This window comes from Mytilus trossulus, chromosome 11, assembly GCF_036588685.1.
Source record: "Mytilus trossulus isolate FHL-02 chromosome 11, PNRI_Mtr1.1.1.hap1, whole genome shotgun sequence".
In the NCBI taxonomy this organism is placed as follows: Eukaryota; Metazoa; Mollusca; class Bivalvia; order Mytilida; family Mytilidae; genus Mytilus; species Mytilus trossulus.
Window position 1 is genome coordinate 43,521,629 of NC_086383.1, and position 72,089 is coordinate 43,593,717.

Below are 72,089 nucleotides of genomic sequence, written 5' to 3' on the forward strand. Positions count from 1 at the left end.
CATTATTCTGTCTTGAGATGATAAAAACAAGGATATTAGACACTTAAAACATTAAATCTGCAAAATACTCAGGTGTAAAGTTGCCCTTGTTGCCTGTATTAATCTATGAAAAAGCTAAAGTATGTCCCTTGGGAGTATTAAATTCCATCAAAAGTCCTTTTAAACAGTACAAAATGACAAATTATACATGCCTGAGATAATAAGAGATAGAAACTACAAAATGAAGCACTATTGAAATATTTGCTGCATGAATTGCCAACAATGTGAACAATTCTTTACACAGGAGAGTATATATTCTATCTAAATTTAGCCTCAAGTGGGCCTCTTTTTTTTTTAGATGAGCAATTCTAACAGTGAAAATGCTTCTAGTATGACCAAATACTGCCTTACTATATAAACAGTACAAACTTAACCAGACAATATCCAATTTTAATAGATTGTGTCAAGGGAAATACCCAATTGAAACATTTAGGGAATAACACAGCAAAAAAGGCAAATATTTTAGTTAAAAATATTTGTCGCGACTTGAATTCTGGGTTTTCGAATTGAATTAATCATTGCGAAAGGTGAAAACAAATACAAAAGAACAATAGTTTGGTGCAGTTTATACAATATAGTTAATATTGACTCACTAAAATAAAGTTTTATATCAGTACCCATCAATTTGACTTATTATGATGACTCAGCACTTTTCTCAACACAGTACTGTTCTCAGATAAAAATTTCTATTCTTTTTGATAAAAATCAAATGTTCTTATCAAATGCTTCAAAACAGTATAATATGACTGAAGTCTGATTGATTTTGATTTCCCTTGCTATCTTGAGTATAGGGAAAACGGTAGTATTTATTCTGCCATAGGCGACAATACTAACATTTTCTAAATTTACCAGTTTTTATAATAAAAACCTGGATAAAACAGTTATGTGTGGTGTTAGAACTTTATTACTGTATTCTAAAAATTGAAGCCAAATAGTATCATGACCAATTTCCAACGGAGCTGGTTTATGTTATCCATGCCCACCGTCATTTTGCACCAAATTTATGAAATTTTGGAAGACTTTTCGAATAATTCTCTAGAAAATATTTCAATAGGTTTTAAAATTTATGTTGTAAATTTGCACACTGCAGTATTTATAGATAAATAAAAAAATATATTGTACCCTTACATCCAATCACAGCGCTCCTAATTTGACTTCCTTCACCTGTCTTGGGTACACAAAAGGCCAACCTAATGCTGGGAAAATTAAATACTACCGCTTTCCCTGTACAAATATTAGACACCTTCTAAAAAATTACGTGCATTTTCAGACCACTGGAGTTGATAGTTATTTAAATCGTAACCTCTTGTTACACACCTAAGACGTGTCGTATACTAAATACAGTAAATAAGATTGAAAATACCTTATATTGGAAACGTTTTAAGACAAATGTTTTTTAATGAATTGTTGACATATAAGTAATATTTATCAATAGAATTGGGAGATGTTATTAAGTAGCTTTAAGTTCGCTATCGTTTTTTTGTTATGCTTGTTTCCGTGCAATCAAGATTTGTTATCAATGGAAAATCCCAGATACCGTCTGATGAAAGTTATATTTAGAAATACAACTGTATGACAAGAAGGAAGTAAGTCAAGTGGTAAGAAGACTATATATAAATACATACGCAATACCATTTGATAAACTTACAAAGTATATATTGTTTACATCTGATCAAGAATGTCTGGTAAGTCTATATTTTTAAGTTTGTTAAATTTATCATATTTGTAATTGAAAGTCCGGAACCCTTTTCCCTGGATGGCCCTCAAAAAGAGTGGTGGTCTGTGTTTTTGTATGTGTCCTGTTGTCGAATTTCTTATCCAGACACACCTATCCCTCAGTATATTTGAATATGAATATTTCTTTATAATGTTGATAAGGATGACGGGCTTTTTATAAAACCGTAGCATGTAATATACATCTGGGATGACCATCATTAAACTTAAAATTCATGTAAGTACTTTAGTTTATAAATATTTCTGATTTGTTAATTTCATTTTTTTTCTGCCAAATATAAAGCCTATTTCTAAATGTCGTCCACCCTATACCAGTCCATATGGACAACTCCGTACAAAGTGCATATTGGTTTTTTTTTAAATAAAAATGCACAATACAGCCAACCTTGACCTGACCAATATAAAAATATGCATTTAAAGGGACTATAAATACCGGCAACTTTAATATATGTAAAACTAATTCGGTTGTTTCAATGATCATACATGTAAGGTTCTGTTTTTAGAAGTTGGGTTTCGTCTTGACAAATGTTCTTCTAATGAGTCATTGTTTGATTTTGTCAACAAAAATTTTATCCGTTCTTTTAATTTTGTTATTCAATGCAAACAAATATAGGGGTCAGCATAGGGTAAAATTTTTACAAAAATTGTGGAACCCCCAAGATATGAAGCGACCTTAACGAGTTGACCACGTGTCAATCAATCACAAAGTTGACGATCTATTACCGATCTACCAAGTGTATTTCTTATATGACCTATCATGGAATAAATCAACTTGTAAGATACTAGAAGGGACATTTGTGTGAATAAATATGACTCAAAGCGAAACGTTTATATATATCATGGTTGTTCTGTATAAGTATACCCAAGCAATGTGTATTTTTCATAGACAAAAAAAAATGGTTGTTTTTGTCGTTTTTTTTTTATATCTCAGGCCCCTTATTTCGTTATTTTTCGATTTTTGTTATTTTATGTTCATTACATCTCATTTGTTTTGTAGGTTTTTTTTTTGGATTCATTTTCGATTCGAAGCTTTTATGTACTAGTATCCGATTTTTTTTTGAAAGAAATAGTTTTGTTGCATTGCAGGGGAGAAAAAGAAATATTATCATTATACGAGTGAGGAAAATGGTTACATCAAACAGTCAACAAAGACGGGAAATGGAAGAGGGGACGACGCACGTCATGGGTCTGGCGTTTACCTGACAAAAATGCCACCAACAGAACGCCAAAGTGATATAGCTAAAAACAACTACATGGGTGGATGGAAAAAACAAGAACGCTTGGGGAAAGTTGACAAAGCCATTGAGATAGAATGCGGAAGCAGCGCATCTGATCAAGAATCAGACCGAGACATTGGGGTATATCGTGGTGATCTTGACATTCGAACACGAGGTTTCAAGATCCATGACGTCAAGAAGAAATAGTAAAGATAGTATCATCAGATGGAAAAATTTCGATACCATACCATTTAACTTTTACTGATGCAAATATTCAATGAATCATTCAACATGTTTAAGATTTATATTCAGCCACATAACAATTTTAGCATTTTTGTATTTATTTTTTACTATGGCAGTATGTTACATTATGTTATATTCACGCAAGAGTTTTAATTAAATTATCATTATTAAACACTAAATTAAAGTATTGTTCTTCAAAACTCCCACCTTACTACTGTTGTGATCGTATTTATCGTGGTGGGGACAATTTTGTGTTTTGGTTATCACATATAGTTGTACAGATATGTGTCATTGAGCTCTCTGTAAAAGCAGTACACTTGTATTCATTGATGGACATAGTGTACAGATATTGAGCTCACTATAGTTATTCCATGATGGTAAACTTTTATATTTTTTTGGTAAATCATGTGGTTATTCCATTTATATGTGGATTATGTTGTATTTCAAAACCAAGACTCGAGTTATTGGTTTTGTCGTTTTGTAACATGTTGGGTTCTATGTTTTGCTACATTCTGATTCTTGGTGTTAGGTTTCTGCTCATCACATCTCGTTCTTTTTGTTATTTTCGATTCATTTTCATTTCTCGCATTTATGAAGTAACCCCATGGTGGCAACAGTATTTAACACATTTCCATGCTCTCTGCAGTTAGTTCATAGTGGTAAGTGTTGAAGTGCTGGGCTATTTGTAGGTATTGTGGGTTTTCCGCTTTTTGTTGTTCTTCCTTCATAGTAAGAGAGCTACCATTTGATTTTTACAGGGGGGGGGGGGAATTTGAAAAAAATAGGCAGGACAGGAGTTTTGAGTTAAAAAAAAAGGGAGGATGAGACACTTGCAAAAAAGTCAGGATGACACTTTATGTAAAAAAAAGTCAGGATAAACTAAAAAAAAAAAAACAGAACCGGATAGAGTGCAAAATAAAAAGGCAGGACAGAGATTACAACTAAAAAGAATGCAGGACAATTTTTTTATCCCAGCCAATTATACATCAAATGGTAGCTCCCTCACACTGTTGCATTTCAAACCATTCTGTATCTAAGTTCTATACAGTCATCCCATTGTGGTATTTAGTTATCAAAGTTACCAGGATTATGATTAAATAACCCAGACGCGCGTTTCTTCAACAAATAATACATCAGTAATGTCATATCAAAATAATTATAAGCCAAACAAGTACAAACTCGAAGAGCATTGAGGATCAAAAGTTCTAAAAAGTTGTATCAAAAATGGCTTAGGTAAACTATGCCTTGGAAAAAAATCCTTACTTTTTCGAAACATTTTGTAGACAGGAAATTTATAAAAAAAAATACTATATTATTGATATTCATGTCAACACCATAGTGATGACTACTCACGGGTAGTAAGGTCGTCATATCGAGAAGCGTTTAGTACAGTGATTTTGTCATAGTTTGGATAAGTTTGACATGGTTAATTTATGTTGCTTCCTCAAACTATTGCCTCAGTTCTGTTCACACGAGCGGATACAAAGCAAATAAGATGCTTGAATCTGTATTGGAGGTCAAACGATCTATATTTGAATTGTTGTTTCACGAAATTAATGCAGAATAAGCAAGATATCGGAATTGCTATGGTTCGGTTAAGCGATTGACATGGTTCGGTTAAGAGTCTAGAAAATCGTCATGGTTTTGGTCAAGATTGTCATGGTTTAGATCGAAATAAATATATATGTGTTTCACTTTAATACTGAAAATTTGATTGATAGCGCCTGTTATTGATCTAAGTTACACTATTTATAACTGCCTGAGAAGAAAAAAGCCTGTTTAACCAAATTTAGTGGGTGTAATCGTAAAAGCGTAAATTAAACATACCGTGTTACTTTTCGTAAGTTTTCTACAATATAAATTTAAAATTCACTGCTCTTTTAAACTAGCTTTCGATAAAATTTTACAAAAAAAGACAAAGCGTTGCATCTGTTTCACATATAATCTTTTCTCCATATGTCTATGCTCGACTCTGACGGGGATATCATGAGCGGCATCATTAATGAAATAGCTAAAGACTTCTACTCAAAAGTGGCAGCCAGTTTATGATGAATAAAAGGAGATGTAGGGTTATAAGTCCATGATACAGTAACCCAAATACAAAACTAACCAAAAGATATTAAGAGGACATCATAAGTCTTCAACCATTTACGAAACCGAATAGTTACGCGTGGCATGGACAACAGTTTTAAAACTTATTGGTTTTAAAATTATAATAATAGGAAAGAACGCATTATAAGATGGACGAAGATGAAACAGATGGTAAGTTTGTTGATATATATCACACGTACACTTCATTTGAACTTCTTAGAACATTCAATGATATTGTTAGCTATCTATTTTTGCCGTTTATTATTTTTGCTTATTTGATTTTCAATTTACTAGGTAATATTAAATGTAAGATGACGCAGGAAATACATAACTGAGACAGCAAACCCAACCACACAAAAATGAATTCTTCAACAATAATAAATTAAATAGGCCAAACTCTGTATCTGCCTGTTTCTATCAATAAATGGGTAAATAAATTGGACAGAAACAACTAGAGATCTGAATTCATCAAACTAGTCTCAGTATAGCTTAAATTAGTATAAGGTATGACATAGGATAACTTGTCGCGTCACTAGGATCTGGATATTTTTGGTGAGTCGCAACTTCGAAATTCAGTAAATATGTTTCTGAAATCAAATGTATAAAACCCTTCCTTTCACAATAGTTAGTGCTTATGAGTGCCTGTTTGGTGTCTGTGTTGAAAACTTATATTTTCATGATTTCTAAGTTTATAACTTCTTTTCAATTTGTGTAACTAAATACGTTTAGCATAAAAACAACGCAGTCAAATTCATATTTTTTTTTGTGTTTGTTATTTATTTACACGATAAGGCTCCAAATTTTACACAAATGCATTGAATTGGACTCGTAGAATTTTTAAGAAGCAACTGCATCTATTGCTCCTTTAGACGGGTCATTTGAACCTGTTGGTGATACTGATTCATTTCTAGCATTCATAAAGTTTAAATGATATATTGTCTCATTTTCCAGATAATGACATTTTTAGATATCTTAACATGCTCTTTTATGGTACTGGCAATGATTCCTTGAGCACCATGTGCAAATCCATCACATGGGTTTACGATTGCACTTTTACGTTTAGGAGTAGATCTTCGGGGTTGGTCAAACATTGAATGGCTACTGAAATAAGATAAATTTAGTATTGTTTAATAAGTGTTTTAGGATTCAAGTTTAAAATATGACTGCGGCAATAAAAGATTTAAAAATTAAGAAACAAATATGAAAAAATAGGATCCTCTCAATATTGTTTGATATAATGGCATGCAATGAAACTACAGTGTTAGATATATCTCGTTATTTATTGCTAGACAAAATCCAAAGATGCTGACAATATTGGCAGCATAATTCCACCCTGAAATTTAAAAGAAGCTATCTAAGAATCATGACTTTTTATCATTTGTTTTAGTAGTTTGAAACTAGATCCCACTAAATATCTGTACTTTATTTGTGTTTTTAGTGATTCTGTTACTTGATTTTCTTGTTTAAACCCGATCTGGTGAGTTTTACATGTGTGGAATGGTTAAGGCAAAGCAGAGGTTGGGGAGCCCGCAAACATGTTTTACTCCGCAATATTTTGTTTATACTGTCTCAAGTTAAGTGTCTGTAATGCCGTGAATATCGTATGTAGTTGATCATATTTTGCTATTTATTTTGGACAGAAATTAGGCTGATGGTTTTCTAATTGGAATTCTTATACATTGAATTTTGTCGCAGCCTTTTATATCTTGATAAGAAATATGGTTTTGCTCATTAATGAATGTTGAAGGCATCTTGATGACAAATAGCTGCTTACATCTACGTCATTTGATCTCAGGTGGATATTTATATCATTGGCAATCATATTGCATCTATTTGTAACATATTACTACTGTGTATGTGCGTTCTTATGTCCTTCTGTGTTACAAATGGAACGATTTTTGTTAATTTTGATGGTAACTCTTCATTATACACGATAAGAATTACATAACTGAACCATGTCGAACATGAACTTAACCATGACACGAATGAACCAAACCATGACACAGATATTTCAGTAATTTTGAATTGATGGCAAAAGTAGGTATTTTTTCAGAACAATTGACCGCAGTGATATATCACGAAGATATATGTGATGTAACAGACTGCAAGAAAATAACTTTTTTTATGCACGATAAACCAATAAGCAAGTTTTAAATTTTGACATACGCAAGCTTTGTTCTGTGTTAAATCTTTAACCATATGATACAACTTGTGATGTACTACATATTAACTTTATACAAAGGTACTTACCAGCTTGAATTAATGATCAGAAGTTTCATTTACAAAATATCCCAATGTTTACATTTTTGCATTGATTTTCATCAAAAAGACTTAACACCGTCATGTCAAACTTATCCAAACTATGACAAAATCACTGTACTAAACACTCCTCGATATGACGACCTTACTACCCGTGCTACTGGGCTAGTGATACCCTCGGGGACAAAACCTTTTATACCAGCACTGGCATCAACCCAGTGATTAAAATAGTTATCAAAGGTACCATAATTATAATTGTATACGCCAGACGCGCGTTTCGTCTATATAAGACTGATCGGTGACGCTCAGATCAAAATATTTAGAAAGTCCTGTTTCTGAGCTGTCAGTAGTTGTTTTATGATATGCCAGTGATGCAGCAGGTTTAGACTTGTTCATAGGTGACAACCTTCACCAAATACCTGCCATAAATTTAAAAGTGTAACATAATTAAATAGAAAGACACACTATAACATATCAATTGAAATGGCTTATCCCAATCAAAAGACATATTAGCCAAAAACAAGTGAACATATATTGAACGAATACATTTTATCAGTGACACAATGTTAGAACAAAGGTATTTAAAACAAACGGGTACAATGTAAACATAATATCGATCAGACAACCATAACCTTGGACAAAATAACGTACACAGGCAAATAAAATTAATTGCGTAGTAAGGTATACAAATGGAGTACCAAAATATACATCACACAATAAATAATTTTGTTGTTCATAGTACGAGAACAAAAATGAAAATGTATAACTGTTATCAGGTATTTCCTTTTGCTATACATGAAAGGTTTAAACTGTGGTCACACCTTACCGGATAGCACAAATGGACACCAAAAAAAAAAATATTTCCGTTGACAAACTTATTATATTTTTGGAGTCCCTTAATGTACTGGGCAAATGAAAAGGACGCTTAAATAATGCATGACGGACACTCACAGGACATGCAACATACGATAACCTTAAACGTATCGGAAAGAAAACAGATTTCGAACGTACATCCAACGGACGAGCACCGCATTAGGTAGCACTTCACAGTTAGAAAATAAAATTGAAAATGAGCCACAAAATGTTTTATCATCTCCTATTCCTGGATTTTTAATACATTAACCTAACTGTTTGTGTTGTACATGTGCATATGTATGTAATCAGTGTTTTCCATAGATTTTCAAAAGTTAAAAGGGTGAAAATTAATTCCTTTAATGTGTATTCATGGCAACATCCTGCATTTATTTCCCAAAAAATAGTGCAAAAAGGGGGGTGAACATGTCACATTTCCACCCCAAAATTTGGATCAAACTAGAATTTCAATGCCTTTGAATGATACCTTTCTAGAAACTGTTTTCCTAAATCTTCCCAATGATCAAATAAAAAATGGGTGTATTTCGCCTCATTCATTTCGTTCATTTTTTCGTAAAATCAGATCACAAAGTTCGTGCGATAAAAAGTTGGAAAAAGAACATTACAATAATTGTAGGGATATGCAAATACAGATTGTCATACAGAAAACAGCCTATAATACATACATTACATAACCTTGATGTTTATATAAACCCAATACAAAGGCTATTTTAATACTCAGCTATCAAAAAAATAATTTTATTGCACACTAGCTCTCATATTTGAAAAATTCACAGGGGCCAAAATGCAAAACTACACACCTAACTGTGGAGTGCTACCTTGCGGACGCGTTTGGGATAAAATGGATGAACAAGATATGCGGAAAATTAAAGACGACAATATTAATATTTGAAATTGAATAGATATTTAATAAGTTACCGTGTAACTGGTTTTGGTTTGTTCTCCAAAATGCCGTCAAATGGTAGGGTATGGTCTTAAAAAGCACTTTGATAGTTAAGACGTGTTCCTACTCTAGGATTAATAAAGAAAAATAGGCATTCATGACACACAATAAATCTGACATACCTATGATTGGCTATCTGACTCAAAACATTTATTTTGCATTTATTCGTTCATCATCCGTTTTACAACGTTATACGTATACGACCGATACAAGTCCATGTTTTTTTTTAATCTTTTATAAATTCAATAAATTCCTGTGGTGAATTTGTATTCAGAATCCCTTACGGATCAATAGAGGAAGGCAACAGTAGTATACCGATGTTGAAAACTCGTATATCTATGGACAAAAAAACAAAATTGGGGTAACAAACTAAAACTGAGGGAAACGCATTAAATATAAGAGAAGAACATCGACACAACATTAAAAAAAGAGGGACGAAAGATACCAAAGGGACAGTCAAACTCGTAAATCTAAAACTGACAACGCCATGGCTAAAAATGAAAAAGACAAACAGAAAAACAATAGTACACATGACACAACATAGAAAACTAAAGAATAAACAACACGAACCCCACCAAAAACTAGGGATGATCTCAGGTACTCCAGAAGGGTAAGCAGATCCTGCTCCACATGCGGCACCCGTCGTGTTGCTTATGTGATTACAAATCCGGTAAATAGTCTAAATCAATAGGTCAAATTCATCAAAGAGAAGGGGATTGTAGTTACGACGTAAGGAACATATCCGATATCATTTGTGAAAGGTTTATTCCATAACGGTCAACCAACTCGTTTTGGCGTCCGTAAAATTTACGAAGGGATGATATCAACTTCACCATTTGGAACTCTTGGTTTAATAGCTTCCTTGTGAGCAGTAACCTTCTACCAAGAAAATCATGATAGGAAACGCAAGCACGGGAATATCGTATCAATTGGGAGATATATACCCCGTATGCAGGTGCTGCATTTAAATGTAACACACATAGAAACGGACTGAGCATTAGACAAAATGCGATGATAATAACAAATATAACATCAAAATCAAATACTAAGTACATGAATTTGGGATACAAAAGTACCATGACACGTCTTATAGTAATGTGAATTCACACTAAAAAATAAGAGAAAACAAACGACACAATGGAAACACAACGTTAAAATATTATATACACAGAAATGAACTATGACATACCAATGGCCATTTTCCTGACTTGGTACAGGACAATTTTAAAAATAAAAATGGTGGGTTGAACCTGGTTTTGGGGCATGCCAAACCTCTCACTTTAATGGAAATGATGAATTTAAAATTGAAATGACAAGTAATGGATTCCAAACGGAAACGAAACTGACGAGTAACGCAAAAAACGGACGTCTACCGGATGTTAAACGGACACTTCATCCGTTGAAGGTCCGTTCAAAGTTTTGAACATGCTGAAACATTTCCACCGAACAGAACGGACATCAACGGATAAAACGGACATTTAACGGAAATAAACGGACGTCTAACGAACATGAACAGACTGAAAAAAGCTCTCCGTTCGGCGTCCGTTCGCACTTTCCGTTAATGGGTGACCATAGCTTTACTTAATCCATCAGACATATACAGTTGAAAATGAAAAGATGTGGTATGATAACCACAAGAAAAATCTCCAAAAGAAGCTAAATGATATTGCTTATATATGTTGAATTGGGCATTTTAATAAACTAAGAGGGATATTATTCATGTTATTCTAAAGCCTTAAAATGAAAGTAATGAAACTATAAAAATGATAAGTGAGTTCAAACAAGTACTGAGTACCGAGTGTTATTATCATTACTCAAAGCATAAGGGTTTGTCTTGAAAGAGATGGGTTGAGTAACTCATAAACATAGATGCATCCGAATTAATTATTTGTTTTAAAAAAATCGGGGTTTTTTTGGAGAAAAAAGATATTTCAAAGAAAAATTTAGGAAACACAAAACACTCCATTTAAACTCTAAATCACAAATATATGGTTTCAGAGGAGTTGTAGATCAATGAAGTTGGTCGCTTCCATTATGTAATGACCTTTTCTCATTTGCACGGTATTGTATTTGTTGATATTTTATACTGAGCGTTGCCAAGTTATAGAATATGGTAAAATAAAAAGCCTTCCATGTTAAAAAGAGCAAAGGGAATGACATGAAGGAGTTATTTCGAACCTGATAGAATAAATACGATACTGTATAGTTCGAAGCGTACGAAAATACAACAGGACTGTCTGGATACTCCGGCTCCCTCTCAAATTTTATATTTAGTAAATATAAAAAAAGAAGATGTATTATGATTGCCAATGAGACAAATGTCCAGAAGAGACCAACATGGCACAGAAAATAATAACTGCAGGTCACCACAAGGCATTCAACAATGAGCCCATACCGCATACTCTAGCTATAAAATGGTATAGCCGAAATGACAATGTAAAACAATTCAAACTAGAAAACTAACGGCCTTATTTATGCACAAAAACATGAACCCCAAAAAAATATTTAACACATAAACAAACGATAACCACTGAATTTATAAACTAATATCATGTTATAATGTTGTTATAACAATATAAGATACAATCGTATGTTTGCCACTAAAATATATTTTATAAGGATAAAAGTGAAAATAATGATTAAATTAACGGTCAGTTTATGCAGATGTTTCAAACATAGTTTGTGCTAATTAGAACACGGATTTGTTCATAAAGCGTAATGAGGACTTCATATTTGAATTAAAGAACCTTACACGCCTTACAGTATTACATAGTTCTTAAGTTTTCTTACGTAAGAATTATAAATCCTTGATACTTCAAGTGGTGCTCATTCAGTTTGAAACTTGAGAGACATATGTTTGTTATGTAATAAGGCAAAAGAACAATTCAGGGTTCTCAATCACGTACACCGTTCTAAGAGTATTATATAAACCTTCAATGTACCTCAACTGGAACCCAAGTCACATGACTTTGGTATTATTGGTGGCATTGTTTGGAAGTGACTGTCACTTAAGAAAGTTCTTATTTCTATTCATCTGTATTGTTCTAGGTGAGTGAAATATATGCATGTTGATATTTTTCTTATCTATCTAGTATAAATCTAACTAATATGGCACATATTAAAATCAGCAAATTCTAGTATAATAGAATATTCTTCAACTTGTGTAAATATACTTCATGTCTGAATTCAAAAGAAAAGTAAAAAGATTTTGCAATTAAAAAACTTTTAGATACAATCTTACGAAGTCCTTTTGCTGTTGTTTTCATAAGTCATTTTATTAATCTATGTATTCATGATTTGCTTAAAAGTTTTGTTATGCTTTATTATGTTATTACTATTCAAGTCAAACAAAGAGGTTATTCCTAATATATAGAAACAGAATATGTATAATCACACCAAAAATCAAAGAAATAATAGGACTGTTTGGTCCTCAATGCAATTCAACTTCGTACTTTGTTTGGCCTTTAAACAATTTTTTATTCAAGCGTCACTTATCAGTCCTTTAATTTTGTAGACGATACACGAGACAAATATATAATTGTAATCCTGGTATATATGATATGTTACAGTTTTACCATGAAGTTTCATGAAAAATAATATCCCAGAACGGGATGTTCATATGCACTACTTTTTTTATTCAAAGTTTAAAATATAGGATCGTGGCATATTTTCAACATTTATATGCCCTCAGTTTCTAAGAGTTTAAACTGATACTAAAATTATATACTATCCTTACCTTCATTTTTGGACCTCTTTAGAATATATATTTAGGCGCTACCATGATTTTCTATACTGGTCTCATTCCCAAGTGATGTCTCTATAAGATGAAAAACAGAGATCACAAATGGGATCCAGTACGTTAACAAATTAACATATTTATGAATATTATATATCTCCCCAAAAAAGGCGTGGTTTGAGAAACAGCTGTTTTTACAAAGTGCAAACAACAACCACTGAATCGATGCCACTGCAGGTGGAGTTTCCCCCCCCTTTAGGTATCACAAGCCAATGAATCAGCACTTTGTATAGACATGAATTATCATTTATACGGTTATTATTATATATTAACTGTTTTAATACAAAAATTTGAATTTCTTAGGCTTGTGTACCTCAGGAATAGATTACCTTAGCTGTATTTGAAAACTTTTAAAAATATTTGGTCATCATTGCTTTTCAACTTCATACTGTTTTTTTGCCTTTTTAAAATTTTTTGCCTTTTTAACATATTTTGTTGAGAGCGTCACTGGTGAGACGAAATGCGCGTCTCATGCAAATATAAAATTTCAATCCTGGTATCTATAATGTGTTTATTGGAGTCTAAGTAAAAAATACCATATTAAAGACTAGAAGATTAAAATGTTTTGTAAATGCTTAAAGGTCAATACGATCTTGAGTTAATTGAAAGTTATGGTAATGTTGACTTAATTTTGGTTTTGCTTTGCTAAATATTATTGCCGATTACAGTTTATCTCTCTCTATAATAATATACAAGATAATAACCGGAACTGCAGACTTTCCTTGAAATTACTAATTAAGTGGCAGCATCTCTATTTCACCCCTATGTTCCAATAATCGACACGAAAAAGAAGATATGCATGTGTGACGTGTGTGCTTATTGCAAAACCTTATGTTGCCCAACGTTAAGTATTTTATTAGTAAAGGTAATGAAAGAGCTAAAAGTGTGATGATCCACATTTCTCCAAATGTAGTCTGAGTGCTAATTTGAAATCAGATTTTACGCCTAACAATATATTTGCAAAAAACAGGATCCATATTGTGTACAGTTCTGTCATCCAAACATTTAACATTTTTAGATATTACAAAAAAAAATCGAGTTCTGATGAGCTTGTGTGAATTGGAATAATTCAGTAAAATATATTCTTGATTATTTAATCTCTTCTTATATATATCATAAATAAAACTGCTCTGTTGTTCAACGCTTTTAAATGTTTTTCTTGGAATATTTCATTCCGTTAAATAATTTCAGGCATTTTGTAAAATGCCTTTCAATTTTTCCAGGCATTTTGTAACATGCCTAGAAAATTTAGTCCATATGCATAGTGACTGAATCTTGCAGTCATTCTAGAAAATGCTTAAAGTTTTTAGGCATTTTAGAAAATGCCTAAATTTAGAAAATGCCTGTAACATATATATACAGTAGCTGTTATATGTGTGATGATTTTGTATGTATGGTTAAATTGTTTACATTGGTGACAGTTCGGCAGATGACTTATTTTATATATTAATATGGTAGTTTAATGAACATAGAAAAGAGTAAGATGTTTCGCAGGTTAACTTTGGGTCAGGTTCAATGTAAAGGGGTGTTCCTTAGGAAACTCAGATAAGAGACTTTGGTAGAACTTCCCTCCTTCAATAATGGTACGGCTACCATTGGGGTATATAAGCATGAGAGAATCCTAGCTCAGGGTCGATTGTCATAGTCTTCAGAGACATCAGACCAAGGTACGGTACGTTTATATTCGAGATCGCTGTCTCTTATATATTAGATATTGCGTTATTAGTACACTTGGGTAATACAAAAACAGGTCGATGCCTGTTATAAATACGGACTTGTACATTTACCAGCGGAACCGTATTGTACCCCATAGGACAAGTGTGCTTATGTGTGACCACCTTGTAAAGTACATAATTGTACAAGAGGAACAAAGACAAGTGAGTAAACTTGTAGGGTACATTATTGTACTAGGAGGACAAGTTTGTTCCTGACCAAGGACAAATTTGTAAGAGTACAAATTTGTACCGGTGTATATATGTGAAGTAGAATAGTTGGATATAGTTTATTAGAGATTGCAAAGAGCAATTGTACATATTTTGGTTCATTGACGTTTATATATGGATAAAGTTTATTTGTTATATATTTTGTAAAGAGAGAACAATTTTGGATCCAGTATCAAACTGGTAACGTACTCTTCTAAATAGAAACAAAAACGCTTACCTGGTGTACACGTTACATATGCAATAAGACGTTTATTCATCCCGTTTGTGTCGGTAAACCATATACTATGCAGCTTACCAGGTACAATTTCCACCACACTTGCATAAAGCTGTACACGGACGGAAGAACAGGCCGTAAAAGCAAACAATGTTTCCAAATCAAAACAGCTTGGTAGAAAGAACGTTTGGCATGTTGGTAATGTGCCTTTCGTGTAGGTGGTACAGACTCTATTGAAATACCTTTATGTTCTAAGAGTACTTTTCTTTTTTCATTTACATTGTTTGATTCATTTGTCCGATGGTTGATCTGTCATCTGTCTAAAAGCATCTGATACCTTGGGGAAAGCATTTCATATATCCCAAGCTGTTTTATTTTCTCGTCCTGCATGTGAAGATACATTGTTGTAACCTCTGAAGGCGTGGAATATTGGCAAAATCCTAGATTTAAGAAGACCCAAAGATTGTGCAATATCATAATTCTTATGTAACGGAAATTTTTCCCGGTTGCAAATGCTATTCATATCTCCAGAACTTCTGTGTTCTTATATATAGCAATATAGCGATCACAATTACGACTGTATCCACAGTTTAAATGCTAATCTTTATAAAATAATCCCTGACTGCATCTTCAACGTGAATCATAACTCTTGTATCTGCTTCTTCGTGTTCGCACGGTCGCAGTCTTGATTTGGTTATGTGTGCCTGGTTTGAAATAACATTGGCTGCAGAGAGCCATCGGATAATATTCAATCATTGGTTTTGATCTCGACTAGAGAGAGCCATTTGATTATATTCAATTATTGACAAAAAATGTTTATATATTTTATTTCAGTTCTCTGTATCGTATCTTAGTATAATCTACCTGGAGTAAAATAAGTAAGACAAAACAAGTCTCGGTTTGTAAATTGATCAAGTAGTTGATTTTAGTAAGTTAATAAATGCATAATACAAGCTACAACTCATTTAAGGACAGGAAAAGGGCGATGTTTTGCTTATGATCTGTTTTGCAAATGTTTTTTCCGGAACAACAATAAGAAATATCCGAGGGACATCCGATCCTGCACGATGACTTTAAGCTTTTACTATGTACTTAATAGTAAATATTATGATACGTGTTTATTGTCAGTTAAATTGCAGAGCAACTAAGATAAAAGTAAGTACTTTTTAATTTTCAAAAGTAATTGTCTTTCGGCTTTATTGCTCTTTAACGCTGACAACTTATTGATAATTTACAATTTGATTCGAGCATTAGCATGATCAGGTAGGGAAATATAAAGATATATATCATTAGTACGTCATGATTCTTTGTTTTTCTATAATAATTTTGATAACCTGGAGTTTGTTACTAGATTCTTACTTAAACCGAGTTAATGTCCGTTATTCAATAGGATCTGTCTACCTTTACGGAGCAGTTGAGTTCACCCTCCCTTTTTTGACAGGCTGGTTGTTTTTCAACTGCTATTGTCAGTCCGTCTTATTTTGTCTTTTTTCGTTGTATTGTCACGTTTTTGTCTGTCCATCTTCTTTTTCTTTTATCAAACTACTGTCTGTCTTTATTTGTATTTCCAATCGGATTTTTAAATATATTTCTTCAATGTTTGTAAAAATCACATAATTTGGAAAGATATTTTGGCATAGCGTATGAAAGAGAAAAATCATAAATAAATAAGCAAACGTTATTTGCAATATTCAAGCCCATTCGATAGAAATCATACTTATTTATACATTCATGTTAAAAAAAAGTGATAGCTTCGTTCAAAACTTTCTGACAATTCTTTTCTTATTTAATATGTCTAATTGTTTGACTGATTGGTTTAAATGTCATTTTCAGAACTTATGACTATTTGATTTGCAGGCAGTTTTTTTTATTTTTTGGAGGAATCTGGACAACCTGAAGTACGCTACCGATCTTCGTCATGAAGACTGGCAATCCTAGTCAATAAAGACAGGTTTCAAATACACATGTCACGTGGGGTACGAACAAACACCAACGTCAGAGCTGACAGTTCAATAATACAGAAGTTACTTAAACCATTCGGACACCAAGGACCCCATGCCTAACTGAGCACTGATTTTAATCGTTAAATATTTATAAAAAAAAATGTCTTAAAAGTAGAAAAAAATTTTGGATTGAACTTTTAAATGTGGAGATGTACATACACAGTGTTAACGATATTTAAATTCCGGGAAAGCATTCATTCCTTGTTGTTAAACATGATAAATGATATGCTTATTAAACACATTGTGCTTGGAATTATTCCGATAAATCTTACTCAGGTTTTGTATCAAGATATTCGATTTCAATATTTCGCATACTAAACTGTATCTGGTGGGCGATTTTCGATATATTTTAGAACAAAGTCATGAATACTTGAATAAAATATGATGCAATATATCCTGTATATGTTTATCCTTCTATGTAGTGATAACTGCGTATTTAAACTGTTGAATTTGACGGAATTTAACTTGATGATAATTTGAATGAAGACTGGTATGTTTTAAAGATGTTATTCCATTGTAAGATGCTTATATTTTTTTCAGGATTTTTCTTGAGTATTTGAATAAAGAAAACATTATTGTGATTGAAGATGAATATAGACCCAATGCTTTTGATGTCTGTCGTTTTCGGGATAAGTGAGTATTCAAATGTCATTTTGCTGTAGTATTGTCTTTCATTCTTGTTATTATGCTTTGTCCATAGAATGTCTATATGCCATAGTGTTTCCATTATTTGTTTTATAGTAATAAAAATAACATTTTCAGGTTTTGACTGTCGTAACACATTTTTTCACCTTTTTACCTACTATTTATGTTTTTGCTCACCTATTGATGTAAACACAAGTGAAAGGTACCACCATTGGTTTTCCCGTGTTTGTCAATTTGCACTTTTCAAACAATTGTGCAGAAATTTTTTTTTGTTTGAAAATATTTTAGCCGTCACAATTTAAGTCAGATATCTGCTTCATATATGAATACTTGTAAAACATGATATCATTAGATAATAAGAAAATTAAAAAAGTACAACCACCAACAACAACTGATATTGGAGACAATAGACGAAGAAGCTTTACAAACATCATCGAACGACATAATGTCAATACATGAACATGCCCTAACTTTATATATATGAGCACAAACTGAGGTAGAGGTAAACATTTTTATAGGGATTATGCAAGTTTCCGAGTTTTATGTAAGTTTTATTCGATTCGTCTGTGAATACGTCTATAAACTAATAATTTAATTTTGGATGTAACTTGTCTTCTGATTTGATGACAGTGTTTTGTTGATTAGCACATAGACATAATTTATTCTTGGGACCATGATGTCATCAACGTTTTTTCATGATTTACGCCGGTTTAAAATGGAATTTAGAATTAAATTATAAGGATTGCCTATAATAGTTTTTCTGTCTATTTGAAATAACATCAAAAATGTGGTACATGTACACACTTTAAAATAAATAGCTACGCGGGTTTTTCACATTGATTCAGTGTGCACCACATTTGTATGCTATTTCTTCATAGACAGATATAATATTACAGCCATTCATTAGATATACAATATTCAGTTGCATAAAGTAGCTACAGTAAACTGTTTGATGCACTTATTCTTAAAACTTAATGATACTTGATTTTGTTGTTTTAATATTTTCTGATTACAAGCCTGTGAGCTGCTTATCGGTAATGTGTACATTGTCGAGTACTAAAATTCGTGACTCATCTTTTGCGTAAAACACTCGAGTAAAGATACACAATGATTAATAAAGAACCCACATTTTATTTTGTGTTCGTAATGTAAAGGTATAGTACTTCCTTCAAAGTAAATACTTTGTTTTACACTGATTTTTTTTAACACAAATGAGAATTTTATAATTATAATTTCCAGTTTCAGCAGCTGGACAAGAAAACAGGACTTGACGAGGATTTGAAATCTGCATATTAATCAACATAATCAGCTGATGAAATATAACCAATTAAAGCGCTTTTGACATTTTATTGATAAAGACATGTAAACATATTAACACTTTTATGACTAGTTTTTTTTGGATTTTTGTTGTTTGTTGTTTTATAGTTGGGAACACAACAGTTCTTCATGTTAATGTTAATGATGTACACATAGAGTGATTTATTAACAAAGAACAATAACGAGTAGTAAAACAGTGTTGGGCAACAATCTGACATTTAAAAGTACCGTTGTTACTTACTGTATTTGTTTATTAATGCTAATGAAATAATTAATTTGGTTTTCCAATTTTGCGTACTTCCAAACTATCTATCCATTGGAATTTTCAACAGTAAATTTGAGCCGGAATTGCTGTGTACTCTCCAAATTCATTATTCCCTATTTCTACAAATCTTGTTTCTTCAACAAGAAATTATTTACTTGTATACACAAATATCAAATATAAAAGACGTCAACACAAACACCAAGAACGTTAGTAAAAGAGGGGCGAGAGCTACCAAAAGAGACATTCAAACTCATAAATCGATAATAAACCAACAATGTCATGGCAAAAATAGAAAAGACTAAAAGATCAACAATATCACACAAAACAAAACAAAGAAATCTCAAGACAGAGAAACATGTATGCACCCAACATTTTGGTAGATCTGAGGTTTGTATCGAATTGTATCGCCACAACATATTTTAGGGCGATTCAATCTGGGGATTTTAGCACAATGCGAAACCTTAAGATTTTTGAAAATTCGCGATCACAAAGCGAAAGTTACACCACAAACGAATTTAATGTTTCCATTAGTTTATCAAATGTTCATAATTATCTATGCATCTTCTTTGAAACCAAATATTAATTCGAAAAGTATGCTTAACCAGTCTATAGATCTTTGGTTGACCGTCCTATGTCTTTTTCCCGCAAGAATTTGAATGTGTAAATCTAACATTCCGTTATGCTACAGCGGGTCTGATAACTTTTTTGTGGCGTCTATACGTTCGACTTAAATGGTCTTGAGATATTCCATAATCGGAGATATGGAAATATAAATATAAAAAATGACGATAAAAGCTTTCAGCAAATGCTTAATGGAAAATGTTCGAGTGAAAGCTACACATGTTGGCTTTAACAAATGTACAACACATTGTTATGAATTTTAATATGTTTTTCTGTATACCTTTTTTAACTTAGGTGATGCCAGAATAAAATTATATATACTATAATTCGATTAAGCAGCTGCAATAAGGGTGCGTCAAACTAGTCCAAAAATAGCTGGTGCAATATTTCAATAAGCATGAATTCTTTCAGTGAAGTTTCAAAGATCAAGTTTAAACACGATAGAAGTTAAGTTCACAAGATAGGAACTGACTTTTCTTTTTTCGTTTTCTTTCAAGAACTTGTCTACGCAGTGATTATATATACTAGCGGTTGCTGTTTGCAGTGGTTAATAAAAGTATTTCCCTTTTTGTCTAGATTAAATCTTTTGTTTTACCGTTTGAATGGTTTCACACTAGTCATTATGAGGCCGTTTAAAGCTTGCTGTTCGGTGTGTGCTTAGGCTCCGTGATGAAGACCGTACTCAGACCTATACTGGTTTACTTTCACAATCTGAGACTTGGATGGACAGTTGTCTCATTGGCACTTATACAGCATCTTCTTATATGTATAGGCTTATATATTAGAACCACAGAGGCGATGTTCTGAATAAGACTAGTCCAAAGAAAAATATTTGAAAAATCCATTACAAATTTATACAAATAAATAATAAACATTGAAAAAACTAAATTACGAATTAAGTGTTTCAATCTGGTAAATAAAACCCCTAGCGATTTTGACACTATTCTGACAGATAATTTATATACTTATATGAACTTCAAATTGATTGATTGTTGGTCCCTTTACATCCAGTTGCAAATATCTCCGGTTTAGCGACGTACAGTCAAACAGAGGTTGAAGGTTCAAAGTTGCATGATGCTTCAATCATAATAATATGACAAAATAGGCAAGAAATCATGCATACAGCTAGAGATGAATTGTTCATGATTGATACGCGTTAGGCTATTAACCACATAGAATATCAATATTGAAAATGTAACACAGACAAAACATTTGATTGACTGATTCGATCTACAAAAACGTCGTTCTTAGGTAAAATTCAAAATTAATTTATTTCTTAAACCTTAAAACTGAAAAAAAATCCCTTTGCACGAGGTCCATAAATCTATGTTTATGTTTATATCGTATTATGTGACAGTTGGTTGTTTTCGGCGTCATCGCGATAGTCAATTAGATGGAGTTTAGACTTAAATACACAAGAAACAAAGCTACATATTATCAAATCAAATCAAATATTTTATTGCCGTAAAACTTTACAGTGTGTGACCAACATATATTAACAAATCAAAATCAAATCAAATATTTTATTGTCATATAAACTTTACAGTTTGTGACCAACATATATTAACACAATAAACATACATACATACATATGGAATACAAAATAAAAACAGCATTAACATTTATAACAACAAACAAGCTGTTAAGAGTCCCCTGTCCTCAGTTCTAACGACTTTTTAAAAAAGGATCCTAAATTTGTATGTTGAGGCGTTGATGGATTTAGTAAAGAATGACTTTTTTTTCTTCTTCAGGTAAGTGATTAATTTCACTACATATGTGTTGAAAAAAGGCATTTCGTAGAGTTTTCGTATAAACACAATAGTGTAAAAAATGTTACTCATCCTTTAGTATTTTACATTTATGGCAAAGTCGTTCCTCTCTAAGGAATTTTAAAATATCTCCCCTTATCAATCAACATGATCAAGAGGGAGTGATTACTTATTCTAAAATAAGTGATTAATCTCCTTATATGAAAATTAGATGTATTTAGATAAGATTCTAGTGTATGATCTTTTTCAAGGTTTTTATTTAGATAAAATTTACTTTTATTATCATTGTTTTCAAATTTAGTTTCAATTCAATCTTCATATCTATTTTTCATTTTTAGCTTTATATCGTTTTTTTTTATTTTGTTTGTTAAATCTTGTATATCCTCACTGTATTATCTGACCATACTTGTTTCATTTTTGTCTTTTTCTTTTTGTTGGTTTAGATATGATTTTACATGTATTTTCTGCAAAAGATTGTCAATTTTTTGTAAGTTTTTTTAGTTACACCATCAACGCCTAATTTATTGCTATCAAAATGTTGCATCCCTTAATCTGTTGAAAGAACATCAATTAGTTTTGAAAATGACAATTCTGTTCATTTTTATGATTTTATCAAATGCCATCTCTTTTCATCTAAATATTTCTTTATGCATTTATCTGATATAATAGAAAACATCATATATAAATTTATTTAAAGATGATCTAATAAATATGTAAAATAATTTGTTTAAAAGTATTTTACCTCAGACAAGAGACTCTCACTTGCAAAAACATAATCTACTGTACTGAACCCAGTATTACACATATAAGTAAAATATCCCAGGGGATATTAAAAAAACGTTCATTGAGTATACGCAGCCTTGATGACGAACACAATTCAAGTAATTTATTTCCCACTGTATTCAAAGTGATATCTTGGTTTACATTTCTGATTATTTCAATATCAGTTATATAGCTCCCTGGAATAAGGTCAATACCATCAAAATGATTTTTTTCCCATCTAAGTCATTTTCAATGTAATCTACTTTCATTGCAGTTCTAGAATTAAAATCGCCTATTAAAATAATTTGTCCTTCAGTAGAAAATGAACTAATTTCATTTTTAAGATTTTCCAAGTGACTATTATTATGTGCTGATGAAAAAGGGGGTATATAAACAGCACAAAGATACAAATTTTGTTTAGTCCAAAGAAATAGTTAATAATCTTTAACCATTATCTACTCTGGGATGACGTATATACGATAAGAAATCCTTTTGCAAAATTGTTTTTTTAATTGTGACTTTATGCCTCCACTATGTATTTTGGCTTTTTTTTATTTCTTGCGTATTTAAGAGATAATGTTATAGCCTTCAATTTAGAAATCTTCTGATCCCTCCTTCTGGTATTCTAAAAGAATATTTATATGTTAATTTAAAAAATCCAGAAACATTGGTCTTTAATCTTATCCCAATGCTATGTACATTCCATGAGGACACTGACAATTTTCTTTATGAATTATGTTCAATTTTAATATTGACTAGTGTCAGTTATATATTTAACCTTCTTGTTAGCCTGAAAACCTTCAATTACAATTAGACAGTTTGGTTAATGCTTTTTTTACTGTAATAATAGTGAATAGTTCCAAATAATATATTTTTTTTAATAATTCATAAGTGCTAACAATACAACAGTCTAAGGGAAATAACTCATTTCATTGTTTAACTGAACAAATATTAAAGTGTTCTATAGAACTAACTGAATACAACAAGTGTTCTGTAGAAATAACTTTAACATAATAAATCACGCCAAAAAATATATATATACATATATTTTTACATTTCATCATGAAACTTATATCTTTTTCTAAAACACCCAACACGAACATGTACACTGTATATTGAAAAAAGGCAATTTCATCTCATTACATGTATTTTTTATCATCTTATTGTCGAGAAAAAATTTAAAAGCAAAAAGAAAAATAATTAAATGAATCTTCAATTGTGTCAATATGGCCAAATTGTCATGTTAGATATAGTTTTATTAGTCTGTATGTCTGTCTGTCTGTCTGTCTGTCTGTCTGTACATCTATATTTTATAAGAGTTGCAACATTTTGACATTCAAATTCCATAAGATATTTCGGATTAGGTTAACATAATATGTACAAGGTTATTACTAGATTAGGATGACCGAAATATGCATGGCTTTAAATTGAAAGATATACCGGTTGTTCATTAAAACTATTAAGATAACAGCTGACAACTAAAAAAATATCCCCCTTTTCAATAAAATTGAGAATGGAAATGGGGAATGTGTCAAAGAAACAACAACCCGATCATCGAGCAGACAACAGCAGAAGGTCACCAACAGGTCTTCAATGCAACGAGAAATTCCGCACCCGGAGGCGTCCTTTAGCTGACCCCTAAACAAATATATACTAGTTCAGTGATAATGAACGCCATACACAAGAAACTAACAGCTGAAATAATACAACAATAACAAAGGCCAGTTACTCCTGACTTGGAACAAGCGCAAAAAATGCGGCGGGGTTTAACATGTTTACATAAATATTTGCACTTTTAAAAGTTTCCAACCGATATGTTATATTACTTTCTTTTTGAGTTTTTATTGAATTAACGGATAATTATATTGTAATGTTATATAATGATATTACAGTTTAAAGTTCATATACAGCTGGTAAATGTCACATTCTTTATTTAAACTCCTAAAAGAACATTTATTTAACATGAGTTTTTTTTAAGATCAAAACAAAGCACGTCTAAATGTTGTTGCATGGAATAGCCGGTGTTTCACTTGTTCTATCCTCTTTGCTTGGCTCGCTTAAAGGTATTTTTATGGACGTTTAAAGTCCTATGAAACGAGTTACTAAGGATACTAAATTTTTGAACCTATGCATGGGTGTATACAATATTTTTTTTTGTCACTTTGATATCAATTAATCACAAACCAATAACGTGTATTTGAGAAGAAAACAACGGTGATTGTTGATTGGAAACTTTAGTTGGTTATAAACCTCCATGTCTTGTTTAAAAACTTACCGAGCATGATTTTGACAAGCATCAACAAAGAACTAGAAAGGATATGAGAAATAAATGACATAATTGAGCTATGTTTATTTTTACATTCAGCTGAAGACGAGTTCGCAAAAAATCAAATCTCGATTTGTCAAAAATAATACATCGCTAAAAGTGAATAATTATATGTTCTGCATATCAACTAATTAATTTCAACAGTAAAAACAAATAACAAAACATTTTCAGATTACAAAAGAAAGTGTGCAAGTTGTCCTAAGATTCAGAATTTTGAACTGAACTTGACATATAATTAAAACATGTTTGCTCAAATTGACATGGTTGCACATGTTCACAATTTTTTTAAAACGTTTATTATAAAGTTTGAATATGGTACTTATATCCATGTTGTTATAAAGTTTGAATATGGTACTTGTGGCCATGTAGTTACAAGGTTTGAACAACGATCAAGTGGTCATCTTGTTACAACGTTTGAATATGGTACTTTTGGCCATGTTGTTACAAGGTTTGAAGATGGACCAAGTGGCCATCTTGTTACAAAGTTTGAATAAGATTCTTATGGCCATATTGTTATATTTTCATTTAATTTTCAGCGTCGAAATCAATGGATTTATTGTTCGAAATTGCATTTCCAAAAATGTACATACATGTTTATTGTATATTTATATTTATCTAACTACATCCTTAATGTGAATCTTAATTGTCTTGTTTCATAGGTATTTCTTTAGTTTAAATTTTGAACTACATTTCTTTTTGATCGACGTTGAAAAAGTGACCACATGATAAATATAATAAATTCTAGCAGCTCCGTCATGGTGAGGATACTTGCTCCAAGAAATAATCCCATTTGTCCCCCAAGATTCGCTGCAAAGAGAAATAGACTTCTCTTCAGTTAAATGGTAAATTCCTGATAATGCAGTTGACATAATTAATACACGCGATATATTTTACCTCTTAATTCTGCTTGTCTGTTTGTTATGTTGGTTCCTTTGCTATATAATTGTTTGTATTACAAATTATGTATCGCCTGTTAGCATTTTGTTTTTATGATTTTTGCCTTATAAATCTTACGGAGGGCGAAGTGATCACACAATATATGGTCGACAGATAACAGACGGCTTCTAAGTGAGTAGTCAAGTGTTTATCGACCAAGATATTTAAAAAAAGTAATACTGGTTTTTTTTCATACTAAGAACCTTCTTATTTGATTTTGATTTTGGTTTTGTTATTTTTTTGTTTTTTTTGCCCAATCGAATCAGTTTATCTGAATAGATTGAACGACCACCTTTACCATAGCATTGTAAAACAGGATATAGTTTAAGGTGTAAAAACATACTTTGAAATTTTAGACATATTTTATGTCACAATGTTGACAGCTGTACCCATATTTTTTACTTATTAGCTGTTGTTTGTTTATGTGCTACATATTTGGGTTTTTGTATATAAATTAGGCCGTTAGTTTTCTCGTTTCAATTGTTTCACATTGTCATTTTGGGACTTTTTATAGCTGACTATGGGGTATGGGCTTATTTATGAAGGCCATACGGTGATCCATACATGTAGTTGCATATAAATTTCTGTGTCATGTTGGTCTCTCTGTTCAGCTTTGTACTTGTTTCGGCTTTCACACTTTTGTATCTGGGCGTCGCTGGTTGGTCTTATGTGGACAAAATGCACTTCTGGCGTGTTGAAATTTTTAACTTGTTGCCTTTTGTTAGCTATTATTCGTGTGTTTCTTTGTCAATTGTGTTCTCCTATTTGTTTGTGTTGTAGTCCTGTGGTGTTGTGTTGTCATTTTGATATTTTATTTCACATGGCCATAAAAGAGGGCGGTTTGGCATGCCTCAAAACTAGGTTCAACCCACCATTTTTTTCCTTTAAAAATGTCCTGTACAAATTCAGGAATATGGCCATTGTTATATAATTATAAGTCGTTCCTGTGTGTGTCACATTTTAACGTTGTGTTTCCATTGTGTCGTTTGTTTTCTTTTATATTTGAGTGTGAATTCACATTACTATAAAACGTGTCACGGTACTTATCTCTCACAAACTCATGGATTTGGTTTTGATGTTATATTTGTTATTTCATAGGATTTTGTTTAATGCTTAGTTCGTTTCTGTGTGTGTTACATTTTAATGTTGTGTCGTTGTTTTCCTCTTATTTTTAATGCGTTTCCCTCAGTTTCAGTTTGTCACCCCGATTTAGTTTTTTGTCCATGGATTTATGAGTTTTGAACAGCGGTATACCTTGTTTTTTTTTTTTTTAGAGTTGTCTAATTGGCAATCATACCACATCCTCTTTTTATAAAATAGAAACCTATATGATTTTGTAGTATTGCAACATAGTGTTTGCTAAGCATGGGACGTCCTCGGGTTTAGTTGCGGATTATTAAAGGAGTAAAAAAAAGACAAGAAGACTTTACAGTCATTTTAGACCGTAGACACAACTGACCAATTACACTAATCAACCTGTAAAACTGAACAGAGAAAGTAGCTTACCTAATAAAGACGTGACACCGTCGTATTTAGGAATCTGTTCGGTGACTGTTGTTGTAAAATCTTTGAAAAATACCCTAACCATTACATTGGGTTCATAATTGTCGTTGAAGTCGTAGTTTCTACAAAAACAGATTTGTTATAAAATATTTGAGTCTGTTAGATTAAAACAAGAATATACTTGTAAAAGCACTTATTATGATAAATTTTCATAGTCTCTACAACTGTCTTTTTAATGCCAACAAAAATGAATGACCAAGTCTATTTTGCAATCCTACATAATGTATGAAATAAAGCATGGTTTTAATTGTAGATCCATGAATGCGTAATCTAAGCATGCTCGTGATCATGATTATTTTTTCCGAATTTTGTTTACATGTTTTATCTTTCCCTTCTAAATAAAGACAACAGTAGTATACCACTGTAAGAAATTCATAAATCGATAGAGAAAAAACAAATCCGGACAACAAACTAAAACTGAGGAAAACACATCAAATATAAGAGAACTACGACACAACAGAAACACAACATTGAAATGTAAAACAAACAGATACGAACTATTATATAACAAATGCCATTTCCCTAACTTGGTACAGTATTGTACAGGGCATTTCAAGATAAAATGGTGGGTTGAACCTGGTTTTGTGGCATACCGAATCTCCCGCGTTAATGGCAATGTTAATTAAAACATTAAAATGACAACATTACATAACAGGACTACAATACAATTAAATGGGAGAAAATATAGGACAGAGAAACAAACGAAAAATAACTAACAAAAGGTACCTGGTTGAAAAATTAATACGCCAGACGTGCGTAACGCCCAAACAAAACTATACAGTGGGGCTCAAATGAAAAACGTTTGAAAACCAACACAAGTACAAATTTGAAAAGTACTGAGGACCAAAGGTTCCAAAAAGTTGTGACCAATACGGCCAGGGTTATCCGCCTGGGACAAGAACATCCTTATTATACAGAATGATTCATACTTTTGCAAACAGTAAACATTATAAAATGACTATATAATTCACTAAAATGCGAGATTGATATATTTTGTGAATAGCAAGATATTGTTGAATGTGGATAAAAGAAATCTATGCTGATCTTATTGTTATCTTTATGTTTAATTAAGAGCTGCTAGGATATCAAATAAATGTTCTAAAGAAAGCTCATATGAAAGATTTTGTCAAAAACAATATTAAATAGTCACATGTACGTATCTACTAAATGTTTAATGATAAAGAGTGAATCAACGTAAGTCCCAAAGACACTGGCATCTGTCTCCCTTCAGAATACAAAAAAATATATACCATAAAATATGTACTTAGAAGTGGTTTGGTTCTACTATAAACTACAACATATTGTATCGACTTTCGGACATGTAAATATTTTGCTTCGTGTAATTGACAGAATTCATTTTTTTTTATAAGAACACACAACCTTCTTATGCATTTTCGTACAAACGCTTCTGATTTAAAAGTGTTTGAATTCAAAGGACAAAATTTACTATCAAACTTTTCTTCATACTTACTTCCTTGCTGTTGATGATACTACCACATCATATTTAATGGTCTTGCATTTCGGAAGACATGCACAAATTGATGACGTATCATTTGTTTCTACTATAAAGTAAACGTTTTATTATTGAATAAATGTAAAAAAAAAAGATCAAGTTTCTTTTTTCCATTCTATTACCAAATTGAACATGAAATATAACAGCCCTTAATATTACATGGACATTCTAATATGAAGACCGTATTACGCTTTGTAAAAATAACGGTGTTCTAATGAGCACAACATATGTTTGACAAATGCGCACATATTTACTGTTTATATTCTCGTTATTTTCATTGTTTATCTAATAAAATATATACATTTTAGAAGCTAAGATAAACTTTAATTATATATCTAAGTTCAGTATTTTTTGTGATTTTACTTTTTACCAAAGAACTCTGCATTTAATTTTTAAACTTATATGATATGTATGAAAATGTAATGTAGAGACTCCATGTTGAGGAAACTACAATAGCCAAACAGTTATCAAAGGCGTCAGGACCACAATTCAATACGCCAGACGCGCGTTTCGTCTACACAAGACTCGTCAGTGACGCTCAGATCAAAACAGCTATAAAGCCAAACAAGTAAAAAGTCGAAGAGAACTGAGTACCCAAACAATTCCAAAACAGTGGAGCTAAATACGGCTAAGGTAATCCATTCCTGGACAACAAAAACCCCAGCTTTTCGAAAATTTCAAAGAATTGTAACAGGAAATTTAAAAAAAAATGATCATAAAATAAACATCAAACATATGTACAGTTAAAAGATTTTCGTACGTTTCGAACTATAAAAATACTGTTTTTATCCTTTTAGAATCGGAGTTATTACTTCGAATTAATGTCACAATCTATGATCATTTTAACATGGGTAGGCATTATATTTGTCCATATTCAAAACCTCGCTCACGCTCAGTGTAAAATATTGACTTATATAATAACTACCGATGTTAAAATGTTCATAGGGCATGACACGAAGGAATTATAACTTAAGGTATAACAGATCGATCCATTAAGTTGATCTGTAATTAGATGTAGTGAAATTACCCTGTAATTCTAGGGGGTTTCCCAACCTGACACAAGGGTATTGGTACATCACCGAGGGATCCGAAGGAACACATGACGCAAGGGTAACAGTTCGGTACTTTAAGCCTCTTCTTAGAATGCAACCCTCTCTAACGGACGAACAAGCAAGGCAATGCGCTTTATATCTGGGACCCAACGAAATAAGCGGGGACTGACACAAAGTAGGAAGGTAAGGGCACTCAAACACTAACCATAACTTGCATTAGCCCCTAGGATAACCGAAGATAGATATAGGAAGATGTGGTGTGAGTGCCAATGAGACAACTCTCCATCCAAATAACAATTTAAAAATTAAACCATTATAGGTTAAAGTACGGCCTTCAACACGGAGCCTTGGCTCACACCGAACAACAAGCTATAAAGGGCCCCAAAATTACTAGTGTAAAACCATTCCAACGGGAAAACCAACGGTCTAATGCGAGCTCAGCGAGACAGACCAAATAACACTTTACTGGTAGTTGTTGGTGGTTTTAAATTTTGGTCCCGCAAGGGCTTGATTGCCATTTTTAAGCATCACTCCAAAATTTTGAGTTCCTTCGGTCAACCTTGGGAATTGATATTTCGTCCTGAAAAGTCATACCAGGTCCCGTGTTTTACTTTCTGGGTGAAATTAAGGAAAATTACAACGTAATTAACTAGTTTTGGGGCCCTGTAAACATTTTTGAAAGTTTGCAATAGTTTTGATAGTCACGCAAGGTTTGCTGCCGCGAGATTTGGGCACCATCTTGGATTGAAGTGTTTTTATGCATATTGTATAACGGTGTATACATGTTTATATTGACTTTTTCATATTGAATAAAGATTTATTGTTGCTTAAATTACATATTTATTATTGCTTTGTAATTGCCATTGAAATAAAGTAAAATAAATTTGATAACTTAAATAATATATAAGTCATTATGAAAATAGCAAGAGATTACACTATAAAGATAAACACCTGTCCTGAGGTGGTACTAAAGTGTATGCTTGGCATAGGGGATGCCTTAGGAAATATAATTATTGACATCAGGAACAAGGGTATCCATATTGATGGGGAGCTTTTAGAGAAAATTCCGTATATGAGAGTAACTGAGGGTCTACTGGGAATGATTGTTTTTGAATCTAGTCCAACTAGGGAAAATGCTGGCGCAGGGCACCCCAGGATTTCATTTGTAGACAAAGACAGACTCGACGCACATTTTTATCCGGTTATGTGTGGAGACACATGATGAAAGAGACGCGCCTTCGCGCAGAGTTCTGACCAAGCCATGGGTATGTCAGAGGCATATGTAGTTTCACCATATTTTAGACAAATTCCTGTTCATCAATATCAGGAAAACAAACAGAGGATTGCAGAAATGGTCCGATACCACAATTGTCGTCCCTTGATTTTTGTTGTTCACAAATATAGTCCCTACTGTTAACAGTGGGTTACTTGCCATTAATTCTTATACCCCTTCCAAATTTATTTCTCCATGTTTAATGCCTCAAATTTTAGTGAGAGTGGGGGTGAAATTACACTGTCAAACAGTTTGGCTCCTGAATTTTACAGGAATGTAGTGATTTGGTCCAGCTGAAAAAAGTTAAAAATTAGCACCTCAGAAGCTATCAAAAGATTTCAAGACACCGTGAACACAAATTTGTCTATATTTTGAGTTAGAGCCGATGAAGTTTTCTATAACTTTGATATAATTTGTCTCAAAAGTAGTGCAGCACACTGTAAAAATTTTCATTGAGAAAGCGCAGGTGGGATTTTTTTATTTTTCATTTATGTTCTAAAAGAAATGCCCTACGAATTAATTGAGGTCTCGAACTAAATGTGTTATTTTTAAAATAAAGTAATTGATTGACGAACCCCGTGCTAATAGGGACACCACACAAACAAATTCCCATAACATGTATAAGACCAATCCATACCTGAACCGATTGAACAGCTTGATTTCAGACAAATAATCTCGCTTATTTGCATTGCATTCAGCCATAGAGTCAGAAATAGAGAAGGCGTCCGGGAAAATAGAAGGTTTGCGTGGACATCTACGTGATGTTTCGGATAGGGATAGTCTCACACCTTCCCCTCGGACCAATACGGTTGTTCAACTTCTACATGAACAACACGAATTGGCAGGTAGTCTTCAAAATCAACAAGTCCTAGACCTGAAGTCACATAGTGATGACATCAGGCAACATTTGACAATAGATAAATAACAAGAACCACCTTTTAATTTTCAACAAATAGACCAACAGGGTATCAAGAGATCTCAACCGGCCATCGACAAGATATTACACCTGTCACGAATGATGAAATGCCTAGTGACCATGATCTCAACTTTTCACCCAGTGTTCAACATGACAAACAATTACCGTCAGATCAACAAGTAGCCAGCCGTCTTCAACAGGCTTCACCGGCATATCACATTTTGTTTACTAGACAATAAGTTAAAATCCTGTAAAACAACATAGGGATATATACAAATCTGACACGCCATCAGTTAAACGCGTTCAACCGTTTCAACCACCTATTCAATATGACAACCACCACTGACAACCACAATTCAACGAATATGAAACAGTGATACCTTCAACTAAAAGATACCAAGTTCGTACTCACAACATACAAAATGGTGTCAACAGGGTGCAACCACCAACGGTACAATCTCAGAATTATATACCGAGCACTCAACAGGTACCCAAACCTCAGATTGGTTCCACCAACCAACAGCAAAGAGCCAACAAGGTTCAAAAGCCTATGTTGTCAGTTCAAAAAGATGCGCAATTGCAACAACAGGTACAAGACTTTCACCAACGGCTAGTTCAGCTTCAACTTTGGATCAACAGCTATGCACAACCTATACAACAACACAATTCAGTTACTGTGCCGGTTTCCTTACCTCAAAAGCAGCTGCATCAACCACAACCGCCGATCAACAGCCAGGATACCAACCACCAAATGTTGTACCAAGGATCCAACCACCTACAACGATTGGTCACCCAATTTCTATGTTTAAACCTCGTAGGGACCACCACCACAAGGACCAACACAGACCGTTAGTCAACAAAATATGTCTAGTGTAACGTATCCAGTCATGGTTTTTTAATCGCCTAGACGTAATTATGGCCGAGGTCGTGGGCGAAGGAATAATTCTGGTGACAGGAGATATACCAGACCTGAATATTATAATAATGAATGCTGTAACTGTCACAAGCCAGGTCATTATGTCAAAGACTGTCTAGACCTATATGTACAAGATACCAGTCGATAGTCAGTGCAGAAAGAGCAAACATCTCAATAAATGATGAGCTTTTAGTGAGAATAAACATGATTTTTATGAATCTCAAGGAGTATTAACAGGAGTCAGTACAATTAGATCACTAGGAGCAGCCAAACTCTTTATAATAGAAGTAGATACAGCTGGAAGGAAAGTTTTTGCTCTAGTCGACTCTAGTTTTGAAGAGATATTCTCTAGGACACAATTTTTGACACTTTGGAGCCTAATCCCTATGTTATCAGGGAAGTCGCTATGTATGGTGCTGGTACCAACATGACAACGCCATGCAGGCTTACTAGTCCTATCAAGTTATAGATTGGATATATGCAGTTCAATCAACAACTGTATGTAGCTCCAGGTTCATGTGATATGATACTGGGATATTACTATATACTACAAAACAAGGTTGTCATGAATATTGGAGAATTAATATAAACTGTTCAGAACAGCAACATGCCTCTTATCATAGGTTATGATAATACTGCTCATGAAACAATTGTCAACATAGTTCATGGTTCAGATTCATCACCTGAAGAGAAACCCAGTACAGAAGGGTCAACACAAAGATTTGATACAGTCATTCCTCAAGTCGAGTCTAACCAATTCATAAGGGCCTCGACATCTACACAGAAATCAGACGAAAGAGATGGGTTTAATACTTGTCCTAAAAGTGGGAAAAGGTAAAAGACTTGTGTTAAAAGTTCTACAGACCGTATATGTTCTGTAAAGAACTGCCCAGTACTGGAAGATAGAAGAGACTAAAACGACATTATTTTGACAAAACATCTTTCTGACATCTTTTAGACCTATTATTTCAAAAGACTCATGGATGACAGTGGATTTCACCAACATAGAGCTTATATAGTCAGTATCATAGTAAAATGGTTAACCGGGCAGGAACTATTGACTGTCAAAGATTTAGTGAACTTCCTCAATGAGAAGTCTTTTGTGCCTCGTTCTACACATGTTACAGGGATACAGATGCAAGTTCATCGTACAGTTTTTAAAGAGATGGAGTGGATAGATTATTTCAGATATAGTTTGAGACCCGTAAACAGCCCTGCTTGTTAACTTAACTGGAGAGTCCTAACTTCGGTTCTTAACTTTTCAACCCCTGAACAACAAGATATGGTAGCCGAAGAATTTACTACAATCCTAGAAATCCTCCAGAACCGGTGGAACTTGATCAGATGAATGCCAGTTTCTGGCCAGTGTTTGTAAACAAAACTGAAGATGGGTCAGCAATCCTTCAAAAAGAAAGAGAGAAATATAATGTGCATTCGGAACAAGAAACGTACCATAGTAATGGCTGAAATAGAAGACATTCACTATGATAGTGAAAGTTAAAACACTGAAACATCTAGCAAAAGAGAAAATTGTAGTCCATTATTGCTGACAAAGACACAGATGCACACCATACTCCGGAGAATAAAACCGCCATTCTCCTGGCACGCAAAGTTTCACAACTAGCTGAATCCCAGGTAGAGCCTTCTTCTTTGCAGCTCAAGTCGATTCAGAACACTCAAGTTCCAATACTTGTTGTTTTACAGTATGAAGGTTTTCAGTGTATGGCAAGGGCTAATTCTATGACAGAACTGTACAATGTAGTTACTGAACGATTCCCTGAAAATGGGAATGTATCACTGATCTGTGAAGGAACAGTCTTAGATGACAGTGTATGCTTTGGCCTATTAGGTCACCGTCCTCACATTGAGGTGAGGCGCCTTCAGTAGTAAAATTGTCATAACAAAACAGTTTTCCCAGTTTAGAATTAAACGCCTTTGATATTGTGTCAAGTGTGAACCATAGTTGTATTTTATATAATAATTTTTTTTTTATTTTTTGCCTCACACACTCATGCACATTTAAAGTTTGCAAAAAAATTAAATAGTTGTAACAGATATTTACAGTGGTGCCATGACTCTGATATTATGTAAATTGTAGTTTAAAATGTATCCAATCTTTTACGGTAAAAGAGAGATCTCTCAAAAAACATGTTTAACCCCGCTGCAATTTTGCCCCTGTCCCAAGTCAGGAGCCTCTGGCCTTTGTTAGTTTTGCCTTGTTTTTAATTTTAGTTTCTTGTGTATAATTCGGTGTTTAGTGTGATGTCCATTATCATTGAACTTGTATACATATTTGTTTAGGGACCAGCTGGAGGACGCTTCCGTGAGCGGGAATTTCTCGCTACATTAAGACCCATTGATGACCTTTGTCTGTTGTCTGCTCTATGGTCGGCTTGTTGTCGCTTTGACACGTGACCCATTTCCTTTCTTAATTTCATTGTTGATAATAAACGGTTTAAACTGATTATATATTTTGTAGTCTTTTATTACACCTGCCAAGATGTTTACTTTTACTACCAGTAATATGTTACCTCAACGACAGAGGATATTATATAAATGTATTATAGGATTAAACGCATTTTTAAAGGAATGTATTGGTGTAAAATTTCGACCAATTCACCCACAAACACACAAAGGACTTTTATGATATGTTTTTGAGTGACTTGGTTCGGTTTCTACATCGATAAATTGCTATAAAAAGGAGTTTAATCCTTGTTATTCTTTATAAATGGAGATAAGGAATTCATTTTCCAACACCCGTAACCTCTATCACACTTAAATTGTATATTTGATTCATTGAATTGGCCTGGCACATGCATATTTTTGTTAGTAAGCGCAAAATTCGGTACCATATGAAAGTTGCTATCTCATAATTAAAAAAACCCGGCAAAAACTCTTTTTATCATTCAAATGAATGTCTTGTATTTATAGATTAATTTAATGATTAACGCGAAGTGAAAATACATTTCATTAATTAACGTAGAGCCGAATTGTGGTATTATCACCGCCATCTTGTTTACATTGGTTACGAAAAGATATTTGGCCAACGTCTTCTATTGAAAAATAATCAACATCAAGAACAACCACCTTTCGACCAAGCATTTCAAAATATTCCCGTATATGTAAATCATATAAGAATGATTGGCATTTATCAACTTTTGTTGTTATTGTCTCTTGGTATCTTCATTTTGAATTATGTTTATCAGTTGGTTATATTATATCAATAACCAACAGTTGTCTATAATACTTTTTTTGACGATTTACTTACAATCAATCCATAAGTGATATGCACAGATTTCGACGTGGTTTGGTATATCGTAGCAAGATGTTCCGTGCCCTAAGAAGAAATTTCAGTTAAAAATAAAAAATAAATAAATAAAGAATAGTATGAAATATTGTTAAGAAGCACAGTGTAGGCCGAATTAAAGAAATACAATGCTTTAATGCGGGGTTCACACATTGCCGATTATTGCTCCAGTTTGAGATCAGACAACAATACGACAAGAAAAAGTCGGATTAATAGCCTCAATTATCGGGAATGTCATATCATTGTCTGAACGCAGTCGTTTTAGTTCGTAACAGATTCCTACGGATCGGGAAGGTTACGAATAGTTCGGTAAAGCACCCCGACAGTTAGGTGCGTCCCGTAACATTCGGGGCAACTCAGCCGATTTTGTCTAGTCGGATTACAATCGTGGCTATGTCGTGACAGATTCTGCTGTATCGGATCGAATTCCGAACAATGTCTTGTGTATTCTGGACGGTGTCCTGTGGAACGGGAATGATCTGGAGTAATTTTACATAGCTGTTTTTCTGCCGATTGAGTCCAGATAGCATCCAGATCTTGCCGATTGCGAACCGCTTTTTGCCGAAACCGTTCCGAAACAGTCCCGTTATTTATACGAAATTCGTCAATGATACCCACGTCAGAGTTTACAGTTACAATACGACTGAGACCCGACAAAGCCGTTTGCAATGTGATAGAGCGGACCGTGATAGGATTACGTTCCGACAGTACCTGATCATCCCTTAAGCTTAAGCTGGAGTCACACATTCACGATTTTACTGCCGTCCTTGACAGGACCATTCCCGATAAAAATTTGTCAAAATAGTTATCAAAAGTACCAGGATTATAATTTCATACGCCAGACACGCGTTTCGTCTACATAAGACTCATCAGTGACGCTCAGATCAAAAAAGTTCAAAAAGCCAAATAAATACAAAGTTGAAGAGCATTGAGGACCCAAAATTCCAAAAATTGTGCCAAATACGGCTACGGTAATCTACTCCTGGGGTAAGAAAGTCCTTAGTTTTTCGAAAAAATCAAAGTTTTGTAAACAGAAAATTTATAAAAATGACCATATAATTGATATTCATGTAAACACCGAAGTGCTGACTAATGGGCTGGTGATACCCTCGGGGATGAAACGTCCACCAGCAGTGGCATCGACCCAGTGGTGTAAATAGTTATCAAAAGTACCAGGATCATAATTTCATACGCCAGACGCGCGTTTCGTCTACATAAGACTCATCAGTGACGCTCAGATAAAAAAAGTTCAAAAAGCCAAATAAATACAAAGTTGAAGAGCATGAGGACAAAAGTCTGATCAAGATCCTGTTAATCGTGGATGGTAATTCAAACTTCAATTAGAATTTAATCACGACAACACTCAGATATTGTTCAGGAAGCGTCGATATTCAACCGTTTCCAAGCGAGTTTATCACGATACTCCCGTTCTCAATCCGCTTCTAACATGTCTAATGAAATTTGTATCTTTCGCCAGGTAAAATTCGACCGAGTCTGTTACGACTGCGTCCTGATTCTACCGAATGTAATCCGACAGAGATCAGACAGTGAACCGACGCTAACGGAAATTATCCATTCGAAAACTGTCGGCATAATCGGGATGAGCAGGTACTGTCGGAACAGGTCCGCCCTATCGCATTGCAACCGGCTTTGTCTGGGCTCAGTCGTATTGTATTCTGTAATTGTCGGGACTCTGAAGTGGATATTATTGACGAATTTCGTATTAATAACGGGACAGCTCCGGACGGTTTCGGCAAAAACGGTTTTCAATCCTCAAAAGATCTGGATGTTATCTGGACTCAATCGGCAGAAAAACAGCAATGAAAAATTTCTCCAGATCACTCCCGTTCCACAGTACACCCTCCAGAATACACATAACATTGTTAAGATTTTGATCCGATACAGAAGAATCTGTCACGACATAGGCACGATTGTAATCCGACTAGACTAAATCGGCTGAGTTTCCCATAATGTTATGGGACGCACCTAACTGTTGGGGTGTTTCGCCGAACTATTGGGACCCTTCCCGACCCGTAGGAATCTGTTACGAACTTAAACGACTGCGTTCAGTCTATGATAGGACATTCCAGATAATTGAGGATAGTAATCCGACTTTTTCACTTTTCGTTTCGTGTCGCTGGCAGATCTCAGACGGGAGCAATAATCGGCAATGTGTGAACCCCGCATTAAATAAAGGATGATGGTACATTATTTTAATTCCATTTTTTTTAAATATTAAACCAAAAACAATTGTTTTCCTGGCATTCTTGCTGATTATCACTTTTAAAAGGTCAATTTTAAATTTAGTTTTTTTAACCTTCACGTCTGTTTGTATTCACACTTCGATGTCAATATAATAAAATTTGATTGGATTGTCATACAGGTAAGAGGATTAGATAGCTAAAACCATGTTCAATCCACCAGTTTCTAAATGAGAAAATGCCGGTACCAAGTAAAGAATATGACAGTTGTAATCCATTCGTATTATGTGTGTTTGGGCTTTTGATTTTTCCATTTGATTAGAGACTTTCTGAACTGATTATTCCTCGGATTTCGAAATTTTTGTGATTGTTTTTTAAAAACCGAAAATATACCTGAACGGGTCATAGTGCAACCACACTGCTTCATCAATAATTCATTCCAACATTTACGTTTACAATGAAGAAAGCTGTAATTCGAGTTTTCCGTACACTTCTGATTACCGTAAGATGTGAATGGACTTGGTAAACCTATAAACTATAAAGAGAAACTCCACCTGATTAAATGGATATATTGTATGATATGAAAAAAAATACAAGGTTAAGTCTTTAAGAGTTCACTTGCTTCAAACACAAATCAAATATAAGCTTAAGAAAGCAAATAAAATAATACGTCTTCTCTTCAAAGTACTGAAAATCTGCTTGATGTTTGTCAACAATATGAATTAGTTAACATCTTGTCTAAAAGATGAATTAGATTAATCATACTAGTTCATTGTTCAAATTGCTTTCTAAGCACTCTCCATGCAAAGATCCTCAAATTTGATGGACATTTTGTGTGGCAATTTTTTTCCTAATACGAATTCGGAGTAAAAAATACACGTATTTTGCTTTTTAGATCATATATTGTTCTCTAACTGAATTTCTGTTTGAGTCAACAGGTTTAAAAACGGGACGGGGATCCATGTACTTATTTTCAAGGAAGCTATTTAAAAAGAGTTCCTAGTGAAAGAGTTCCTAGTGGTGAAGTTTAAATCATCCTTTGGTACATTTTACGGACGCCATCACGAATGTGACCTACCGAATTAAACTTATAACCATTTCTTTTTTATCAACATGATCAACACGACGAATGCTACATGTGCAACAGGACCTGCTTTTCCTTCCAGAGAACCTGAAATCACCTCAATTTGTTGGTGGGGTTCGTGTTGCTTTGTTGTTAGTTTTATATGTTTTGTGTTCTTTTGTTTGTCTTGATGTCTTTTATTTTTTGACCATGGCATTGTCAGTTCGATTTATGAGTTTTAGGGTCCATCTGATATCGTTCGCCCCTCTATGTCAAGTCAATGATTTAAATAAATCAAAAAAGCATATTATCCACAAATTTCACAGTTGAGGTCACGAAAACTGGCATTTTACGTAGGCAACCTCGCTTGGAACTGTATGACCTTAAGCAAACTTGCAAATTTAGTCTTAGATGCATAAAGTGTTTTATTATTGTGTATTCTTTAGTTTTCAAGGTTGTGTCATGTGTTCTATTGTTTGTCTGTTTGTCCTTTTCATTTTTAACCATGACGTTGTCAGTTTATTTTCGATTTAAGAGTTTGACTGTCCCTCTGGTACCTTTTGTTCCTTTTTTTTAATTGTTAGCTTTGTCAAAAACTGCGAATACTCTCAGTTCTGTGCTTAGTGTCTGTCTTTTTGTTAGTCGGGATGTGCAAATACCAAGCCATGTCCATCTGTGTTATTGTTAGATGTATTTCTATCCATCTGATGAGTTTAGCCTTTTTCAAGTGATGTTTTAAAGCTCGTTCATATGTTGTAGTGTAGAAAGAACATACCTTCTATTTTCGGTATTACCCATACAATAATAAGATATATCGATTAAAAAACTGAAGAAATAATATGAAATCATCATGATCATAACAGTGGAGTCCAAAGTCCGGATGCAATGCCAGTGTTAACGATGTCGATAATTATGATAAGGACAATAAAACAACTGAAATTCATCAAAAACGTTTTAGGAATTTTTACTTTTACCATTTGCGCTTTCATGATAATATTTGAATTTTGAATTGATCAACAGATATCAGAGTGAAATCCTGATCCCGTAGCACATATTGCTTCAACTTCAATTTAAGTAAAAATAGGTTCACCTCCCTTTTGTGCACTTCTATAAATGTTTCAGTGTCTTCTCCAACAGAAATACCGTCTAGTGTATACATTTCTGGCTCCTCTTCAGGACTATGCACAGCAATCTGAAACATATTTTTAAATAGATGGGAGAGGTACTCATGTCAGAACTAGTGAAACAATTAACACAAAAATAGTCTGTTATTCTTCTAAATCAGTCGTGAAAAAGATAGTATTTATCCTTAATTGCAAATATTACACGGGAATAATTAACTATTTGAATTATAACAAAAGTGAAGAAATGCACTTTTAACCCTGAAATGTTTCAATATTTAAAAAAACCCTATTTAAAACATTTTAATCAAAACTATTATCCACATTTATACATTTCTTCCATTCTTCCTTTTTGTTTGCATGATCTGTTTGTGATAGTGATACTTGTCTAAAGCTATTCTACTGATAGTCGCCTATTTTCAAGAAAAACAATGAAGATGTTATAGGCATAAGTAAATGTCAAATACATAACATCCAAGGGATGTCGCCTTTGATGGGATTAAATGATTACACCATTTACACACTTCCTCTTGTTTTTAGGTCCGCAGAAAATGTAACATAATTTAAACTCCTTAACTTTGAATACATTGAGGATATTGCTTCAGATCTACAATTACTATAATCAGTGAACGCTATTCTACAAACAGAGTGAAAATATTACTCTATGAACTTGATGCGTCGAAAACAATCACGTAAGGTATATTATAAATAAGTTTGTCGACAGTTTTGTGCGTGAAACATTTTTCAAACTATTCCCAGTTTATAAAAAGAAAAGAAAAGAGAAATACCAATATGTGTACTTGAGAACCTGAAAAAACATCTCTCGATTTATAACGATACTGCACATCAAGACAAGAGAGGATGGTTCACATAATACGCCTTGTCAGACTTCCCTATCATGACATGGAAATGTAGGAGAAAGTTGTTATAATGAAATTTGATGCGACTGTGATCTTTACAAGTGAGAGGTTAAGCGCTATAAAACCAGGTTCAATCTACAATTATCTACATTTTAAAATGCCTGTACCAAATCAGTAATTTAACAGGTGTTGCCCATTCGTTTGATGTGTGTTATCATTTGATGTTGCGATTTTATTATGGACTTTCAGTTTTGAATTTTCCTCGGAGTTCAGTTTTTATTGTGATTTTACTTTTTATAGATATAGGAAAATGTGGTGTGAGTGCCAATATATGTTCCATGGTTTAATTTTAATAAATTAACACTCAATGAAAAAAAATTCCTGGCTATTTTAAATATTGAACGGCAATAAATCTGTTGAGAAGTCTACATGTATAATGATAGAAGCACAATCCGTAATTATTTGAAATTTTTTTTTTGAATAAAAGTGAAACAACTTTGCACTGGGGTAAATTTTATCGCTCATTACCTCAATTTTGTGGTACACTGTCAATAACTTTTACCTGTAATTCCTTGGCGGCTGTTGTTTCAAAAAGCAGACTAGTCCGTCTTCCATACCGAAAAGTTAACTTCTTGCTATTTGCATTGAATCTCCGACTGGAGCATTTACCCAAAAAAAACGTCTCAAAAGAGATGAAATCTGTATATTCAACAACTGGTACATCCGAGATATTTATCAATTTGTCGTCAAAAGTGACAGATGTCAAGGACAAATCGTATGTATTGTCATGACAAGCTGCCAATGTCACGACAGGAAATGGGGGTCTTTTATCCCATCGGATGTACGTGGAAGAAATCCACGGGTAGCTGTAGTAGTTCATTAACTCAGTTGTAATGATATATATGAGGACAGCAACACTAAATAGCCATACTACTGCCCAGCATACGCTGTAAAATGTGATTATGTAATTAAGAAAAGTAAGTGTAATCTATTCATAATTATTCGTTGAATACCAATTTGCGTTGATTTCGTGGGTGCAGGTAATATAAATATTCAACGAATTAAAAAAAAATAACAGGAAAGTATGCAGACTTTGTAAAGAGCACGAAATTAAATATCCACGAATATGCAAATTTTCCTCAAACCACAGAAATCGATACTATCTAAAACTAAAAATATCCACAGTATCTTGTTGTCACCATTACAACACACTTCTATTTTGATATTCTTTTCAATGTAAAGCCTTGGTCACACCTTACCGGATAGCACGAACGGACGAAAAAGAGCTGCCTGATAGTGAAGACGGGCTCTTACTCTATGATCGATTATGAATAATAAAAATTCATGAAACTTAAGAAATCTAACATACCAATAATTGACATTCCTGACGCGAAATTTTCAATTGGCATTTATCCGTTTCAGATCCGTTCGTCCTCCGTTTTATCCGTTATACGTCCGGTTAAAGTCCGTTTCACATTCGTTCATCATCCGTCTCATCCATTAACCGTCCGGTAGAAATCCGGTAGAAGTCTGTTGGTCTACCAGATCTCCAACGGTTGTACAAAGGACAGGAAACGGATACAAAACGGAAACGAAACGGACGAGTACCGTACATAACAGAAGACTACCTAACGTTCAACGGACACTTCATCCCTTGGACGTTCGTTCAATTTTTGAACATATTCAAAAATGTCCACCGAACAGAACGGACGTCGACGGATAATACGTACGCTTAACGGACATGCAACGGATATGGACGGACATATACGGATAAGAACGGACGTCTAACGGACATGAACAGATTGAAAATAAAGTTATCCGTTATGTATCCGTTCGAGCTATCCGTTAAGGTATGACCGAGGCTTAAGACTATACATGAAATAGTACCACTACAAACTCAATCCGTATTTTATATTCTTGTATGTATGCACAATAAAACAAGTCTATTGTATTTTATAAATTTACCTGTGATAATATAAAAGTAAAATAACAAAAAATACTGAAATTGCTAAAACTGCAAATGGGAAATACCCTGAGCAATTATACAATTTAAAAGCTAAAACACATCAATCAAATGGATAACAACTGTCATATTCCAGATTTTTTTTTATCTTTTCAGGTATTTTCTGATGTAGAAAATGTTGGATTAAACCCAGTTTTATACTATAGTTAACTGAACAGAACGCAAAAACAGGCATCACATTTTGTGGCGTTAATAAATTCGTGCGATGCACAGTTTAAAATTTGTTAGTTCATTATGTACTGGTGATCTTGCGTACATTTATTGAAGTTACCTGTTGTTATTCTGAGGTTTAAATGTTGTAATGTATTATTACACTATTAATTCATGTATTTATCTGTCCTTAGTATTCTTTGATTTATTTGTACTATATGCCTGTCACATCATGTTGTCATTTTTGTGTATTTGAATGCTCAATTTTCAATGTATCTTTGAGTGCCCTGTTATCCTCAATCTTTGAACTTTTTCATTTGTCATAATTTTTCTTAATTCTAATGTTTTTGTCATCTATTCTGCACATTTCGTCCATTATTCACAACTAGTATTTAAAACCAAACATAGTGAGACCATACACTAGTTTAAACAAAACCTACGAGCGGCGTGTTTCCCAAGATAATTCTAGGGAAAATCTTTTGAAAGAGAAACAGAAACAGTGCAATATTTCCAATGTTGGTTCAACAGTTTAGAAATTAAGCTGTGACGTTATTTTAGTCGTTTAATTGATGTTATACTTCCTGTTATAAAGTACTTTGCCATAACATTTTAATTACATCCCAAGTCCTAAACGATACCGGAAAAGATTTCTGCGCAACTGCTACACTACCGGGAATGATATCTGCGCAGATCCGGAAATTAAAAAAACGCGACAAAAAAAATGTGTTAACGATTTTTAGTTCATTAGTACAATGAATTTTTTGTATTGATTTTTCTACTGTTATTGGAGAATTCGTCCCCATAATATGATAAAATATAACCATACCATAGTACGTCATATCCGGCTCCATATGAAAAAAAATCGAAAAAATATTTCCCTGAATTTTACAGTTGTAGGAAATTATTTCTATATGTCATTGCAGTTGAAAAAAGGCGAGTCATAATCATCTATATTTTATGTTTCCTTATTTTAAATTTTGTGTTTATCAAAAATATTTTGAAAACTTGAGGATACATGACTAATAAAGCTTGTAAAACGAACATACAAAGGCGCAATATTTGATCGAGTAACTTCGAGTGTTATGTTGAACTTCTTACAAATGAAAATGCACCTAGTTTTAGTGCGAAATATTATGTCAGGGTTTTAAATCTCTCTATACAGATTAAGGTTGCAATAATCAATATTGGAACTCAACCGTGGTTAAGATATAAATTAATTATTTTCGTTTCTGATTAATAGATCAAGCGGCGAGTTATCTAACATTGTCTAAAGGAGTTAATAACAAATTGACAAATGAGGTGCTTCTTTCGCTTTGTAAACAACACCGTGATAAAATTCTAGATATGTCTATAATTAGTGCAGACTCAGGGATATATAACAAAAATGGTTGTTACAATATACTTCCCACGTAAAACCACATGTATTGAAACCTATTTGCAAAACCCTCTGCCGATTTTATTGTTTTGAAAAACACAATTATAAAAGAAAAGTAACGTTTATTCCTATTTGGATGCATAATAAAAAGAAGCAATGCACAAGAGCTTGAAGAAATAAATAAAGTAAAAATAAATTAAATTAAAATACCGCGAAAGTCTATTAATGGTTTTGGCGTATTTAAGTCATTTCAAAACATGACGTCATACAAATGAAAGCGCTAGAGTTGAAAGTTTTCTGTTACGTGGCAATCCACGAGGTAGGTTTTGTGTAGTTTTCTATTGTATTGCATTATTCGCATATTACCTGATTTCAGCAAGTCAACATGACCCCACCTCCCACACACATACGGTAGCTTACAAGAAAAAAACATGTAAATTCAAAATGGCAAATGTTTGGTTGAGAATTAAAACAATTAAACAGATTTTACTAGCGGTTATTCACGAAATAATCCGTACAGACTGTAGATTTATTAGAATTCTTGAGATTTATTGAACGGGGAGTAAAAAAAGAACAGCCACACACACCATTGCACACAGCATACCCACTCTCGCTTCAGTTTTATAATGACCATATTTGTCCTATTAGAATCGAAATAACGCTCAGGATAAAATCCGAATATCAGGGCCCAGGCCATGTTAAAATTTCCAACAATCTATGGCTTCCATGAATTATTTCTTAATTAACAAAATAAACTTTTGAAATTGTTCGTTAGTCGTAATACCAGATGCTTTGACAACCTTGTTTATTAATTCTATATAGAAGTTTTTGGTCTGAAATAACTTAACAATTTTGTCACCTCATATACATGATAAATACCGTATATAAGTTAACTAAGTTCACAAAGCACGTTATTGTTAGTGCATTACATACAAAACTAAAGGCAACATTAGTATACCACTGTTCGAAATTCATAAATTGATTGAGAAAAAAAACCAAGTCCGGGTTACAAACTTAAACTGAGGTAAACACTTCAAGTATAAGAAGAGAACTAGAACACAACAGATACACAACATACACAAAGTTCTGAAATGTAACACCCACAGAAACGAACTATGATATAACATGGCCATTTTCCTGACTTGGTACAGGACATTTTAAGATAAAAATGGTTGGTTGAGCCTGGATTTGTCGCTAGCCAAACCTCCCGCTTTTATGATAATGTTAAATAGAACATTAAAAGGACAACATTACATGACAGGGCTTCAATACAAAAAAATGGGAGAACATATAAGTCAGCGAAACACAAGAATAATTGCTATATAATAGTATATATTTGTTCAGGGGCCAGCTGAAGGTCGGCTCCGGGTGCGGGAATTTCTCGCTACATTGAAGACCTGTTGGTGACCTTCTGCTGTTGTTTTTTTCTATGGTCGGGTTGTTGTCCCTTTGACACATTCCCCATTTCCATTCTCAATTTTATTATCAAAAGGTATTTATATTGTGAATTTTGTGCGCTTTTTGAAAATAAAATATTGTTTAAACTAAAAGGTACCAGGTTTATTATTTATTGTGCGTTTCGTCGACACAGGACTCACAAGTTGCGCTCAGATAAAAAAAAAGTTCGAAAGCCAAAACAAGTACAAATTTGATGAGCATTGAGGACTAAAAGTTCCAAAAAGTTGTGTTCAATACGTCTAAGGTTATCTGCCTTGGATAATAACATCCTTATTATTTAAAATAACTCATTCTTTTGCAAACAACTATTTTATAAACTCGAAATTTATATATTGTTATGTAGTAATTTAATTATCAGGTTTCATGCGAAAAACAAAATTTCATTAAAAAGAAAATAAAAAAAAAGAAATACCTTCGAATAACCCGTCCTGGATCTTTCTTGTCAAAGGTCATTTTATTCAAACCATGAAATCCATTTGTTTCGGTGAAATTTTTCCACAGCCCCTGTTTTGAAGCTTCCTCATCTTCCATTTTTGTCGCGATTAATACAATGTATAGATCACGGTGATTAACATTTCTGAGTACTATCCTTTTTCATCAGCAATATGTCTGTTCTAAATACTTTATGATCTACTGATTAGTTAGATTTAGTCTTTTCCTCATATTTTGTCAGGTATAGGAAACAGGAAACAAATTGATGCATAATAATTATAAAGTTAAGCCGTTGAACAAAAAACTTTTGTTCTGAATGATTTAGACATATATTTTTAGATTTGCTAAGGAATATCTGGGGATTCAGTTCCAACATTTTTAATTTTACATAACTCTTTTCAATTTTGAATAAATGTTTTTAATTTTGAAAAACTGATTTTTTTATGATTGAAAAAAATAAAATCGAACGACAAACGTCAAATAATCCCAAAAGGACAAACAGAAAACAAATTCAGTATCTTAGCATCTGATCATGATTATTGTTATTTTTCTATTTAAGAACTGAATCAGAAAACGTGTGTTTGCAATAAATTACAACAACATGAAATGGTGAACGCAGCGGTATATTTGTTTAAGAAGAGGGATAAAAGATACAAGAGGGATAGTCAATCTCATAGATTAAAAATAAACTGACAATGCCATGGCTAAATAAAAAAGACAAATGGCAAAAAAAAAGAAGAAAAAAACAAAAAATAAAAGTACAAAAGACCCAACATAGAAAATTATGGACTGAGGAACATGAGCTCTAACAACAACTGGGGATGATCTCAGGTGCTCCGGAAGGGTACGCAGATCCTGCTTCACATGTGACACCCTTCGTAGTTAAAGACGTCTCTTAACATTTTAGAAAGCACGTTGCTTATTGGCCCAAAGAGTCTGTTTTATTTTCAAAATTGCATCTTTTGTTCTGGGGAATATTGATTTTCTTGTTTGTTTCTGAAAATGACTAATCCACAAGAACATGAATAACTGTCATGTCTCCTCATTATTTTCTGATTGCAAGTGAGGCACAATTTGTTGTTCAGAATTGCAATAGATCTTGTTTTTTTTTTGGCAGTTTACGACTTAATAAAAAGAGGAGTGAAAGATACCAGTGGGACAGTCAAACTTATAGATTGAAAATCAATTGACAACGCCATGCCTGAAAATTAAACCGACAAATAATAGTGCACAACATACAAAACAAAAGACTAAGCAACACGAACCCCACCAAAAAACTGCGAGTGCTCTCCGCTGTTATATCATCTAACATAAATGTTAGAAACCATTATGCTTATCTCAACAGATAATTTTTTTTATAATTATTAAATATTTTCTAATCAACGGTAAACAACTGTCATATTCCTAACTTGGTACATACATTTTCTTATGTAGAACGTGGGGCATTAAACCTGATTTTAACATTTGAATAATTATTGACTAGTTTCTTCCGAAAACAAAAGTCTGTTACAGGTATTATTCTTTCGGTTGTGAAGACGTTTACATCTGGTTTGCCAACATTTAATTACACATATTACGGTAAAGTAAATACTATAAAACGGACACATTGTTAAATTGATGTATGTGAAATGAAACATTTTAAAGTATATATGTGTATGTACCTTTTTCTGTATATAAAGGTTGATTTATTGTGTAGCCCAATTCATGCTATTTCTCAATAAGAGTAAACATTAAATATCAAACAGTATGGCCTGTTATAACAAACCAAATAGAAAACAAAAAATATATAAATATACATTTTTTAACATCCTACTCGACTTACATTTGCAAAAAGCTAATATTTTCCCATGCAATCAACAACAGTTATTGAACTGAAAAATATTCATTAAATCTTTCTAAAACTTTCACATGTTTCATTATAATTACTCAAACTATAATCTAGAATGAAAACATGCATAACAATTGATAGTTATTGGTAAATCTATCAAAATGAATTTTGAAAATAATCATATAATACATATACAGTGGAGATCACTTCTAACCTCTCATATTCATCAGAACTGTCAGACTATTCTGTCATAAACTGTTCTTAACAGTCAGATTTAGTTGTAGGTAAAAATGCCAAATCAGTTATATGTAGAACTATCAGGATCAGTTCTAGGGTTGCACTAACTAAAAACTGTTCTAGTCTTACAACTGTCAGTAGAACTGACCAAATCAGTTATTACCGTTAAACTGTTAGCAGAACTGACTAAATCAGTTTTAACCGTAGAACTGTCAGCGAAACCGTCCAAAACTGTTCTAGCCGTAGAACTGACCAAAGATTTTCATTTTGATAGATTTACCAAAGATTTGGTCAATTATTGGCAGAACTGTCTAAATCTGTTCTAGGGTGGAACTGTCTAAAACTGTTTTATGTAGAACTGACCTAATCAGTTCTAGGTTAGAACTGTCTGAAAGGTGTCAGGATGACAGTTATACATACTGTCCTAGAATAGTTCTCCCTACCGGTTCTAACACATTCGATGAGAGGTCACAATCACGAACCAATCGCAATTAATTCTCTCATAATATCAAAATATCTTTTTAAAACGAACTTAAAAACTGTATAATTATAATGTGCAATTGAAATGACTAAACCTGTCTGTAAAGACCTATACCCAACACGTGTTTTTTTCTAATCATTCAACAATAAATCCTTAATAACTGCGAGTTATGTTTATTCCACTTTTATACATATTTGTAATGCTATTTTATTTCAGCGACACCGATAAGTCTTTTGTAGACGAAACGAGCGTCGGCGTCAATATAAAATTTTAACCCTGTTATATTTTATTAGTTATTTATCGTTACCAATATTTCAATGAGCGGCGACACATCTGATGTGCCTAGGAACGAACTTGACATTAAAGATGCCATTGAAACTATGTTTGCTTCATATCTGAATATTGTCTATATTAAAACCGATGGAGGGCTCGAAAATAAGATTTTTCCTATTGTCAACTTTCTATTTCTCAGCAATAACGTTCCCTCGGTCTCACTGTACCACTTTAAATTGTCTTGATTTGTTCGTAACGACGTGCAAGCTAACATTATATGGACATCTTTAAGAGGAGTTTACTTTGCTGACACTCAAAAAAATGCTCCAGAATGGGAAACAATCTGATTGATCAATGCTACATGTTATCAACTCAACTCACAAGTGTCATGGTTGGCAGTCCAATATCATTATAAACCAGGATATTCGTCTGAACACTAAATTTACTGAAAATTTAACCCTAAGACGTATAGTGACATTTTAAAAAACGTCAATTCGCATGACGGTTGAAGGGTATATTTAGCAGAAATTCAAATCACAAAAATACTGAACTCCGAAGAAAATTCAAAACGAAAAGTCCCTTATCAGATGGCAAAATCAAATGATAAAACACATCAAACGAATGGACAACACTGTCATATTCCTGACTTGGTACAGGTTTCAAATGTAGAAAATGGTAGATTGAACCTGGTTTTATAGCGGTAAACCTATCACTTGTACGACAGTCGCATCAAATTCAATAATATTGACAATGATGCGTGAAAAAATGTGGCAAAAAAGGGTACAATCACAACACGAACCCCATCATAGAGGGAGCTTATGTTGTCGCCCCATGGTGCGATTACCTCTGAATTGTGCTTTTGTGTGGTTTTTCGTCTTAGCTCATATATTTTAATTGGAAATTTAAACATCTGTAAACTGCTGTCGTCTTTACTCAATTTTTGTTTATTCTTAGTTGAGGTTTCTATGAGTGACATCACTGTCAATTCTGTTTTCGCGATTTTGCATGTTTTACATGTTTTGCATTAATTTCTTTAAAAAAGTCATTTGCCAATTAATGCAATGCAATAAAAAAAAAAAGAATAAATAATTTAAGAATTCAAATATCAAAAAAATATTCAACTCGTGACCGAACAACACTGATAATTAATTCATGCTCTACGCGCATTCGTGAATTAATATTTTGTTCAGTCACTCATTGAATATATTTCTCCATTGAAATTCTTCGATTAGTTATTCTATAAGCATTTGTGTCCTGGCAATATTGCAAGTACCATAGCTGATGAACTGTGAAAGTGAAAATCGTCAATATCAAATTTGGCCTCCATTTTGTCATCAGTATCAACATATTCAAATTTGAAAAGCTTAGGTTGAATGGTTCACTAGTAAATGCAACAACATGAATGGAAACGCCATTTTTTATCTTTCAAGAACCATAACTCCAGAACGGTAAAAGTCAAAATCGACATTATTGAACTTGACCTCATTTTGTCATCAGTAACAACATATTAAAATTTGAAAATCTTTGGTTGAACAGTTCCTGAATAAATGCACGGACACGACCAAATACGCCATTTTTCAATCTTTCAAGAGCATGACATCGTGAACGATAAAGCCAAAATCGTCATTATAGAACTTGACCCCCATTTTGTCACCAGTAACAACATATTAAAATTTGGGAAGGTTTGGTTGAACAGTTCATGCGTAAATGCACAGACACGACTGGAAATGCCATTTTTCAATCTTTCAAGAACCAAAACTCCTTAACGGTAAAAGTCATTATTGAAGTTGACCTTCATTTTGTTGTCAGTAACAACACATCAAAATTCTAAAAGCGTTGGTTGATCGAATCGTGAGTAATTGGACGGACAACATTTGGTTGCCGTCCGCCCGACTGCCCGACTGCCGTACATCCCCAAATCAATAACCGACATTTTTGTCACAACATCCGGTTAAAAATGTATATAAAATTGAGAATGGAAATGGGGAATGTGTCAAAGAGACAACAACCCGACCAAATAAAAAACAACAACAGAAGGTCACCAACAGGTCTTCAATGTAGCGAGAAATTCCCGCACCCGGAGGTGTCCTTCAGCTGGCCCCTAAACAAATATATACTAGTCCAGTGATTATGAACGCCATACTAATTTCCAAAATGTACACAAGAAACTAAAATTAAAATAATACAAGACTAACAAAGGCCAGAGGCTCCTGACAATGGGACAGGCGCAAAAATGCGGCGGGGTTAAACATGTTTGTGAGTTCTCAACCCTCCCCCTATACCTCTAACCAATGTAGAAAATAATAATAATACGCACATTAAAATTCAGTTCAAGAGAAGTCCGAGTCTGATGTCAGAAGATATAACCAAAGAAAATAAACAAAATGACAATAATACATAAATAACAACAGACTACTAGCATTTAACTGACATGCCAGCTCCAGACTTCAATTAAACTGACTGAAAGATTATGATTTCATCTTATGAACATCAGGCACAATCCTTCCCGTTAGGGGATTAGTATCATACCATCATAACATATACGAGAAGAACATAACCCGTGTCATGCCAACAACTGTTTTTAGAATAAATGTGTCTAGTTCGATGCAAAGACCTTATCAGTGACTAAATATTAACGCCAAAATATGCAATCTTTAATGACTTGACAGCAGTATCGTAATTATATCTCTTTTTAATAAGTCTATTAAAGGTTTTGTAAGTTTCTGAGGTGAATACTGACACCTTTGTGCTTTATAAAGAATATTTCCATTAAAAATTGGATGTGAAATACCTGAACGTATTAGAAGTCTGCATGTTGAGCTATATTTACGAATGATGTCTTTATACCGATGATAAAATTTAGTAAATGTTTTGAGTAGTTTGTGATATTGAAAACCCTGGTGTAATAATTTTTCAGTAATACATACATTTCTCTCGTTAAAATCTAAAACATTGTTACATACACGAGCGAATCGTACAAGTTGAGATATATAAACACCGTAAGATGGTGACAAAGGAGCGTCACCATCTAGAAACGGATAATTAACGATAGGAAATGAAAAATCATCCCTTTTATCATAAATTTTAGTATTAAGCTTTCCATAAGTGATATAGATGGTCGTTTTTTCCTTTTATAAAAATCGTTGCTTTTATTCATCAATATATTGCAGTTAAAAAGACAAAGCTGAGTGATGAACATTTTTCCTCGGTGTTTCCTAATTTTTTTTTTGAATTTTTTTTTCTATAGAATATTTTGAACATTTGGTTGCCGTCCGCCCGACTGCCCGACTGCCATACATCCCCAAATCAATAACCGACATTATTGTCACAAAAATCCGGTTAAAAATGTATGTCGTTTTTTCCTTTATAAAAATCGTTTTTTGTTGTTTATCGAATCAGTCAATCAAATTATTTACTTTTATTTTACTTCTAATGTTGACATTCTTTTCCTTAAATAACCGTACACGGACAATTGTACGGGGTTAAATTAGAGTTCACGTGAATATGGATTCAATGAGGTCAAATTATTCACTTGCAAGTGAATAATTCATTATCAATGTTTATTAGCTTAATTTGATAAAATTGAACCATTTTAGCTGATAAAACACAATTATTATTTCACTTTCATTAATGCTTGAAAAAAAATCATATTTTAGATGTTTTATGTAGCTCGTAGCTAGTGCCCCTTTGAGATAAAATTTAAAGAAAAAATGTTGTGTTAGATATTCATATTAATTTAATTGCTGATTAAAAGAAAAACATCAATTGGAGAATAATCTCAAGGAGTTAAAACAAAATTAACAGAATAATCTTTTGAAATTTTTCGTTAGTTGTAATATCAATTGCTTTGATGACTTTGTTTATAAATTTTATGTAAAATATTTCGGTATAAAACAACTTAATAATGTTGTCACCGCATTTATACTGTGTATAAGTTAATGAAGTTCACTAAGCCAATTATTATTATTACATCGCATACATAAACTCGATATCTATATATATTGTTATGTGTTATGTCAGATTTTGAGCGAAAAACAAGATTTACAGTATAAAATGAAAATAGAAAAAAAATGTTACCTTCGAATAACCCGTCCTGGGTATTTCTTGTCAAATGTCATTTTATTTAAACCATGAAATCCAGTTGTTTCGGTGAAATTTTTCCACAGCCCCGGTTTTGAAGCTTCTTTTTCTTCCATTTTTGTCGCGATTATTACAATGAACAGATCACGGTAATTAACATTTGTCAGTACTGTTCTTTTTTAAGTTCATCAGCAACATATCTGTTCTAAATACTTCATGGTCTACTGATTAATAAGATTTAGTCTTTTCTTCATAATTTTTTAATCAGTTATATATATGAAACAAGAAATAAACTGATTGGAAAAATATTATAAAGTTACCGTTGAACAAATCTTTTGTTCTTAATCAATTAGACTGGTATATAATTTGCTAATGGATATCTGGTGATTCAGTTCCAATATTTTTAATTTCAAATAACTGAATTATTTATGATTGAAAACATAAAAAATCGAATGACCCACAACAAATAATCCCAAAGGACAAGCAGAAACCAAATTAAGTGTCATAGCATCTGATTATTATTGTCATTTTTCTATTAAAGAACTGAATCAGAAAATGAACAACAAAATGAAAATGTGTAAGCAGCTGTGTTTGTTGTAGTGAACTACGTCTCTAAACATTTAAGAAAGCACATTGTTCCCTCAGTTTTAGTGTGTAACCCGGATTTGTTTTTTTCTTAATCGATTTATGAATTTCGAACAGCGGTATACTACTGTTGCCTTTGTTAGATAGATGACAAACGTCAAATAATCCCAAAAGGACAAACAGAAAACAAATTAAGTATCTTAGCATCTGATCATGAGTATTGTTATTTTTCTATTTAAGAACTGAATCAGAAAATATTTGTTTGCAATAAATTACAACAACATGAAATGGTGTACGCAGCGGTAAATTTGTTTAAGAAGAAGGATGAAAGATACAAGAGGTATCGTCAATCTCATAGATTAAAAATAAACTGACAATGCCAAGGCTAAATAACAAAGACAAATGGCAAAAAAAAAGGAAACAAACAAAAAATAAAAGTACAAAAGACCCAACATAGAAAATTATGGACTGAGGAACATGAGCTCCACCAAAAACTGGGGATGATCTCAGGTGCTCCGGAAGGGTAAGCAGATCTTGTTCTACATGTGGCACCCTTCGTAGTTTAAGACGTCTCTTAACATTTAAGAAAGCACGTTGTTTATTGGCCCAAAGAGTCTGTTTAATTTCGAAATTGCATCTTCTGTTCTGGGGAATATTGGTTTTCTTGTCTGTTGCTGAAAACGACCAATCGACAATAACATGAATAACTAGAATGTCTCCTTATTGTTTTATTTTCTTAATGGAATTTATGCCCAATTTTCGTTCAGCATTGCAAGATCCTGTTTATTTGCAGTTTACGACTTAATTAAATGGTTTATCCTGATTTATAGTAATTTCTCGCAGTTTGATTGGGCCTAATGGCTGATACTGTCCTAATAAATTTCAGTACAATTACTAATTACGTCAATTAGAATTATCTCCCTTATTTATTACGTCAATTGGAATTATCTCCCTTATTTATTACGTCAATTGGAATTATCTCCCTTATTTATTACGTCAATTGGAATTATCTCCCTTATTTATTACGTCAATTGGAATTATCTCCCTTATACCATTGATCTAATAAAAATTAAAAAAAAATGAGTTGCTTTATAGTCCTTACATTTTTTATTTTTCACAGATTTAGATTAAATATCTAAAATAAATTTGGTTTATATTGTCCTAACATTGAGTTTGAATAGTATGTAATATAACGAAATCAGGTTAAATTCGTTACAGTGTTCAATTTTTACAAATACGGAACTTATCGGTGAGGTAAATACTACAAAACGGACATATAGTTACATTGATGTATGTAAACTAATAAATTTTATAGTATATATGTTTATGTACCTTTTTTCTGTATATAAAGGGTGATTTATTGTGTAATTCAATTCATATTTCCTAAACAGGAGTTAACATAAAATATCAAACAGTCTGTTCAGTTGTAACATTACAACAAAAATAAACAGAAAGATATATATTAAATTTAATTCATATATGTATTGCCATATACACTTTAAACATTAAGTTTGTGACATACAAAAAAAGTAAACAATATAACTATAATTCACATATATAAATATATATATATACACAATCATTCATTTACAGTAAATAGAGCAGTGTCCCGGACCTGTCCTCAGTTCTAATGAACTTTTGATGTAGGACCCCAATTTATTCATTTGTGATGTTGTTGATGGATTGAGTATAAAAATCAACTTTTCTTCATCAGATAAATCTTTAGCAGAAAAAATAAACTCCAAATTGTTAAAAAAAAGTTGTTTCTTAGTTCCCTATCTAATATAAAAAAAAAATCGTTTTCTAATGTTTTACATTTGAGGAATAATCTCTGCTCTGTAGACATATTAGAATGTCTGCCTTTTTCTATATTTAAATTATGGTTACTAGCTCTTAGTTTTGTTATTAATTTTCTATAAGTAAAGTTTGTTGTTCTTAAATAATCTTCAAAACATGAATTTTGTTTAAGGTTCTTATATAAATAAAGTTTACCTTTTTCATCGATGTTTTTACCTTTTTGAACATCCTACATCTCTGACATTTACAAAAAAAATAGCAATCACTCCTTCACAACTGCGAGTTATGATGATTGCACTTGCAAATATATTTATAATGTTATTTTATTTGAGCGACACTAGTGAGTCTCTTCTAGACGAATTGCGCGTCGCCGTAAATATAGAATTTCAATCCTGGTTTATTTGATGGGTTAATTTACCGCTTACCAACATTTCAATGAGCAGCTACACCTCTGATTTGCCAAGGAATGAACTTGATATTAATGATGCCAACGAAACTAGGTTTGCTTTATATCTGAATATTGTTCATATTGAAACAGTCGGAAAACTCCAAATTAGTTTTAATTTTATTGTCAACTTTCTATTTCTCAGCAGTTGCTTTCCCTCGGTCTCACTGTACGACTTTTAACGGTCTTGGTTTGTTCGTTTAGACGTGCAAGCTAAAAGTATATGGACATCTTAAACAGGAGTTTAATGCTGACACATAAATAAATGCTCTAGAAGGGGAAAACATCTGCTTGATCGATACTACATGTTATCAACTCACCTCACACGTTACATGGTTGGCAGTCCAATATCATTATAAACCAGAATATTCGTCTGACACTAAATTAACTGAAGTTATTACCATAAGACGTAGAGTGATAATTTGAAAAACGTCAATTCGCATGACGGATAAAGGGTGTATCAAGCAGAAATTCAAATAAAATAAACGCTGAACTCCGAAGAAAATTCAAAACAGAAAGTCCCTAATCAAATGGCAAAATCGAATGGACAACAACTGTCATATTCCTTAGTTGCTATGTGCGTTTGTAGAAAACTGTGGATTGAACCTGGTTTTATAGCGGTAAACCTCTTACTTGTACGACAGTCGCATCAAATTCAATAATATTGACAAAATAAAGCAAAAAGTGGTACAACCACAACACGAACCCCATCACAGAAGGATCTTATGTTGTCGCCCCATGGTGCGATTACCTCTGTTTTTTTTTGTTTTGTGTGGGGTTTTTCGTCTTAGCTCATATATTTTATTTGGATATTTAAACATCTGTAAACTGCTGTCGTCTTTACTCAAAATTTTGTTTATTCTTAGTTTAGGTTTCTATAAGTGACATCACTGTCAATTCTGTTTTTTGCCACCGATTGTTCAAACATCACCAAACAAATTTCGAAAGGAAAATTGTAAGAACCGATTGAATTCATACGAATGAAACAAGTTGCATTACCAACTTGACCTGACCATAATAAACAACGTGTTTTCGACTTTAATACTTCATGTACTTGTATAGCAAATAAGCAATGTTTTCTTTTCTCAACTGTCATAATTTGGAATATAAATTACTTAAACATAATACAAATCGATTTTTATCATAATCAACATTTTTTTATTAGTTGTTAGTGGCTTTGAACTAGCTGTTAGTAAACTTCGAATACACTCCGATCAGTACCTAGGTGTATTTTTGTTGTTGGAATATATGTTTGTTGTTGATATATACAAGTTCCTAGCCGCGTCCATTCTGTGTTTTTGTTCGATGTATTTATATTTGTTACCATCTGATGAATTAATCCTCTTTCAACTAAATTTTATAGTTCGTTCTTATGTTGTATATTTATACCACTGTCCCAGATTAGGGAACAGTCGGGATCCCGCTTACATGTTAAACACCGCCACATTCTGTATATGGCTTTCCAAGGTCAGGGGCATGTTAATCAGTGGTTTGCGTTTGTTTATGTGTTACACATTTGTTTTTTCGTTCGTTTCGGTTTATGAATTGGGACATTAGTTTGATCGTTTGAATTGTTTTACATTTGTCATTACGAAACCTTGTATAGCTCACTATGCAGTATGGTATTTGCTCATTGCTGAAGACCGTATGGTTACCTAGAATTGTTAATTTCTGTGTCATTTCGTCTCTTGTGGACAGTTATCTCATTGGCAATCATACCACATCTCCTGTTTTATATACATAGCTGTTTCTAAAATGTAAAGCAACCAATTACTTAAAAGCCTGAAACAGTTATGTAGTACAGTACTTCGCTGGCAGAAACTTCACTCCATTAAAAATCATAATTGTAAGTTAACCAGTTATTACGCTAACACACTTTATGAAAATGAAATGAAAAAATCGTTTGGTAAACTCGACCAGGAATCAAACCCCTCCATCGTTCCTGTCGAGCTCACCACGAAAGGAAGTTAGGTTTAATGATGGAGGGAATGGTTCATATCACTCAACGATAGGGTACATAGGCATATGTTTATAATCACATGTTGAATCTCTCATCTTTAATGTTTCAAATCAACGAAATACACTTAATTGTTCAAAAATAATCAAAATAAAAAAAGGAGAGCAAATTCGGTACATAAAAAGCATTATACGTAATCTCCAGAATTCACCAAAATCCTGGAGATGATAAAGTATTTTTTATGAAGCAGTGACCCGACATCACAGTTAACTTTCGTTAGATGATATAAAATATAATTATGCATCACGTTACTGTTGTCAAAACAATCTACAGCTCTGACTTCAGTCTTCTGCAACTATGAGTATTATGGATGATCTCCTGACAAGCACTTGGTTTTGGACCCTATAATAAGTAAATTAATTAATCAAACTTGTCCATTATCTACTTTTATAAAATTGACCATCAGTTTTCAAGGTGTGAGGTTTGTGCAGTAACAGGGCTCAATGTAAAGAACCACAACAAAACAATGCTGTTCTTTTTGTATTCAGTTTTGTGAGGTGTATTTGAGTATTTGTGTTATGAATTTTGTAAACAATGATACTTCTTTTCCTGTTTTTACGAGTATGTCCTTCAACATAGTTTTACCGATTTGTTTTGTTTGAATTTATTTAACATGTGTTTTTTATATTTCTTCTTTATTGTGTTTTAAATCAGCTTTCTTTTTCATTGTATTTTAAATTACCTTTTTTTTTTTTAGTTTGTTTGTTTCAAAATATTAGTAACTGGAGGTCAAAACAAAGTATTTAATATACTCATCACGTTTTTATATAATATTGCAAGCTTTAAATCTCCTCGAGTCTAAATAGATTATTAAAACAGAACTGTCACATTTCTCTCAACAAAATTAGATTCGCTGGAGAACAAAAGCATTCAAATAAGTTTACCATTGAACACTGACTGATAGGGTTCCTGAACAAGTGACGGGATTGAACTAGTAAATGTTTCAGATATCAAAATTGTGTTCATTTTTGTCACATATAAAACAAAAGTATGGTAGTAATTATGTTATTGTTTCTCTTGTCGTATGGATGTGAAATGGATCATAAAATGTGTTTTCCTTCAGACATTCGGAACAAAAGTACAGGATACATAAGAAAGATAGATCATTTGCATATCACATGTATCAGATACTCAAATGTTTGTTTAATATTTTTTATTCCATTTGATTATGTAGAAAATGATGGATTCAAACTGGTTTTATAGCTAGCAAAACCTCTAACTTGTATGACTGTCGCATAAATCATCGACATGTGTCTACATGCATCGAACATTTTAATAGCCCATTCTATACAAATTGTACAATTTGTGATTGATTTAATACTAGGACACTGTAGTTTACTAACCTGATATGTATCACAGACAACTTTTATAAGATCTGTTTCTGTTTGGTTTTGCAACGCTTCCGTGTGTACCTTTAAAATTAACAATTGTGTTAAAAGCCAGAAAACAAACTCAGTGAAATCAAGACAGAAAATTTGCCCGAGTTTGTCTCACAACCGGGTAGACTTGTTGTTATTTTATTATATATTATATTATAGACCATGCAAGCTTTCCTGCTATAATCATTATCATACATGTTAAAAATAACGTTTTTCTTGAAAAGTACTAGTGTTGTGTTTCAAAATGAAAGTCATCATATCAAAGGAACGTTTTGAAGAACTCATACTTCTGGTTCAAATTCAATCATCAATAGGGGTAACTATCTCCTTTGTCATCCTCTCTTATACTATATCATCTGTGACCTATCTTTTAAGTCAACTCACCCCATTGATGGTAACCCAAGGAACATAGTTATGTGAAGGATTCAGCGCACGTGTCCTTACCGCCATCTGGTGTTCGAGTTGGTTACCCAGTTGTCCATTGGCGCAGGCATCTATTTGGTCATAATTGATATTCTGTTCATTTGCACACTATAAATAAAGTAAGAATGAATTGGATTGATTTGAATTGAATTGAAATTAAAAAGCTAAGAGAATTCGTAATAGGGAATCTGGCTCATATATATTACACGTGAGCAGGAGAGGTGATACAAACATGTACATACTAGTTAGTACCTTATGTGAATGGAGGACACTTGGTTTTAAATTTATATGAGGGTTGAAAACGTGATTCATAAGTAATATGAGTGTTAGGCACGTAGTTCATACGTAAATTGAGCGTTGAAATCATGGTTTATAAGTAATATGAGTGTTATGCACGTAGTTCATAAGGAATGAGCGTTGAACACATGTTTCATAAGTAATATGAGTGTTATTCACGTAGTTCTTAAGGAATGAGCGTTGAATACGTGTTTCATAAGTAATATGAGTGTTTGGCACGCATTTATAAGTAAACTGAGCGTTGAACACGTGGTTAATAAGTTATACATGTATGAGTGTTAGTCATGTAATTCATAAGTAAACTGACCGTTGAACAGGTTCGTAAGTAATACGAGTAATAGACACATACCGGTAGTTCATAAGTTAACTGAGTGTTTAACACGTAGTTCGTAAGATATATGAGTGCTACTCATGAGGTTTGTACTTTATATGAGTGCTGGACTCGTGGTTCAAAGGTTATAAGAGTTATGAATGCAGACTGGTTTAAAGTGATATGTATGGATCATAATGGTAAAGCATTTGTGCACGAAATGTGACAAAAGTCAAATGAATACAGAACGTTTGTAAGCATTATTTAGAGATGAGAATGCATCGAGAGCTGGAAAAGTAATATTGTGGATTCATTATTATTCATTGGATACCAATTTTCGTGTGTTTTGTGGGTAAAAGTTCACCACGAAATCAAATGCTCACCAAATAGGAAATATACTATAATTATACGCATTATGCGGACTTCCGCAAAACCACGAAAGTAAATATCAACTTACATGTTAATTTTCCTGAATCTACAAAAATTGGTACCCTCGAAAATAAATAAATTCACGGTATAAATAATCGAAACATGAAGGAACATAATTATTACCTTTTTAGCTGCTTTGGGAAAATCCACCCTCCGCTGAGTATTAAGATAACTTGCTATACAGTGACTATAGTTAAACGATGCCCGCTCGTTCTTTAAGACGTAAATAGCACAACTCTGAAATAAATGATTATATCACATTCATTGTATCCCTATAAGATACCACAGCCATTGTTTTTGTAGCTGTTGTAACATGTTACTGTATACATGATTAATAACTTATTAACATATTTGTAGGAGTAACACAGTGGGAATCACATGTGGGGCAGAACCAGTTAACCCATCCGAAGCATCTGATATATTTGTAGGAGTAAAACAGCGGGTATCACATGTGGAGCAGAACCAGCTTACATGTACCCATTCGAAACATCTGATATATTTGGTTGTATTCTGCATTGTGTATTCTATAATTGTTTTCTCTATCGTTTCTTTTTATTTGCCATGCAATTGTCAGTTAGTTTTTGACCTTCGAGATTGCATATCCTTTTCGACTTTCTTTTACAAATTATAAACATGACTACGTTGCAGCGTATTAAAATATTTGGTTTGTCATGAGACACAAGACATGAGCGTTCTTCATGAAGGTAAATCAAAGAAATCGCTCAAGGCTCATGAAATCGATAAAGACGTTTTGGTTCGGTTGTTTAATTGACATATATGAGGAGCATGTGCAGAGAACTAACTTTAATTAAGATTGTTCCTGATTAACTCATGTAATTTCAACAAACTTTTAAGCGGGGTGTCCGCCACTGCTTAAGGTTTCACCGTCAATTAATGCTTACCTCTATCAAGTTGCCAACACATTCTGCTTCTCCATGCTGACAGAAAAATTTATACTTATTTGCTTCTTTCTTTTCCTAAAACGACATGAAATGTGTTAATTATTAAACAGTAGTGCTAATTAAAAATGGAGAAAATAGGCAAAAGTATAAAACAAAAATTGAAATATGCTAAACACAAAAATAAAGATAAAGAATTGAGAATTGAGAAAAATGGTGAAAATGTTAAAAATACAGAAATGAAAAAAAAACTATCTAGCATTGTCTATCCTAATAAACACGACACTAGAATTGACAACCAATATTCGTTCAAATATTATCAAAAATTAAATCAACTTAGCGAACCCACATGCAATCATTCATGATCAATATCTTGTATATCGACACTTGGATCCAACAAAAAAATATCTATTGTCAAATAAAGCAGTCGTCTTTTACCACTGCAAGAAAAGAGAAAAACAAGTTGACTGATAAACTAATTATAGAAACCAAGATTGAAATTTTGTAAGCACGTTTCATCTACAAAAGACTTAGCATTGCCTCTCGAAAAAAAAAACAGATAAAAAAAAAAAAAGGCCAAATAAAGTACGATGTTGAAGAGCATAGGACCAACAATTCCTAAACAATTTTGCCAACCACAGCTTAAGTAATCTATATTCCTGAGACATGGGCAACAACGGAATATATTATCCAACTTACCATAGCATTTCCATATGGCACCATTGTAATAGTAAAGATGTCTGACACCTTAGTAAAAGCTTTCCATAACGAGGTTGTGATGAATTCTATACAATCTGGACACAAAGATTCGTGGTATAATGTAACATTGACTAGTTTGGCATCACGTTTCTCTGTTTGATAGTCTTTACATTGATCGAATACCTGCAAAAATAAACTAAGGTTTAAACTGAGTTGTTCAATGAATTAAGAAACCGCCTCGGTGGTCTTGTGCTCGTATCGAGTGTGGAAGGTCGTGGGTTCAAACCCTGACCGGGTCGAACCAAAACTCGCAGCTTAACATGCGGCATTAAGAATGAGTAAGAGCTACTTTAGGCTCGGAGTCTAAACAATGTGTACAATAAGGACGACATGTCTTCATATAGACTTGTGCCTGATATTCATATGATGATATCATAATCTTTCAATCAGTTTAAATGAAGTCTAGAGCTGGCATGTCAGTTAACTGCTAGTAGTCTGTTGTTATTTATGTATTATTTTCATTTTGTTTATTTTCTTTTGTTACATCTTCTGACATCATTCTGACTCGGACTTCTCTTGAATTGAATTTTAAATGTGCGTATTGGTATGCATTTACTTTTCTACATTGGCTAGAGGTATAGGGGGAGGGTTGAGGTCTCATAAACATGCTTAACCCCGCCGCTTTTTTGCGCCTGTCCCAAGTCAGGAGCCTCTGGCCTTTGTTAGTCTTGTATTTTTTTAATTTTAGTTTCTTGTGTACAATTTGGAAATTAGTATGGCGTTCATTATCACTGAACTAGTATATATTTATTTAGGGGCCAGCTGAAGGACGCCTCCGGGTGCGGGAATTTCTCGCTACATTGAAGACCTGTTGGTGACCTTCTGCTGTTATGATTGTTTTTTTTATATGGTCGGGTTGTTGTCTCTTTAACACATTCCCCATTTCCATTCTCAATTTTATTGAATGTAAAAAACAGTTTGTATCGCAAAAGAAAAGCTATTATAGTCATGAAAATGCATGAACTATTTGCCACTGAACGTTTAGAAATTGGCAACCAACAGTCAATTAATTTTAACTTGTGTTACATAAGGGGACGACGATTTAATATTTATTTGTTTTTTTAAAGAAGACAGAAGGTTTTGAATATTACACCAGTAGGAGGAAGTCAAAATTGTTCATTACAGGAAAAGAGAATGATGTTTTACATTTCCAATCATTCAATATGACAGCAACATAACCAACAATACAAACAATTTAACTTGTCATGTGACGGTTTAATTTTTTATTAAAGACGGGGTGGGGTGTCATTAAACAGCTCGCATTATTATTATCCACCATACAAGTGAAGCGGATATCAGTTTTAGTATATAACATATGACAAAAGATTTCAATTAAAGTCAAATAAAAAAAAATTGTCAAAAAGGTCAGCCTGCATGGTAATACATTGATTATAAAAAAAGAAGATATGACATGATTGCCAATGAGACAACTGTCCACAAGAGACCAAAATAACACCGAAATCGTGTTGAAGGCCGTACAGTGACCTTTAATGGTTTACTTATTTTTAAATTGTTATTTGGATAGAGAGTTGTCTCATTGACACTCACATCACATCTTCCTATATCTAAATATAGTTCACCGTACGGCCATCACCAACGAGCACAGCCCATACCGCAAAATCCCGGATCCCGCTTGATGTTTTGTCAGATTCCCGCATCCCGCTTACACTATATACGTATTACTAAGCAATTCTCATTTTTTGTCATTTCCCGTGTCCCGCAAGACCTCATTTTCCGTTTTCACGACATACAGTAATAATTTGACTTTCACGTGTCACGCTTACAAAAAATCGGCATCACGCTTAGACCCCAATGAGACCCACCATGTAGATGTCCTTTATTAACTAAACAAAATGCAAAAAAAAACCAAAACCGACAAAGTGACGCATTTATTTAACTGACATCATATCATGTGACAAGTATAAAAATGGTTTGGAAACAACAACAAAAAACGTTAGATAATGACAATTTGTTATGGTAAAACGTGAATTAGTCAAATAGAAACCTCATATTTTGATAAAATTTGATTGAATGTTTAATGTTAAATTTTCTGAGTGATTTTGACTTTTAATACAGTTACAGTTTAAAATTTGCGTATATCAACTTAAAAAACTAGATTGTTTTATTAAACAGCCATTCGAACTAAAGAAATGGATTACTGATAATTATTTTTACATGTACAATGATGTATATGAATAATATTGTGTTGATTTTATAGCTTTTATGGATAGATTTTTCGAGCGAGTGTTTATAGTTTGTCTATATATTTGTTGCGTATTTTGTTCATTTTGTTTTATTCAATGACGTCTTATTTGTTAAAAAGATAAGCATAAAATAAGAATATGAGCTACATGTGTACATGGTGTATGATTGCCAATGAGACAACTTTCCACCTGATACCAAAAGATGTAGAAGTTAGAAACTCTTATAGTGTCTATAAACCAGATATGGGTATGGGATCGCATAGCAACTAAGTTAAGGCCCCCCCGACATGAAAAATGTATCGCAATTCAAAAAGAAAAACTAATGAACCGATCAATATAAAAAAAAGAAGTGGGCCCCCTCTGACGCAGTCAGTGCCCCCTAACCCCCTTTCAAAAATTTCTAGATCCGCCACTGCTCATCATTTCATTGGAGTTTTTTTTAAATATTCACTCTTCTTGACCCTCATACAAAAATACAATTTTACAATATAAGGGAGATAATCATAACAGAAATATTACCTTGCATCGTTTAGCTGTTTCTGGTGTGGAGCACCACAGGGATGGTGGTAAATCACATTCTGTTGTTGATATTACAATTCCGAATAAAGCAAAAACTGCAATTAGCGTCAATGAAATAAATCTTTCCATTTCTATGTAAGTTATGGGTTCGTATGCAGCTAATCACCTGTGAGTGTCATGTGTAAATATTTACAACACGTGACTATGAATCATGTGATTATTAAGAGGATCACATGAGGTCACTTTCTAAAAAGACATGTGGTATTTAACTGATGCCCAAAAAATATATTGCCACATAATAAGTATAGAATAAACATCAAATAAGACATATATAATGGATTGAAAACTTTGGTATAATATTATTTCAATAAAAAGGAAAATATCTTTAATTATGCAACAGATTATAATAGCCCTGGTTTACATATTTATATATGATATAAAAAGTAACGGCAGGCGCGTAGGTCCCTATACGCTAACACGCAGTTCAAGTTGCGTGCACATCGATCCTGCATGCAAAAAAATAATGGCAAAATAAAAATTTATGAATTAAATGTTAAAGGAAACACCTATGTTGTCACTTTTTTAATTGATGAAATATCATTAAATAACGGCACTTGCAGTGGTTTCAAAATAAAAAAAATATTGGAGATGACGGCAAAATCGGAAAGTAACTTGTATCTTTTACAAGATTTGAATTTGTAATACTCAGTCGAAGACATGTAGTTTTGGAGCTCATTTTACAGTGTAAGAAATTGTGCCTGATGTTCATATGATGAAATCATAATCTTTCAGTCAGTTTAATTGAAGTCTGGAGCTGGCATGTCAGTTAACTGCTAGTAGTCTGTTGTTATTTATGTATTATTGTCATTTTGTTTATTTTCTTTGGTTACATCTTCTGACATCAGACTCGGACTTCTCTTGAACTGAATTTTAATGTGCGTGTTGTTATGCTTTTACTTTTCTACACTGGTTAGAGGTATAGGGGGAGGGTTGAGATCTCACAAACATGTTTAACCCCGCCGCATTTTTGCGCCTGTCCCAAGTCAGGAGCCTCTGGCCTTTGTTAGTCTTGTATTATTTAAATTTTAGTTTCTTGTGTACAATTTGGAAATTAGTATGGCGTTCATTATCACTGAACTAGTATATAATTGTTTAGGGGCCAGCTGAAGGACGCCTCCGGGTGCGGGAATTTCTCGCTACATTGAAGACCTGTTGGTGACCTTCTGCTGTTGTGTTTTTTTATTTTGGTCGGGTTGTTGTCTCTTTGACACATTCCCCATTTCCATTCTCAATTTTAAGGTTCATCAGTTTAGAATGAAATGTACCAATCGGCATTAGAATTATCAGAACCCTTCGATATCATTGAAAATATGCCGAGGCGATGTGCATGGTCGGCAGACTACCTGAGCCAATATTATACCACCCTGCAAACACGCAAAAACAGTATTGGAAAGTCTCATTATTTTTTGCGTTCATAGACCATATATCATATATAAGGGAACTGGAGAGTGGAGTCGCGTCTAGTATTATCAGAAAATTGCTTCTTTGCGCTGTATCTGCTTCATCGTGTTGTAGGAAATATAACAGACGAACAAATCTCAACATTGTCTGAGACATACGAAACTGACCTGGCATGTAATTTTGACGAATTGAATCGGGTGGTCGCTCGGTGCCGAACATGTTCGCTGGTTTATACATGTAACATCTTGTGAGTGCTACCATGAAGATCTATCAGTGTACTGCATATGTTGAAAACAAATGTACGATCAACAATGAACAACGACATGCACATGATGCATGCAGTTACTGCATATTCCTTGGTATTTCAGTGTGAATATTGACAAAGTAATAGAGAAGTGTGTTTCTGCCTAGACCCGAGGAGCGGACTTTTGACGATTTTGAGTAGATTCTGTATCACAAATATATATGTGTTGTTTATGTATTACTCTATTCAGAAGATTTTTTTTTATTTAAGAATTGAATGCTTCTTTTTGTAAATTTATTGGGGTGTAAAAGCGTTGACCGAAGTACATTTTGTATGAAGCGCGGAAGCGCTTCATTCTAAAAATGTACGCACGGTCAACGCTTTTACAACCCTATAAAGTTACAAAAAGAAGCATTCAATACTAATAATTACAATTTTTAGCTATGATCATGAAAACGCGAATTTTATATATTTTATTATTTAATTCACCTGTGCACTTTATTGTTGGAACACGTGCTATCATGAATGAAAAGTTGTATTGAGCATTGCAACTGCTTACGGAATAACACGTGATGTGCAGTTAGCCAATCAGAATAAAATATTATAATGAAACATACATCTAATGTAATTATATAGTTTTACACTCATATTTTTTTATAAGTCCTGCTACATATACCGCCTCTTTTAACCGTCCTATGACCGAAAACGGAAAAAAAAACATTGTTTCTACATAAAAGGGTCCCAAAATTTTTCATTCCTGGCACATCGTTTTATTTGTAGCTACACCCCTCAAAACCAAGGGGGAAACTAACAGAATGACTGGAAGATGAAGAACATCTGCATGCATTTCCTTTAACTGGAGTATTTTTGTCGTGTGAGTTCAAGCGGGTCACCGGTGAAAATCAAACCACCATGTTTTAAGAATGTACGTACTTTGGTGAGGTTTTAGAATTGGAGTCAAATGTTCGGACTCCTTGGTGTTTTTTCATACAACACAATGTAACATATTTTGCTCCATAACACCCATTATTTTTTTCATATAAGATTAAATACCTCATGAAAGGTCATTTACTAAAATTTTGACATCGTTTAATCAGTGTTTACTGACCCTGTTTGGACTTTCAAAAATGCATGCACATGTTGTTGGTAAACAGATTTTAGTACAAACGTAGAAACAAGTCCATCGTTGAATCAGATATTAAGCTAGATTCACACTGCCCATCAAATCAACTCGATTATTTCGATTGTTCAAATTTCCACAAACAAGTGTGACCAAATTCTTGATCGGGTCTATTTACGACTACTATCCGACTACTCTTCGACTATACACACACTTTCATTGTAATTCGAACCTTCACGACTCCTTGATGACTCTATCACGATTCCAAACGGACCAATAATTGAAGACAAATCCGATAATTCCGACCAATTCACGACCTCTACAACATCTTTACTAGATCTACATCTCAGCATGATCTCGACCAAACCAGATCGACTTGATCGTACAGGGGTCGAAGAGGCGATCGTTGATCTAGTATGTACAATCTCAGTAGACAAAAATCTGATATTTCTTTGTATCACTCGCTGCAGTGGAGGAGGCATACAGTGCTATACTTGTCCGTCCGCAAGTACATTACAACAATTAGTTTCCGTTATCTAATTTTATTATGCCCGAACCAAATTTAATAAAACATTATAACATGCATAGAATACAGATCAAGTGCGGATTTAGGGGATGTAATATTGTTACCGTTCTTGTGAAATGACTCTTTATAACGTTATATGAAAGCTGGGGCATTATTAATTTCCATTCTAATATGACGTTCTTCTTCAGCTTTGGGTACAAAGCCATGTTATAATTCGAATAGAACATGGGCTGCACGTGAATGACGTCACAATTGAAATTGCAACGTCAGATGTTTTTTGAACAACGCCAGAGATCAAAATGGATATTTTTTATGGTATTGCTCGATAGGAAATTAAATAAAAACATTCTAAAAGTAAGTTTAAATGTTTTTGTTCTTTTTTTGTTGATAAACTGTTGATGTTTCTATAACGTTTTTGTTCATCAAACAAAATGGCGACATTTCGAGCGTGTACTATAGGTCCGCTTCGAAGTACAAAAGTTCAAAATATTCCTATTAGAATCGAAATAATTCTATCATGCCATGCTCTATGCTCATTTTAACATGGGTAGGCATTATATTTGTAAACATTTAATACCTCGCTAACGCTCGGTATTAAGATATTAACAAATATAATGCCTACCCATGTTAAAATGAGCATAGAGCATAGCATGAAAGAATTATTTCTTAAATGAATATTTTCCAAGTTTATTAGATTCAGTAGTTTACAGATTCTGATTAAAATTATACATTGAAAATATCTACATAGAAATAAAGCAGTTGGATTATTTGGCAAGATGGTTGAAGCTCAGATAGCAGGTCAATAGCTGTGACAAAAAAAAAGTACAAAAAGAAAAAACTACAAACAGTACACAACAACTTTGGTTATATTCGTGTCTATTCAATTAAGCACGAATAGCTTTCAATGCAAATTATATAAATAGCATCAATATGAAAATCATTTAAAAACAATTTTCAGTTTTTGTATTTCGAAATATCAGAAATGAAAATTCATCGCACCTCCAAAAATTCAAAAACAGAAATGATCATTTCACTTTCAGTATAAATGCATCGCATTTATAGTTAACATGAATCGCATTCAGTAAACAATGGATTCAGCTTATTGAACCTAACAATTGTTTTACTGCATCTAAAAAAAAAAAAAAAAAGTAATCCCCATCACCCATCATTCTACGATAGACATGCCGCATACGATAGTGAAATGAAATAACTGGATTTGCACTTTTTTTATTTCACTGGTAAAAAGTTTAGTATAACATGTATTTCATTTGAATAAAGTCAGTACACATACATGTACTTAAAGTAGGAAATATTTCCTACTTTCTGTAAATAGTCTTCACTCCATGTCATTATAAGTATGAAAGTGATTAATCTGACGTTTTATAAATATAAATGACTAAGACCAGTAATTGAGTTATCTTTTGACCCTTTATATATATATTTTTTTTCTAATTACGTTTGAAAAAGCCAGCTTAACAAAACACTTTTTCCAAACTATATAATAAATCAAATGCATGGTAACTTGTTAGATAAAAGATAGAATTTGACAGCATTTAGTTATATAGCTTATTCCAATTAAAGTGTATGTAAAGTGCGGATCCTAAAATATCATTTTTACTGTATATGCCATAAATGTCTAATGTAGAATAATAAATAAACAGACGAACTTTTTTTAATTTTTGAAGAAAATGAAGAAAATTAGTTAAAATGTATATGTTCAGAAATACATAATACTAATAAAACAAAGTAAGAGATGCGAGCGAGGGTTTATCGCGCCTAAAGCCATCCAGCTGTGAAATATATACCAAAATAGGTGAATATTTAGCACATTTCACGAACAGATCGTGCAGGTGCTTTATAACTAACAGGTAAGATGGTGTTGCAGTATAAAATATTCATTTTAATACAATTAATAAAGTTGTATAACGTAGAATATGTTTTGTCATTCAGTTTCTTCATATTTAACTAAATTCCACTATGATGATTTCGTAATGCTAGTCTTGTTTACTGCCGAATAATGATACTATTCTTTCATTTTCACTGTGGAGCGAATCATTAGTACTGTATATGCGGTGCATTTTCACTGTATAAATTTTTTTTTTTTATATCTATTGCAGCTCATTTCTTTAAGCATGTAGAGCAAGACTTTAGTTGACTTGCTTGCTTTTCTTTCATTGGATAATCATTATGATAACACCCAATTTATTTCAAATTTTAAATATACAGGTTAAACTTTGCCTATTCATATTGTTTACAAAGTTTGTATAAACAATTAAACAAACAAAGCAAGCAAGCCAACCAAAGTTTTGCTTTACATGCATTAGGAAATTAGCTGTAAAGCCTTAATTTAGCCGACTTGCTCAACCAAAGTAAGAGAAAGATTTGATAAAATTTAACTTACGGAGGAAAGTTTGGTTTTAAAACACTCTAATGAATTCAATAGGAATAACATTTATTTCAAATGTATTCCATTTAGTTTCTTATAAAGCGTATAGGGATCTTTATCCTTATTTTTTATCCATTTCCATGACACTTCACCACTAATTACGAACATCTA

The 72,089-nt window shown here is 33.0% G+C and overlaps 4 protein-coding genes and 1 long non-coding RNA gene across 5 annotated transcripts; 2 read left to right on the forward strand and 3 right to left on the reverse strand.

Annotated features, from left to right (window-relative positions):
* Positions 1 to 1,674: 1,674 nt before the first annotated feature.
* On the forward strand, positions 1,675 to 3,418 carry LOC134690385 (uncharacterized). Its single transcript, XM_063550359.1, has 2 exons — positions 1,675 to 1,724; positions 2,860 to 3,418. The coding sequence occupies exons 1-2, from the start codon at positions 1,718 to 1,720 to the stop codon at positions 3,195 to 3,197; spliced, it is 345 nt and encodes a 114-aa protein (XP_063406429.1). The 5' UTR covers positions 1,675 to 1,717; the 3' UTR covers positions 3,198 to 3,418.
* A 12,970-nt stretch (positions 3,419 to 16,388) lies between these two features.
* Positions 16,389 to 19,392, forward strand: LOC134690386 (uncharacterized). The gene is made up of 3 exons (XR_010101920.1): positions 16,389 to 16,507; positions 17,896 to 17,988; positions 19,240 to 19,392. It is a non-coding gene; the product is annotated as an uncharacterized LOC134690386 (long non-coding RNA).
* A 6,059-nt stretch (positions 19,393 to 25,451) lies between these two features.
* LOC134690459 (acid-sensing ion channel 4-like) lies at positions 25,452 to 39,264 on the reverse strand. The gene is made up of 5 exons (XM_063550432.1): positions 39,131 to 39,264; positions 36,498 to 36,566; positions 29,031 to 29,121; positions 27,503 to 27,621; positions 25,452 to 25,867 (listed from the first exon to the last, which is right to left on the reverse strand). The coding sequence occupies exons 1-5, from the start codon at positions 39,162 to 39,164 to the stop codon at positions 25,728 to 25,730; spliced, it is 453 nt and encodes a 150-aa protein (XP_063406502.1). The 5' UTR covers positions 39,165 to 39,264; the 3' UTR covers positions 25,452 to 25,727.
* Positions 39,265 to 40,784: 1,520 nt separating this feature from the next.
* On the reverse strand, positions 40,785 to 47,400 carry LOC134690512 (uncharacterized). Its single transcript, XM_063550481.1, has 3 exons — positions 47,200 to 47,400; positions 42,344 to 42,728; positions 40,785 to 40,992 (listed from the first exon to the last, which is right to left on the reverse strand). The coding sequence occupies exons 1-3, from the start codon at positions 47,316 to 47,318 to the stop codon at positions 40,786 to 40,788; spliced, it is 711 nt and encodes a 236-aa protein (XP_063406551.1). The 5' UTR covers positions 47,319 to 47,400; the 3' UTR covers position 40,785.
* An 11,587-nt stretch (positions 47,401 to 58,987) lies between these two features.
* On the reverse strand, positions 58,988 to 66,395 carry LOC134691153 (gamma-interferon-inducible lysosomal thiol reductase-like). The gene is made up of 7 exons (XM_063551440.1): positions 66,182 to 66,395; positions 63,399 to 63,581; positions 62,703 to 62,777; positions 61,924 to 62,037; positions 60,726 to 60,872; positions 60,306 to 60,374; positions 58,988 to 59,304 (listed from the first exon to the last, which is right to left on the reverse strand). The coding sequence occupies exons 1-7, from the start codon at positions 66,308 to 66,310 to the stop codon at positions 59,230 to 59,232; spliced, it is 792 nt and encodes a 263-aa protein (XP_063407510.1). The 5' UTR covers positions 66,311 to 66,395; the 3' UTR covers positions 58,988 to 59,229.
* Positions 66,396 to 72,089: the final 5,694 nt, after the last annotated feature.

Excerpts from the sequence above, each read along its gene's own strand:
- LOC134690459 (XM_063550432.1), bottom strand. The coding sequence starts at position 39,164 with ATGAAGCAGTGTGGTTGCACTATGACCCGTTCAG. Across the intron at positions 27,622-29,030 it reads GTATCATCAACAGCAAGGAA|AAACTACGACTTCAACGACA; the intron begins GTAAGTATGAAG and ends CTGTTTTTGTAG. Across the intron at positions 25,868-27,502 it reads CGGTGTCACGTCTTTATTAG|CGAATCTTGGGGGACAAATG; the intron begins GTAAGCTACTTT and ends TTCTCTTTGCAG.
- LOC134690512 (XM_063550481.1), bottom strand. The coding sequence starts at position 47,318 with ATGGAAGATGAGGAAGCTTCAAAACAGGGGCTGTGGAAAAATTTCACC. Across the intron at positions 42,729-47,199 it reads CCAGGACGGGTTATTCGAAG|CGTATGCTGGGCAGTAGTAT; the intron begins GTATTTCTTTTT and ends CACATTTTACAG. Across the intron at positions 40,993-42,343 it reads CAGCCGCCAAGGAATTACAG|ATTGCTGTGCATAGTCCTGA; the intron begins GTAAAAGTTATT and ends AATATGTTTCAG.
- LOC134691153 (XM_063551440.1), bottom strand. The coding sequence starts at position 66,310 with ATGGAAAGATTTATTTCATTGACGCTAATTGCAGTTTTTGCTTTATTC. Across the intron at positions 63,582-66,181 it reads AAACAGCTAAACGATGCAAG|GTATTCGATCAATGTAAAGA; the intron begins GTAATATTTCTG and ends TTATTTTTGCAG. Across the intron at positions 59,305-60,305 it reads TTGTCTGTGATACATATCAG|GGTCCAAAACCAAGTGCTTG; the intron begins GTTAGTAAACTA and ends TACTTATTATAG.